The sequence below is a fragment of the Brassica napus genome, chromosome C8, assembly GCF_020379485.1.
Source record: "Brassica napus cultivar Da-Ae chromosome C8, Da-Ae, whole genome shotgun sequence".
NCBI lineage: Eukaryota > Viridiplantae > Streptophyta > Magnoliopsida > Brassicales > Brassicaceae > Brassica > Brassica napus.
In genome coordinates, this window is record NC_063451.1 from 27,176,576 (window position 1) to 27,245,947 (window position 69,372).

At 37.3% G+C, this 69,372-nt stretch overlaps 9 protein-coding genes and 3 non-coding genes across 12 annotated transcripts; 6 read left to right on the forward strand and 6 right to left on the reverse strand.

The window, feature by feature from the left end:
* Positions 1-1,350: 1,350 nt before the first annotated feature.
* LOC125591701 (transmembrane protein 64-like) lies at positions 1,351-3,169 on the forward strand. Its single transcript, XM_048766369.1, has 4 exons — positions 1,351-1,808; positions 2,170-2,406; positions 2,484-2,701; positions 2,785-3,169. The coding sequence occupies exons 1-4, from the start codon at positions 1,560-1,562 to the stop codon at positions 2,969-2,971; spliced, it is 891 nt and encodes a 296-aa protein (XP_048622326.1). The 5' UTR covers positions 1,351-1,559; the 3' UTR covers positions 2,972-3,169.
* Positions 3,170-3,338: 169 nt separating this feature from the next.
* On the forward strand, positions 3,339-9,867 carry LOC106435980 (vacuolar sorting protein 18). The gene is made up of 24 exons (XM_013876923.3): positions 3,339-3,472; positions 3,704-3,889; positions 3,972-4,184; positions 4,260-4,399; positions 4,594-4,689; positions 5,003-5,070; positions 5,152-5,253; positions 5,371-5,515; positions 5,636-5,779; positions 5,898-6,017; positions 6,169-6,225; positions 6,306-6,365; positions 6,520-6,627; positions 6,834-6,976; positions 7,190-7,268; positions 7,368-7,430; positions 7,514-7,644; positions 7,725-7,830; positions 8,016-8,204; positions 8,411-8,638; positions 8,741-8,896; positions 9,014-9,175; positions 9,353-9,469; positions 9,556-9,867. The coding sequence occupies exons 2-24, from the start codon at positions 3,727-3,729 to the stop codon at positions 9,730-9,732; spliced, it is 2,967 nt and encodes a 988-aa protein (XP_013732377.1). The 5' UTR covers positions 3,339-3,472; positions 3,704-3,726; the 3' UTR covers positions 9,733-9,867.
* A 1,027-nt stretch (positions 9,868-10,894) lies between these two features.
* On the reverse strand, positions 10,895-13,116 carry LOC106435982 (probable sugar phosphate/phosphate translocator At1g12500). Its single transcript, XM_013876926.3, has 2 exons — positions 12,218-13,116; positions 10,895-11,665 (listed from the first exon to the last, which is right to left on the reverse strand). Exons 1-2 carry the CDS (start codon positions 12,887-12,889, stop codon positions 11,252-11,254), a joined length of 1,086 nt encoding a protein of 361 aa, XP_013732380.1. The 5' UTR covers positions 12,890-13,116; the 3' UTR covers positions 10,895-11,251.
* A 5,584-nt stretch (positions 13,117-18,700) lies between these two features.
* TRNAV-AAC lies at positions 18,701-18,774 on the reverse strand. Its single transcript has one exon. It is a non-coding gene; the product is annotated as a tRNA-Val (tRNA).
* A 116-nt stretch (positions 18,775-18,890) lies between these two features.
* LOC106435985 (copper chaperone for superoxide dismutase, chloroplastic/cytosolic) lies at positions 18,891-20,576 on the reverse strand. The gene is made up of 6 exons (XM_048766370.1): positions 20,253-20,576; positions 20,125-20,151; positions 19,966-20,038; positions 19,713-19,847; positions 19,350-19,573; positions 18,891-19,256 (listed from the first exon to the last, which is right to left on the reverse strand). Exons 1-6 carry the CDS (start codon positions 20,481-20,483, stop codon positions 18,993-18,995), a joined length of 954 nt encoding a protein of 317 aa, XP_048622327.1. The 5' UTR covers positions 20,484-20,576; the 3' UTR covers positions 18,891-18,992.
* A 1,834-nt stretch (positions 20,577-22,410) lies between these two features.
* On the forward strand, positions 22,411-23,644 carry LOC106435978 (expansin-A7). The gene is made up of 3 exons (XM_013876921.3): positions 22,411-22,641; positions 22,745-23,060; positions 23,202-23,644. The coding sequence occupies exons 1-3, from the start codon at positions 22,479-22,481 to the stop codon at positions 23,512-23,514; spliced, it is 792 nt and encodes a 263-aa protein (XP_013732375.1). The 5' UTR covers positions 22,411-22,478; the 3' UTR covers positions 23,515-23,644.
* A 6,810-nt stretch (positions 23,645-30,454) lies between these two features.
* LOC106435979 (expansin-A7-like) lies at positions 30,455-31,597 on the forward strand. The gene is made up of 3 exons (XM_048766891.1): positions 30,455-30,458; positions 30,889-31,192; positions 31,321-31,597. Exons 1-3 carry the CDS (start codon positions 30,455-30,457, stop codon positions 31,595-31,597), a joined length of 585 nt encoding a protein of 194 aa, XP_048622848.1.
* A 314-nt stretch (positions 31,598-31,911) lies between these two features.
* On the reverse strand, positions 31,912-34,692 carry LOC106435977 (protein HOTHEAD). Its single transcript, XM_013876920.3, has 5 exons — positions 34,478-34,692; positions 34,033-34,372; positions 33,245-33,546; positions 32,178-33,120; positions 31,912-32,073 (listed from the first exon to the last, which is right to left on the reverse strand). The coding sequence occupies exons 1-5, from the start codon at positions 34,557-34,559 to the stop codon at positions 32,028-32,030; spliced, it is 1,713 nt and encodes a 570-aa protein (XP_013732374.1). The 5' UTR covers positions 34,560-34,692; the 3' UTR covers positions 31,912-32,027.
* A 5,905-nt stretch (positions 34,693-40,597) lies between these two features.
* LOC106435984 (calcium-dependent protein kinase 26) lies at positions 40,598-43,471 on the forward strand. The gene is made up of 5 exons (XM_013876927.3): positions 40,598-40,751; positions 40,917-41,575; positions 42,115-42,411; positions 42,487-42,876; positions 42,996-43,471. Exons 2-5 carry the CDS (start codon positions 40,981-40,983, stop codon positions 43,283-43,285), a joined length of 1,572 nt encoding a protein of 523 aa, XP_013732381.3. The 5' UTR covers positions 40,598-40,751; positions 40,917-40,980; the 3' UTR covers positions 43,286-43,471.
* Positions 43,472-43,521: 50 nt separating this feature from the next.
* TRNAG-UCC lies at positions 43,522-43,593 on the reverse strand. The gene has a single exon. It is a non-coding gene; the product is annotated as a tRNA-Gly (tRNA).
* A 133-nt stretch (positions 43,594-43,726) lies between these two features.
* LOC106435974 (UDP-galactose/UDP-glucose transporter 4) lies at positions 43,727-46,760 on the reverse strand. Its single transcript, XM_013876917.3, has 8 exons — positions 46,524-46,760; positions 46,313-46,449; positions 45,865-45,893; positions 45,585-45,786; positions 44,902-45,144; positions 44,717-44,818; positions 44,342-44,449; positions 43,727-44,147 (listed from the first exon to the last, which is right to left on the reverse strand). Exons 2-8 carry the CDS (start codon positions 46,439-46,441, stop codon positions 43,908-43,910), a joined length of 1,053 nt encoding a protein of 350 aa, XP_013732371.1. The 5' UTR covers positions 46,442-46,449; positions 46,524-46,760; the 3' UTR covers positions 43,727-43,907.
* Positions 46,761-58,982: 12,222 nt separating this feature from the next.
* On the forward strand, positions 58,983-59,089 carry LOC125592093. The gene has a single exon (XR_007327943.1). It is a non-coding gene; the product is annotated as a small nucleolar RNA R71 (small nucleolar RNA).
* Positions 59,090-69,372: the final 10,283 nt, after the last annotated feature.

A 69,372-nucleotide genomic window follows, 5' to 3' on the forward strand; every position in this document is an offset into this window, starting at 1 on the left:
TTTAATTATATTTTTAAATTCTGTAAAATAATAAAAATGAAGTAAATTCGTAGCCAATGTACGACCTCTTTACGTGGAAATCTTACGAGGAAATGACGAGAAACATTTAACGAGTATTTTACGAGGAATCATTTACGAGGAAATAACGGGGAAAAGTTTACGACCATTTTACGAGGAAATCATTTCGTGGTTGTTACGTGTATTTTGCGAGGAAACTTTTTCAAGGTATTTACGTGTAGGTTACGAGGAACTATTTTCGAGGTATTTACGAGGAATTATAGCGACGTCCTTACGTGGAATATTGACGTGGTCTTTACGACAAATCGTCCTACTTCGTCTTTACGACGAAATATATTCCTCGCTAAGTTACGACGAATTAGCGAGGAAATATGTGTTACGACAGACGTGTAACGAGCAAACGCGTTTCCTCGCTAATTCGTCGTAAAGCCTCTTTTACGACGAATTAGCGAGGAAAACCGCCCTCGTTAAGATTATGTTTTCTTGTAGTGAAGATGCAAAATCAATATTTTTTTTTTGAGTAAATTTAACATATATTAGATTTTGATCCGTGCTTAGAAAGCACAGATTTATTTTTGAAATTAAATAAATTCTTCTTATATAATTTCTATATAAGATAATGTATAGGTTTGAGTATATTTACGTGGATGCACTGAACCGTACTAACTGGAAAAAAACTCAAAATTAAGCTGAATTTCATAAATAACCGAGCATATCCTATATCTTTGGAACCGAAAAATAGAAACCAAACTAATGACCAAATGAGTACTTAAATTTTTAAAATACAAATTATATACCTATTAAGCATAACTAAACCATTAAAAAATTTATACTATTAATGAAACTATACATGGTAATGATTACGTTATGTGTAACATGTTTGAATAATCTGTCATATATTCATGAGGATTTATTGTTAGAAAATTATATAATAAATTATGGGAGAATAATAAATTAGTTCATTTAAATTACGTAAAATATTTATATAGTTAGAGAAATATAAGGTAAGACCAAATAAATAGTTAAGTCTAATGAAATGGTCTAACAACTTTGTTTAATTAGATTTTTTAGGATTCCTTCCCTTTTAATGGTATAGATTCAACAACAAAAATATCCCTTTCATTTTCATAAAAGTATGCTAACTTTATAAAATCAGAATGTCATTATTAATCACGTCGACCCATTACTTTCCATCTTTATCTTGTAGATCATAAACCCTAAAAATCTAAATACCATCTGATTTTGTGCCACTTATTTGATACAATCATTATCAAGAAGCAAAACAAAAATCTAAAAACACATACATGAACTTGTGGTGACGACATATCTCTAGGCAAATATAAAAAGCAAGCGACTCAACAACGCGCCTTAATATCGGCGCTTCGCGAGCAACAGCTAGTAAACAACTTACCAACTCATTCATCTCGCAGAATACGACACCGTTCTAATCATTTAAACAATAATTCAGATTCTTTTTTTTTTCTTCTTCGAATCTAAAACCCATTAGCTCTCTCTCTCTCAATTTGATCGTCGTTCGATCAATGACGTACAGCGATGGCGTCGACAAGACGGTGCCTGAGCTGAAACTGAGAATGGAGGATTCCGAAAAGGGAGATTATGTGAAATTAAGAGGAGGGTCGGACGAAGAAGAACAAGGATCTCAGGCGGAATCGTCGGGATGTTCGTCAGGGTCTGTTTGGTTCTGGGTTAAATTGATTGCCCTCGTCGCTTGTGTTGGTGTATTAGCATTTGTAATTATCAAATGGGTTGCTCCGTTTTTGATCGAAAAGGTTCGTTTTTTTTTTTAATTTTTGGTTGAAAATTAGGGTTCTTGTGTGTTTAGATTGAGCTTGTTTTAGGTTTTAGGGATTCAAAACTAAATTTTGACGGTGTATAGAAGGTATTGGATAGATGATCTATGAGCCCAGTCACTAAAGTTTGAAGCTTTCACTCAAATCTACAATATGTGAATCGTCTCAGCTCTGTCTATTGTTCTTCATCTACAATGTTTGATTGTGTTAACTTTTTGATGTGTTTGCTAGTGTTTTTTAACCATTATGTTGCTTAATGATTGATCAATCATTGCATTTCTTGAGATCAGCAATGTGAAAGTTTATCTTTTTTTCTTATGTTGCTGTGCCTATTTTTCAGGAGCTGATTCCATTTATAAATTGGGTGAGAAGCACATTCAGCATCCCGGTGCTCGGTCTTCTCCTCTTTGCCTCGGTTGCTTTGTTCCCAACCATTCTTCTCCCTTCCTCTCCTTCCATGTGGATGGCTGGTCTTACCTTTGGTTATGGGAAAGGGTTTTTATTGATTTTAGCAGCAGCGTCAATCGGTGTTACTCTTCCTTTCTTGATCGGACATCTCTTCCTCTACAAGATGCAAGTAAGCATCATCATCCTAAGTACTTGGATCTTATGTGCTATTTGGTTTGGATACTTATGAAGGTTATTGTCTTGCAGGAATGGTTGAAGCAATACCCGAAAAAAGCAGCCATACTTCGAGCCGCAGGTGAAGGAACCTGGTTTCATCAGTTTCAAGCAGTCGCGTTAATTCGTGTCTCTCCATTCCCTTACATGATTTACAACTACTGTGCATTGGCGACTGGAGTTCACTACGGTCCTTACATCTTAGGCTCTCTCGTTGGAATGGTTCCTGAGATCTTTGTCTCAATCTACACGTATATGTCCTGTCACTCTACATCCCTGTTTCTATGTTAAGGTCATGTTCTGCGGAATCTTTAAATTGATGGTTTTTTGGCAGGGGAATAATGCTGAGAACACTAGCTGTTGCATCAGACAAGAGACACACTCTTTCGGCTGTGGAGATAGTAGTGAATGTTCTTGGTTTCTGTGTAACTGCGAGCGCCACTATAGTCTGCACTATCTATGCAAAGAAGAAGCTAAGCTCAATGCAATCAGATGAAGTAGAGACATTACCAAACGTTTAAAGAGCCATCATATCACCTTCTAACACGGATCTTGAAACTCATCATATATATATATATATATATATTTTTTTTTTTTGTTTTGCTTATATTAATTTGAAAATGTATATCTCTGTTTTTTTCTTGTATATATCTCAACTGAATTTTGAATTTCTTTTTTCATGTATATCTCATTAGATCATCTATCTTTTTCCCCATTAATTCGACTATCTTATTAATTTAGTCATTTACCAGTTTAATCAAGATGATCCTGGAATAAAACCAATCTAACCAGACAAAACCGGATACTTGTAGGAATAGAATTGTCTTCCCTCGGCTTTAGTTCAATTTAACCCATTTATCCGGTTTGTCTGGTTTAAAGCTGGTTAACTCAACCGTTTCGTTGTTTTAACGAGTCAGCGAAAATAAATTCGCCGGAAGCCGTTCGAGAGACGGTGCCGTTTCGTAACGAACGATTCGCCTTTCAGATTTCTGAATCCCGCACCGGCGTCTTCTCCGACGGAGGTAACGATTCCGATTGTTGTGAGCATTGTAGAAACTTAAAGAAATGCAAATTCCTGAGTATATATGTGTTGATTCTGCGATTGAGAACCATAATTGATCTCTCTCAACTGTGAATTTCGTTTTCTGTTTTGTATATTTCTCCGAGGTATAGATATACGATGATGGTCAAAAGCTCAAAATCTGGATGACAACCACCTTTTGAAAGCTTATATAAGTCTCTTTTGTCTGCAGTTTTAACTAAATAGGGGGAAGAAATGGATCAAGCAAGGCAAGTGTTTGCGGTGGATCTACTCGAGAGATATGCCACGAAGAATCGTGGCATGATTACATGTATGGCTTCTGGAAACGATGTCATTGTTCTTGGAACAAGCAGAGGGTGGATCATCCGCCATGATTTCGGACTTGGGAGTTCTTATGGTAATACCTCATTTTCATCATATACAATCTTGTTTCTCTTTGCAGTGTTAAAATGTAAACTAATCTTCTGTTTGGATTATAGATATTGATCTCTCTGTTGGTCGAACTGGGGAGCAATCGATCCACAAGGTTTTTGTTGATCCTGGTGGTAGCCATTGCATTGCTACGGTCACTGGTGTTGGAGGAGCTGAAACTTTTTACACTCATGCTAAATGGCCTAAGCCGCGTGTGTTGAGCCGTTTGAAAGGCTTGCTGGTTAACGCGGTGGCTTGGAACAAGCAACAGATAACAGAAGGTTGTGTGTTATATGAGTCTTCTGTTTCTTCTTTTCATTTCACATGGATATTGATATTGTTTGGTCTGAATTCAGTTTCAACTAAGGAGATCATCCTTGGCACTCAAGATGGGCAGCTATTTGAGATGGCTGTCGACGAGAAGGATAAGAGAGAGAAATACATCAAGTTTTTGTTCGAACTAGAAGAACTTCCTGAGGCCTTCATGGATTTGCAGGCACTAACATTTTACTTTGACTTGAAGCTGTTATGGCTATTCTAATTTTTGTTGATATTTTATTGGTTAAGTTGGTGGTGGTTCTTTTTCTCTGTTCAGTGATTTTGATAAGCAGTTTTATCCCGGATGAGAACTTTGACCGAACCATGTTTCTTTCGTTGGATTTATTATTCCAATCACTGTCTTTTGTGTAGATGGAAACAGCCAACATAAGCAGTGGAATGAGGTTCTATGTGATGGCTGTAACTCCTACTCGACTCTATTCCTTCACTGGGATTGGAACATTAGAAGTAAGCTAAACTCTCTTTATCATTTATTTTCGAACATGTGTTCCCATGACAGTAAAATCAATTTATAATCATGAATTGAAATTGAAATGGTAGCGTTAGAGATTAAGAGTCAGGTCCATGATGTTATTGAATTAGAAACTATGGTTGGACTTCAGAGGTGAAATCTGATTATTATTCCCTTCAGATATCACAGAAAAAGATTGGATCCAGCCTCTCATTGTTAGATCGTGTTGATTCCATATCTATGATCTCCTAAAAATGTGAATTAGCTTTTCTTTCATTCAATTTCTAATTCCCATGTGTTTACTTCCAGTCTGTCTTTGCTAGCTATAAAGAACGTGCAGTTCGTTTTATGGAACTTCCTGGTGAAATACCAAACAGGCAAGTGCTAATTACCTTATATGAAAGAAATCACAAAGCGTACCCCTGCTCGCTGAACATATAATGTTTGTCGTCTCTCAGTGAACTACATTTCTTTATAAAGCAACGAAGAGCGGTGCATTTTGCATGGCTTTCAGGAACAGGAATTTATCATGGTGGCCTAAATTTTGGAGCTCAGCACAGGTAGAAATAGATTACCTACATCGCTCTGAATTTTATGCTGGGATCTTTGTATACTTACCCTGTTTTCATCTTCTTACATTATATCATTCTGTAACTTGATTGAAACTTGTTTGGTAGTAATCCAAATGGTGATGAGAACTTTGTGGAGAGCAAAGCGCTGTTGGACTATTCAAAACTGAGTGATGGCACTGAGGTAGTCAAGCCTAGTTCAATGGCACTGTCAGAGTACCATTTCTTGCTTCTTATTGGGAATAAGGTTAAGGTATGTTTTGGACACATGAGTTTTATACATCTCTGGTTGCAGTTTGATCTGGCTACATATATGTTTTGTGTATTTGTGTGCTTACTTTCTGGTTTCTGCATTCCTTAAATGTGGTGGTAGGTTGTGAATCGGATAAGTGAACAAATCATAGAAGAGCTCCAGTTTGATATATCGGCTGATTCAGCTTCGAGGGGCATTATTGGACTTTGCAGCGATGCCTCTGCTGGCCTTTTCTACGCGTATGATCAGAATTCGATCTTCCAGGTCTGTTTGGTGTTTGGCTTCTAATCGTTTATAATGATCTTAGTTAACTACTTGAGTCAATTTTTATGATATCTTACACTTTCTCATCTCAATTTTGGGCCCTGGATGTCTTCTCTAGGTTTCTGTGATTGACGAAAGCAGAGATATGTGGAAGGTTCACCTAGACTTGAAAGATTATGCTGCAGCTTTAGCAAACTGTCGTGACCCTCTCCAGAGAGACCAAGTTTATTTAGTTCAGGTAATCTTTGATGTCCATCACCGTTGGTTAAGTTACTAGGACGATGTTTCTCATGCATACCTGTCATATCTGCAAGTCCCTTTTATCATCATAGTTTGCTGAGAATCTAGCTTGTTTTGATTACGTGTGAATTGGGCACATTGTCTTGTAGGCAGAAGCTGCATTTGCCAACAAGGAATATCTACGAGCAGCATCATTCTATGCCAAAGTAATCTCTAGTTCCTTTGTTTTACTTTGCTCTAACATGGATATGATTCATTTGACGTGGTTAAATGTTTTTCTTTGCAGGTCAATTATGTAATATCTTTCGAAGAGGTCACGTTGAAGTTTATTAGTATAAACGAACTGGTAAACATTTACATTTATCTTTGCTTGTATATATTATATATAACTCATCTCAAGACATTAGATCTTATTTCTGTACTTGCTGCTCATGAGAAAAAAATGTGTATCGTATGTGGGCTTTAATATTCACCGCTTTTTATTCGTTATGTGATTGCAGGAAGCTTTGAGAACATTCCTGTTGCGAAAGCTTGATACTCTTTCAAAGGACGATAAATGCCAAATTACGATGATATCAACATGGGCAACAGAGCTATATCTGGACAAGGTTTAGCATTTACTTCTGTGCCCCACTTATTCTCCGTTCTCACTTCTTAGTAAACACATATTTTGTGGTTTCTAGTCTTCAATAAATGTTATATACTTCACACTTCATTTGATCTAGTGTCAGAGTTCCTCTTGTTGATTTTACTTTCTGGTTTCTTTCTGAGCTTATCTATCTTATTTCCGTGTGGTTCTTAAATGTGCCTTTAGATAAATCGTCTGCTTTTGGAAGATGACACTGCTATAGAAAATCGTAACTCAGAGTATCACTCAGTCATTCAAGAATTCCGTGCTTTCATGAGCGACAGCAAGGATGTATTAGATGAGGCAACCACCATGAAACTTCTGGAGAGGTAATTTCCATAAGCCTCCCAGGCAATATATCAACCTAAGAAAACTTGACATTTATTATGATGTGTGTTTTATTCTCTGGAATAAGCTATTTTCTTTAACACTGTTCTAAGCACAAGACTGTTCCAAGCACATCTCTTAGGATATCTTGCTTGCAGTATGAAACATCACCTTTCTTCTTTTTTTTTCTCTCATTTTTACTGCTTTTCTTGTAGTTATGGTCGGGTTGAAGAGTTGGTATATTTTGCAAACCTGAAGGAGCAGTATGAAATCGTTATTCACCATTATATTCAGGTGAACGGTGTGATAAGTTTTATATTCCTAATGATCGATAGAGATACGAGGTCTTACTCAGGCTTGTTCAGTTTACCGAGTTTGTTCTTTATCCATTAGCAAGGAGAAGCAAAGAAGGCTTTGGAGGTGCTCCAAAAATCTTCAGTTTCAGATGAGCTTCAGGTGTGTAAAAAGTAACACCAATTTTTTTTTTAAAGTAGTCTCCAAATCTTTCTTGTAGCTAAAGCATATTTTACACATTTCAGTATAAATTTGCGCCAGAGCTTATTATGCTTGACGCGTATGAAACCGTGGAAGCATGGATGGCCAGTAAAAATCTTAACCCAAGGAGACTAATTACTGCAATGATGCGTTACTCAAGCGAACCTCATGCAAAGTAATGGCCCACTTCTTAACTAAATGGACATTCACATTGTGCTATTAGTCTCACCAATAACTTCTCAAATTAAAATGCAGGAACGAGACACATGAAGTCATAAAATATCTCGAGTTTTGCGTCCACCAATTGCATAACGAAGATCCAGGGATTCACAATTTACTTCTCTCATTATATGCCAAGCAGGTCTGATTGGTTCCCTTGAATATTTCTTTGATTAGTCATTAAACTCTTAGAAGCCTGTTCTTAATCCGAAAAGTAACAGCGACGGATACTACTTAGTACTCACTAACTTCGTTTTCACTTGTAAGATTATGACAAGATGTTGTTAAAGTGATACATAACGGTTTTCTTTTTATATATCCATTTAGGAAGATGACAGTGCTCTCCTCCGTTTCCTGCAATGCAAATTTGGGAAAGGTCGAGAGAACGGTCCTGAATTTTTCTATGATCCCAAATATGCGTTGCGCTTGTGTCTCAAGGAAAAGAGAAGTCGTGCCTGTGTCCATATATACAGCATGATGTCTATGCATGAAGAGGCAGTAGCCCTTGCTCTTCAGGTAATAATTATATTTTATCAAAAAGTGGTATTATTCATTTCTGTCTTCTAATCTTTAGATCATTGACATATTTTGAAACAAAACTGCTACTGAAAGATACTGAATTGACTACATTTATGGTTCCAGTTTGTCTCTTTAGGTTTGGTTGAACATTTTTACTAGAGCTTTCTTCTGGTAGTGGTTGAAAAGTGTTTTCTCTTTTACAGATTGACCCAGAGCTTGCTATGGCTGAAGCTGATAAGGTTGAAGATGATGAAGACTTGAGAAAGAAGTTGTGGCTGATGATTGCAAAGCATGTCGTCAAGCAGGAAAAAGGAGCCAAAAGGGAAAACATAAGGAAAGCTATTGCCTTTCTCAAGGAAACGGATGGTCTTCTAAAGATTGAAGATATTTTGCCATTCTTTCCGGACTTTGCGTTAATTGATGACTTCAAAGTTAGTAAACTTGTACTCTCTTCCAAGCACACAAACGCTCTGTCTTGGGCCAACAAAGTTGCTATTCCGCTTTTGTTATTTTGCTCAATACCGTTTGTGCAGGAAGCGATTTGCTCGTCTCTGGAGGATTACAACAAGCAAATAGAACAACTGAAAGAGGAGATGAATGATGCCACACGTGGTGCAGATAATATCAGAAACGATATCAGTGCCTTAACTCAAAGATATGCTGTGATCGACCGTGAAGAGGAATGCGGGGTAAGATCATCCTTAGATTGAATAACCTTTTATCATATAAGGATACGATTCAATCTCAAAAAGTTTTTGGAAGCACCAACATCACCAGCACATCTTTTACATTTGAATGTAATATAGGTTTGTAAACGTAAAATCTTGACGATGACCGGGGATTTCAGAATGGCCCATGGTTATTTTTCAGCTGGACCACTGGCTCCTTTCTATGTCTTTCCTTGTGGACATTCTTTCCATGCACAGTGCCTGATCACACACGTCACAAGCTGTGCACACGAAGAGCAAGTAAGTCATAAACCATGAGTTCTTGTTAAAAGTTCCCTCTTATTTACCGCTGCGTATTAGATACTGCAAATTTTAGCTTGATGCTACTTTCAGCAATATATACGTCTCGAGATTTGTGAACCAATGTTAACAATTGCCAGTTCATTGTTCGGTTGGTTATACTAAAAATCTGTCTAGGCGGAGCATATTCTCGATCTGCAGAAGCAGCTGACATTGCTTGGTAGCGAACCGCCGAGGAATATAAATGGTAATCGATCAGATGAACCCATAACTAGCACAACTACTGCAGACAAGGTAGTGACATTTTTTTTTTCATTTTTTATGTTCCCTTTATTCTCTTAACATCAATGTCTTGACATACTTTCCTTACCGTGAGGCAGCTTCGATCAGAGCTAGATGATGCTATCGCCAGTGAATGCCCATTCTGTGGAGAACTAATGATCAATGAGATCACTCTTCCTTTTATTAAACCTGAGGAAACGCAACATTCTGCTTCATGGGACCTCCGACCACAGACCAACTTAGCTAACCAGAGGACCATTTCTTTGCCTGTTTGATTTATGTAACACCGTGACTTCCTTTTCATGAAATCTCTTCTTGAGCTAGCCTTGGACTGTGAATGTGATTTTGAGGTTGAGTGTAATATTACTATTAAAAGTGTTTCTTGAGATAACATACAGTAAGTTTGTTCACATACTTGTGTCTATATGTTTTCTTGACTATTATATCAATCTTAAAGCACTGGTAAATAAAATTAATTACTAGTTACAGTTACACAGAAAGTAAAGTCGGTATACATTTTGGAAAAAGATATATGTAGAGCAACCAATCATATGTAACGAAATTAGAATATAAGCATATATTCTTCTTCTTTTAATAGATTTTTCATGAATTTGGTCCCTCGTTGATTTAACTTTTCCCTTTATTCCAACAGCAAACAAAAAACTTTGAATCAAAAAGACATAAAAATAATACAAAAGTGATAATAAATCAATTGATAGCCTCACATAGGTTGGACCAAATGACAAACTCACAAGCTGTCATTATCTGTCTCTACTCTTATTTTCATATTTTACTGAAAACAATATACAAACATAAACTCTTGACAAAGTTTTGCTTTACAACTAACCCGATAGATTTATATATATATATATATATATATATATATATATATATGCAATTATGAGAACGAAACCACAACAACTTGGATTTATTTACATTCTATATGAAATAAAGCATGTAAGATGATAGTAATAGTATTAAGTATTAACTATATAGAAGCCTAAAATATCTAGTAGTGTAACCACCTTAAAACGTTAACTATATTCGAACACACATTGGCAAGTAAGTCTAATGATACACTCAACCCTACATTAGCTAAAACATCGTCATCAAGGACCTATTTAATCAGATTCAATTTTGGTTGCCATGTTTCGTTCAGCCGAATAGAGGTTGCTTCGTCAATTATAGCAAACATGTGTATTAAAAAAGTTTAGAAAATAAAAATCAAACTTTTTGTTAACAAAGAACAAACTCTTAAGCTAGCAGCTTTTAGATCAAAATTGTAATTCCAAATCATTATAAGAATAAAAAATGTTGAAAATTGCAACACATTATTTTATATTCTTTAAAGAAAAAGAAAGAGCAAGTTGCAAAGAAACAACAAAGTAAAATAACGTGCGAATTTAACCAACCAGATGACAATGCGATTCCACCTAATGGAAGAAAGAAATTTATTATTTTTAACTTTTTCCACTTTATGTTTCGATAATTTTGGTAATACAAACTATAAAACGAAATAATAATACAAGAGAAGAATTTAAAGAAAAATAAAAGAAAGATACAATGTTTTTTTTTTCCTTTTAATTCTGCCCCCTACTTCTCCACTTTTGTTATATATATTACCCTTTTTAATTTCATATTTTCCCAACCATTTACAGTTACATTTCCCCCTCTCAAACCGGTTCAAAACAATAGCAGAATTTCAAAGAATCAAGATACTTTAACCGAAAAATACCATAAAATAAGAAATTACTTCACCGGTTTAAATCCAGTTTCTTTCCCCACTTTCACATTTTACTTCTGGTTAAGCAACTTGGATCTCTTCCTAGCTTCGCTGTAGAGAACCACTCCCATAATCGTGACTCCAAATCCGGCAACACCCATCATCGTCACCGGATTCCTAAATATCAAAACCGAGACTCCGGCAGCCACCGCAGCCTTTCCGTTGCCTAAAACCTGCAAGGTGAGAGCACTTGTGTGCTTAGTCACCAAGAAGTTCGTCAAATTTACTAAATATGCCACTGTGGCATTCCCTGCGAGCAAGAAGATGATCAATGGATCGGTCCTCGCCTTTTCGATTAGGATTCTTAATACGTTTCCTTCAATGTAGAGTGTAAATGGTAATAAGATACAAGCTGCCATTGGAGCCATGTAGAGCAGAAGATTCATCGAATGTAGCTTCTCAGATTCCGAAGTCAGAATAATCCCCTGCAAAGTACACAACACTTGGTTTAAGCCAAACCAAACCGATTTTAATAAATATCAAACCGGATTCGAACTGAATTGAACTTCCGACCAAAGTGAGATCCAAACTAGTAGATTCAGACATTGAGACATTTGTTGTAATAACGGAAACCAAACGCAATTAGGACACAAACTTCGGTTTAATTGATACTAAACTGTAATTCCGACCAAATCAAACAAGATTCTAACTCAACTGAACTTCCGACCAAAGTGAGATCTGAACTAGTAGATTCCGACATCGAGACATTTGTTGTAATAAAACCGACTTCGACCAAAAAATTCCGATTCAATTCATACTAAACTGTAAAACCGACCAAACCAATTAAATAATGATCAAACCGGATTCGAACTGTAGTTGAAGTCTTCCGACCAACGTGAGATCAGAACTACATTAGTAGATTCAGACATTGGGACATTTGTCGTAATAAAAAACGATTTCGAACACAAATTCCGGTTCAATTCATACTAAATTGCAAATTCAACCAAATTAAACCGGTTAATCGTTAACTACCATACCTGGACGACGGATTTAAGAGCTCTACCGGCGGTGGAAGCGACGCAAATGAGGAAACCAAAGAGATGAAACGAAGGCTCGGAGTTAGAAGCGAGAACTATCCCGGAAACGACGGGAAGCAGAGCCAAGTAAACTTCAGTGGACTCTGTTTTACAGGTAATGAGGAAAGAGAAGACGGCGGTGAAGAACGGCGTGGTGGCTCCGATCGCTTGATTAAAAGAAACAGGGATGTAACGGAGCGAAGTGTTGCCGCACACGACGGAGAGGCAAAAGATCGCCGAGAGTGCAAGAATCTTCAGAAACTGACGGCGGGAGAGGATGTGCTGACGCGGCACGATTCCGGCGATGTTGATGACGGCGGAGCTGTAGGCGGCGCAGGAGAGCATGTGCGTCATGGTCAAGAAGATCGGGTAGCGGAAGCCGTAGTAGAAGAGGAGGTACTTGTTCAGGAGGAGGACTCCTATGTTGGAGCCGAACCAGGCGGCGATTATCGCCGCCGTGAGGACGGAGGGCGATACTGTTGGTGACGAGAGGAAGAAAGGTTTTCCATTGGAGGAAGCGGAGGAGTGTGGAGGTGTTCCGGGGATGTCGATGACTGTTGGTGTGGTGGTGGCGGCGGCGTCGAACCTCGGGTTGCTCATCCGCCGCGTCGTCCATGATTGAGCTTCCACCATTTTGGTTAGAGAGAGTTTTTTTTTCTTGTCTGAGATCTGAGAGTGTGGTAGCGAGTAGAAGAAAGAGGAAGAGGATGAATGTATATCGAACAGTGGAGATTCAGATTTAGCGTTAAACGTGTTGAGTGATATCAGCCGTTGGATCTGATAGTTGGAGGGAATACTTTTATTTTAAATTAAAAGAAGAAAAAAATCTAACGAAATTAATTTTAAGATTCGAAGTCTTGTGTTCGGAGTTCAAGCATGAGTCAGAAGTGTCGGTAGTAGGTCCATGTTTGAGATCCAACGGAAGCAATCCTCTACGACGCAGCCTAATTAAAATTCCCCTTTAATGACGCATCCTAATTAATAATTACGAGCCCACTAATTATTAGCCGTTCTTTGTCTCTCTTTTCAAATTTTGTTTTAATTATTGCCAATAATACGGGTGATGAAACTAGAAATCTCATAATATGAACAAAACTTGGTCGATGAACATGTGAGGTTGTTACCGTATAGCAACTGAGAAGCAAATTAGATGATTTGTCTTATAATTAATCCTAAGATTATTTTTTACATAATCCTACGATTCCATGAAGTATTCTTTTTGTTATCTTTCAAGTGTAAACTTGCATTCTATAGTGTTTCAAAAAAAAAAAAAAACTTGCATTCTATAAATGTTGTTGTGGGTTTATCAGTCTAGTATATGAATCATTCATCTATATTATACTGTAATAAACAAGTTTTGGTCAACGTGCTTGTGTCTATGTATATGTTTAATTTTGATCATATATTAAAAATAATTAACATTTGACCATGGTACATTGTAATAAAGTTGTTAACCTTTAACAAAAAAAGGGTTGTCACATATACCAAAAACAAATCAGATCTGTGAAGTAATAACGCGATTTTTCGTTCGCATTAGCATTAATCACGCGTTTAGTTTGCCATTAAAAAAGACTAAATGTGTGATCTAGTTATATGTGTGCATCATGGCATGTGCCACTGCCACAAGATACCTTCAAGTAGTTTATCTTTTTTTTGACATCACCTTCAAGTAGTTTATCTAGTTACTGCCGAGTCACTAAAAGTTGAATACCAATTATGGTAAGAAACAAAAAAGTGTGACTTGAAAAAAAAGATCAGAGTTCTAGAAAAGAAGTCTTGGCCAATAGCATGTAATATTCTTCGCAAAATTTAATGCTTGATTTCTGTAAAATATTTTCTTTATTGCGTTCCATTGGTTGTTTTGGGTTCTTCACTTGTCATTTTGCCAACGGTTCATGCATGCGATTTTGTAAGATGGCTTTAATAGTTACAAATATCACTTTTTCAGAAGGAAAAAGGAAACAACAACTTGCATCCAAGTGGATTCGACCAATATATGCACTCATGTGATAGAAAGTAAAAGTAAAATGGTGTGGAGTAGAAATTTGTGAGAATATATATCTTTATTTTTAAGTCAATGAATGAGTGTTTTCTAAAAGATAAGTATTTTAACTGTACAATCATATTTTATTTTAAACAATTAAACCATACAACATTTTGGTAGTGTTATTTTAAGTGACTGGCAGAATTTTTTTTATTGATCACTTTTTTTCTTTCTATTTTTCAGTTCTTTATGAGTGAAAAACTCTATAAAAAACTCTTGTAAATGTCTTAATCAATTACAAGATGATAAATTAATTTTCCAGTGACAAAAAAGAGAGAAAATGTCCCACTTTGAAAAGGAATAAATACAATATGAAGTTTGAAACACAGAAAAGAGATTTACACCAACAACACATAAAGGAGAAAAACATGATTTTAGCCTTTGTATTATACGATATGATTTTATATGTCCAATTTCAAGATGTGTATCTATCGATAAATCATTTTCTCGTAGGTCCTATTTTCTTATCGCACGCAAGCGTTGTTTTTAATATGGAGAGTTCTTACATAATAAGATAATACTTTTTTTTTTGGTAATCATGTTAAATATAATAGATAATACATAGACTCCTAAAAACAGTTATCTATGAATATACGTACATATTTGTCAACGATAGAAACATACAACATAATCAAAGTGTTTAGTATTAATACACCAATACGTACGTACGAGTATCGATCCCGAACACGAGTGTATGAAGGAGCGATCTTTACTTAGAAGGACCATCAAACTTTTGCATTTTGTAGTCCTTTTGTAAACTACCTCAGTACCTCGAGACAAAATCCAATGAATGATGATAAATGATTACGCCACGTCGCTTTGTAACGAACTTAAAATGATGGATGCCTACGTTACTACGTTTATATTTACAATAATCCTTTTATTTTCTGGAGTATGCTTTAATCTTTACCCAAAAGAAAATAATGATGTAATGAATCGGTAACAAAAAAAAAAAGGGAAACAAAAGAATAAAATAATTTATTTCTGCCAATGTAAGATTGTTTACGAAGATGCAAGATGTCTCTGCCCTGAAGTAGTCGCTGACGTAGTTGTTGAAGCAGACATTGTGGTGTAGGTTCGGGTACCCATTCGGGTTCGGATCGGGTATTTCGGATTTTCAGGTATTTCGGTATAGAGGTGTAGAATCCGTTCGGGTATTTCTGTACTTCGGGTCGGGTTCGAGTATTTTTAGTTCAGATTCAGTTATTTCGGATCGGGTTCAGATATTTAGATTTTAAAAAAAATAATTAAATTTTTTATTTCTCAATTTTCTTGTATTTAAATATATAACTTTCACTTAACGAATTTTTTTATATTTTTAATAGATTAAATGGTTAATAGATTTGGACATAACATTTTGAAACTAAAAAGACATTAATTTGGTTATTGTTTTTAAATTTTGGATGTAATTTTTTCTTAATTCTTGAAATAAAAAGCTTGACATGCATTTTAATTGAGTATCAAATCATTTCTCTGTAATTGTATGTATATCATATGAACTTAAAGTATGTGCAGTATCAATATAAATATTTTTTATAAAATGAGAGATGTAAACTAGAAATATAAAATTTGTATATCATATGAACTTAAAGTATGTGTAGTATCAATATAAATATTTTATATAAAATGAGAGATGTAAACTAGAAATATAAAATTAACTATACATATGTTCGGTTATCTTCGGATATCCATTCGGGTTCAGATATTATCCGTTCGGGTTCGGAAATCCAATTTCTCCTAATTCAATACCCGTTCAGATATTTTGCTACTTCGGTTCGGATTTCGGTTTGTGCTTTTTGGATCAGGTGCGGCTTTGGATATCGGGTAAAGTGCCCACACCCCTATCGTGGTGAGTGGTGAAGACCATGTGGAGTCAAGGTGCTGAGCTGGAGTCGTGTAGACTTGGAGAGCAAGAGAGTATCTTGGAGATAAGAAAAGATGAATAAACTTGAGGAGCAAGTTTATGACTTAAGAAAGAGGAATAAGTGCATTTCAAAAAAATGAAAGTTGTACTTATTGTTATGGAAGATGTCCATACATGTTGCCTTAAAGACTAGGGTTTCGGGAATGTGGAGAATAACTATAAGATAGCTATGGGGTCGTCTGTATAGAGACAGAGACACATATGCTGATCTTATAGAGAGAGATAAGCTTTTGGAAGTGTTCTGGGTCGTGTTGAAGCAGTGGCTGAAGTACTTGACGGAAAAGAGACACAAGTGGGTAGCTTAGGAATCTTTCAGTAGCAATTGTTAGGGTGCAAGAGACTGTGTAAAGCTGATTAAGCAGATCTTGTAATAGAGTGTACAAGGCGATTTCTAATAAAGCTTAAGTGTTGCTTATAGTTGTTTTGTCTCCTTGATATATCTTATACAGTACTATTGTGTTTGCATCTTACACTTACAAGTGGTATCAGAGCGGGGAACCTAAGTTATCGGTGTAATCCTGAAGGTGAAGATGAACACGATTGTTTCGGTGCAGAAGGTGATCATGTTGAATGCAGACCAGTATGGTCATTGGAAGCTCGCATGAAGCAGATGATTCGAGGAACCAATGAAGATGTGTGGACAGCTGTGGAGATTGGTTGGGAGGAGCCTACCATAGTCACATGAGATGGGAAGAAGCCTAAGCCAAAAGAGGATTGGTCAGAGGCAGAACGCAATGCATCTAAGTTTAATGCAAAGGCGTTGTCGGTGATTTTTGGAGCGGTTGAAGCAGAATAGTTCCAGCTGATTCAGGGGAGTACTTCGGCTAAAGAGGCGTGGGAGATCCTACTGAATTTGTTTGAAGGAGATGAGAGTGTCAAGAGGACACGTCTAGATCATCTTGGGTCGCAGTTTGAGAATCTCAGGTGGTCTGATAATGATTATGTGGCGAGCTTTAGTGCCAAACTCAGTGGTATGGCGCATGAAGCATTTGTACTTGGGAAGAAGTACAAGGAGAAGAAGCTGGTAAAGAATTTACTACGTTGTCTTCCTACAAAGTTTGGAGCTCACAAGGCGGTCTTGAATATGACCACAAACACGAATGAGCTCATGTTTGACAAGCTTGTGGGTATGCTGAAGGCAGAAGAGATAGACACAGACAGTAGTTCAGTCTCTATGTCAGGTGGTGCATCAAGGAGTATAGCTCTTGCTTCTGATAAAGATGGAGGTAGATCTCTGAATGTTGAAGATGCCATGGGGATGTTGTCTAGGAATCTGGGTAAGATGATGAATTCTTCTGGTGGGAGGAATCAGTATGGTCGCCAGGGGGGTGATCGTGGCAATAGCAGAAGAAGAGAATGTCTTAGATGCTATGAGTGTGAAGGTGTTGGTCATATAAAGTGTTCTGAGTGCAGAGGTGTTGGATACACACTACGTGAATGTCCAAACTCAAAGAAGGAAAAAGGTGTTCCATTGCAGTCGTCTGAGTTTGAAGAAGATGGAAAGGTGATGAAGAACCTTGTTGCATTTAGTGCACGCAAGGAGGAATCCAGTGAATCCTCGGATTCAGATGTTGATACAGACTCTGAGGATTATCACGTGATGCTCAACAAGTGGTTGAATCTCAAGAATGAGAAAGTGCCCACACCCCTATCGTGGTGAGTGGTGAAGACCATGTGGAGTCAAGGTACTGAGCTGGAGTCGTGTAGACTTGGAGAGCAAGAGAGTATCTTGGAGATAAAGAAAGATGAATAAACTTGAAGAGCAAGTTTATGACTTAAAAAAAGAGGAATAAGTGCATTCCAAGAAAAGGAAAGTTGCACTTATTGTTATGGAAGATGTCAATACATGTTGCCTTGGAGACTAGGGTTTCAGGAACATGGAGAATAACTATAAGATAACTATGGGGTCGTCTATATAGAGACAAAGACACATAGGCTGATTTTATAGAGAGAGATAAGCTCTTGGAAGTGTTCTGGGTCGTGTTGAAACAATGGCTAAGTACTTGACGGAAGAGAGACACAAATGGGTAGCTTAGGAATCTTTCAGTAGCAGTTGTTAGGGTGTAACAGACTGTGTAAAGCTGATTAAGCAGATCTTGTAATAGAGTGTACAAGACGGTTTCTAATAAAGCTTAAGTGTAGCTTGTAGTTATTTTGTTTCCTTGATTTATTTTCTGCAGTACTATTGTGTTTGCATCTTGCACTTATATTTTTTTGTTATACAATGATTTATTTTTGTCTATAGCACATCACATGTTCTTTGGTATTTTAAATACTTCTTATGTTTATCTACAATAATAAATCATGTGGGGGTAGACTGCTATAGTAACCATTTGTTTCCATGTGCAACCCAACTTTGGTGGGCCTAATAATAGTGGGACTAAAGCTATTTGCATGGGGCCGTAAAACAGTCAGCAGCAAAACATTATCCAGAACATTTGGTCAATATAGAAAAGAAAAATTATTCTAATAACAATGGCTTCGCCCGGGTTCGAACCGGAGACCTTCAGTGTGTTAGACTGACGTGATAACCAACTACACCACGAAACCTCTTGTACAAAATTCTAACAACCATTTTCTAGAATACAAACTACAACGCGTTTAGTTCGGCTGTTACAGCCGCTCTTTACCTTATTAAGCCGTAAGTAAGACACTACAGAACAGAGTTTGGTACAATGCAAAAAGCTTTTATTATTTCGCGAGTCTTTGAATTTGATCCAAAACAAAAGTGCTACAAGACGTAATGTAGTGTGTCAATATCTTATTGTTTAATTACTGGTAACGAAATCGCTGTCTGTAGCTTCCCAAATGACAGTACCATCACAAGTACAAAGCTTCTTGTAGTTTTCTCCAACTCCTGCGCTTCTAGCAATCACTGCAGCTGTCAATCCCGGACCAGACTTCTTATCCTCTGTCTCGTAAACCACCACGGCTCGCCCAATTAGATCCACAACCTTGAGCTTCTCTTTCTTCCCCGTGTAAAACGCCTCTCCGCTTTGGTCTGCCTCTAGTGTTCCCAGGTCGCCCAATGGCTTCACAGAAAGAAAAAAAAATAAACACAAACGGTAAATGCTTTTGAATTTTTAAAGAACAATGTAATGTTTTTTAGAGTGAGCTTGATGAACCTCTGTGTGGGTATGATCTTGAAGTGGGTTGTACAAGTTCCCAGTGCTAGCTGCTCCGTTTGTGAGATCACCATACTCGTTGATACACCAACTGTGTTTCCCGGGGGACAAGCCAGTAAAGTTGGCTTCGATCCTCGCGAGCTCCATACTGACCTGAGCAAATCTTACAACTCCAAAGATGTCTGGTCCTTTGAACTCCGCCACTGCAGCCGAGACCAAGAAGTCTGCCAAACGCGTCACAATGTAACAGTACATGAAATGGTAAATGTTATTTAGTTCATATGAGTACTGAAACTTCAAGATAAACCCAATCTAAGAGCTCCTACATGTTCTATGAGAGAGCTGAGAGAAAAGATAGCTAACCTTGAGGAACACCTTGGCCAATCAAACGAGCTTTACGACCGGTTTGCTCCAAAGCTTGAGTCATAGCCTTAACAGGGGAAGATCCAAGTATCCTCACAACTTGGTTAGCCAAATCCACCTCCACTTTCTCAATCCCTTTTGCCAATTCCATCACACACGACAAGCAACAACAGAGTAAAATTTAAACTAAAATCAAAACCAAAACAGAACGTAAACAAAGTAGTTTGTACATAACAAATCTAAAAAAAACTACCTTCAACGGTTTCTAACTTGTTCTTCACGGCGTTAACACAACCCTCACACTTCATATCCACCATGAACTCAGTCTAGAAACAACCAACCAACCAACATGAATCTTAAGTTCTCGTAGTAACTGAAGGGATGTTTCTAGATAGACAAGAGAAAGACTTACAAGGAGCTGAGGCATGACTCGATCCTCCTGCAAGAAAACAAAAAAAGTCAGCTACTTTATTAATTAAATCATCGAATTAGGAAAAGGGCAAAGCTAAAGATTGGAACTTGTAATCGAATTGAGCAAACCTGACGGAGATTACGATCGGAAACGGGGACGGTCGTCATCGGAGAGCTAGCGAAGCTTCGTGAAAGACCCAAGCGACGTGGAGACGATCGGTGGGGGAAGGAGAGATTGGTAGATTGAGATCTGGTAGAGGAGGAAGAAGGAGAAGAGGAGAAGGCGATCGCGATTGGAATCGCAGACGCGGCGGCAACGGCGGCTGTAGTAGTTGCCACTGACCGCAGAATTGAAGCCATTAGTTTTTTTTATCCTTTCACATTCACAAAGTCACTACCTTTTAAATTTTATCATTTTTATTTTATTATTTTTATACACACTTCTAGATTTCAAAAGCAATTTGTCTTTTGTCTTTGTAAGTAGAGTCGTTTAAAAGATTAGTTTTGAATCTTTTGACTCGTTAATTTCATTTAGTGCTACTATCCTAAACGTAATAACATCATATATAATTTTTTTTAAGTTGCATGGATAACAAGTAGCATAAAAGTCAAAATAATTAAAGTTACTGAAATCTAAGCCAAAACCAAGAGGATGTTGAGGACCTTCTTCATCACTGTTGTTTACTAACAGGGCCGTCTAACGACACGTGCAGCTAGAGCGGTTGAATAGGATTCGAGTAAAAAATTAAAAAAAAATTAAGAATTTTTGTAAATAAATATATAAGTTATGATATAAAACTTTAAACTTTGAGATATATACTAAATTTAGAGTTTATAATTTCAAAAACGTCAAATATATATAAATAAAACTATTTTTTTAAACTACTCCATCACATCATTAAATATATAATTAATATTTTTTTTAACAGAGTTCGTAAATAATTCGAGACGGCCCTGTTTACTAATATACTACATGCTGCTTCTCTTTTGTTTTCTTCTTCTATAGCTCCTAGTTGAATCGGTTCTTGCTTCTGTCTACACACTAGACTAAACCTAGGTGGCTCCTTCTCTAAACGAGGAGGTTTCGCATTTTAGGACCGCTTTCCTGGTTGATGGTCTCCAGGTCAGTGTTAACTTCTTAATCTGATCTGCTCTCTAATTTGGACAAAATTATAAACTTAAATTCATAATTTAGTATTTACAATAATATATTTTGTCAACATTAGAAAGACAATACAAAAACTAATATCTCTTGGGTTTATGTTAACTAATCATTGGAAAGAAATTCATTACAATTGTGTGAAGAGTTATTCTTGGGTTCACCCCATAGGGTTCACCAACCAATATGATTTCATTATTTCAAATTCAATATCTTTTAAAAAAGGAAATAAAATATTGTCAAGTTATATTATGTTTTTAATATAAAAAAGTCAAAAAATAGTAGTTACAGAAAAAAGAATTAAAAAAAAATATTTTTAATGTCGTCAGCAAAACACTAAACCCTAAATCCTAATCCCTAAACCCTAAATCCTAAACCCTAAACCCTTGGGTAAACCATAAACCCTTGGGTAAACCTTAAACCCTTGGGTAAACCCCAAACCTTTGGATAAATCCTAAACTCTAAATAAAAACACTAAACACTAAAACTCTAAATCCTAAACCCTAAATCATAAACCTTAAACCCTTGAGTGTTTTAGTGTTTAGTGATTTTGATTTAGAGTTTAAAATTTATCCTAGAGTTTATGGTTTACCAAAGGGTTTAGGGATTAGGATTTAGGGTTTAATGTTTTGCTGGCAACGTTAAAAATATTTTTTTTTGTAATTACTACTATATTTTTTTTTTATCTTTTAATTTTAAGAAATAATATAATTTGACAATATTTTATTTTCTTTTTTAAAAAATGTCGAATATGAAATAACACAATTTTATTGGTTGGTAGGTTCACCGAAGTGAACCCAAGAATAAGTCTTGTGTGAATGTAGTGTATAATATTCATAGACGCACGTAGGAGATTGGATAAGGTCGGTACAAGAACCGCCTATAGAACCTGCTCGCACGTCAATTTGAAAACTTGTAATATATTCTTAAACTTCACTTAAACAATAATTTGACTTGTTTTCTCTAGTGATTTTTTAATAGTTCTATTGCAAAAATTCAACGAAATGAAACCAATCCCATTCAGTACGGACAAACGTCTACATTAAACACACAGAAAATGAATCATGGCCATCACGTAGTCACCACCACTATCGTTGAATAGCCCCATATATATATAACTTTGGCTCTAAGTCGATTACTTCATCAACAAACAAACCAAAAAGACCAACCCATCGAAAACAAAAAGGAAACAAAAGATGGGTCCAGTCTCAAGTTCTTGGAGCTTCAACAAATTCTTTGCTATAGTTTTCGTCGTCTTCGCTATCTCTGGTGAGTTTGTCGCCGGATATTACAAGCCCAGCCCGTGGAGATACGCTCATGCCACTTTCTACGGCGACGAAACCGGTAGTGAAACCATGGGTACGTAAGAATATATATTTCGCTCTCATGTTATACGATACTATCACCAAGATCAAAAACATGTGCAAATTTTTAATTTTTTTTTTTGCTTTATTCTATTCAGGTGGTGCATGTGGGTATGGAAACCTGTTTAGCAGCGGATACGGCTTGGCCACAGCGGCGCTAAGCACGACGTTGTTCAAAGACGGTTACGGATGCGGCCAATGTTTCCAAATAATGTGTGTGAAGTCGAAACATTGTTACTATGGAAACCCATCGACGGTGGTCACAGCCACAAACCTTTGCCCTCCTAATTGGTACCAAGACTCCAATAATGGTGGTTGGTGTAACCCTCCTAGAACCCATTTCGATATGGCTAAACCGGCTTTCATGAAACTCGCTAACTGGAAGGCCGGTATCATCCCTGTTGCATACCGCAGGTATATCATATATACATATATACCCCATAATTGATAAATGTTTATAGTCATATAACTATAAATACGACACCTAGATACTCATACTCCAAAATTATATTTATGTAACTAATATATATATGCTATGCGATTGACATAATGTAGAGTCGCATGCAAAAGGAGTGGAGGTATGAGGTTTCAGTTCCAAGGCAATGCTTATTGGCTTCTCATCTTCGTCATGAATGTTGGCGGTGCCGGAGACATAAAGAGCATGGCCGTGAAAGGTAGTCGGACTAATTGGATAAGCATGAGCCACAACTGGGGGGCTTCTTACCAAGCCTTTTCCTCTCTCTATGGTCAGTCCCTCTCTTTCCGGGTCACTTCTTACACAACCGGTGAAACCGTCTATGCTTGGAACGTTGCTCCGTCTAACTGGAATGCTGGTATGACTTACAAGAGTAGCGCCAATTTCCGCTGAACTTACGGTTTTTCTCTTGCAATGTTTTCTCCCTTTTGTCTGTCTTTTTGTTGCTTTTGGGATTTAAGTTTCGGTGGCCTTTTTGTTGTGGTATTATATAGATAGGCCCGGCTTTGTGATATGCATCTACATGAATGTGTAATGTATGTAATTGTGATATAACTCTTCATAATCAAATTCATGATGATGAAGTCAACGGTACTTGAACAAGAGACTCCGTTAATACATGTGCGTGCGAAAATTCTCTAGCAATAAATCACATTTTCTAACAAGAAAAGTACCACGGATAATTTATAAGCAGCTACTAAAAACATTGATCAATGAGATCTTGATTAATTTCATTTGTAACAACGTTTACCACAAAACCCTGATCCGATTCAAAACCCTACTTATTGGTGAGTCTCTCTCTCTCTCATGATCTTCACACCCTTGTACCTGCATGCAAATATTAAAGTCATCGAAAGTCATTAGCCATTAGTGAAAAGTATAAGCATATCAATATAGTAATCTATGATAGAATCAAATATTTGTTTCACCTGCCAAGCATCATAACCGTGGCTTGAGGGTTTGTACCGGGACAATAACCGACGGTGGACATGTCAATGACTCTAAGTCTGTCGATACCAATAACCTTCTAATCCCCATCCACCACTCTACCCACAACACATCCTCCATCGTAATGTCAAATTGTTGTAACCGTATGCTGGCAAAATTCCTCAGCTGGTGGAGGCAACGAGGCTCCAGGATGGCTGCGAGGTGGCCTCAGATTGACTGGAGTACTCAGCCGTAAGGTTAAGCAAATATTCAAAAGACATATCTGCATACTTAAACCATGCAAACGCCTTAGATTGCACAACTCTCTCTATAGTTTGGATCCCTCGAACGCATCTTTTCAGGTCGTTCGGGTGTTGGAAATAGTTGAAAGTCGCAACTGGATTATCGTTCGGGTTTCGGGTCCGGAGCTTCAAATGACCAGTGGATAATGGCCCATTACTTTCTCTAAAATGAAGCCTCTTTGATACCTGCATCACCTGAACATCCACGCTGACAATACTCAGCCATGATGCATATCTTTTGTAAGTTTTTTTCCATTAATTTTCATAATTTTTGTTTTGAGATTCGAAACTCAAACCTTCTAATGTAAAATATTAATAAATCCTTAATCAACCCATTGGCCAACCAACCATATTTGTATTCATATCGTTTAATTTGAATAATCAGTACTGATTCGAATCGAGTGAATATGAATAACAAACTTTCTATCTAAACATGTAAAACTGAAAGACTTCTACTGCAACCACAAAATCTAAACAATTCAACATATGTTTGATCATTAAGATTCAATCCTTAAACCATTAATTAGAACATGATCGATCCATAAAACATTGATTTGAAAAGTCGAGATTTGTATTATCTAAAGAGAAGCTGTCTCAACAAATTGGGTTGGGGAAATTATGTGATTAAGAAAAAGAAAAGCATCAATAAAGTTTTTGATCATTCAAAATGACAAGCTCAAGTCTTGCGGATGAAACTGAACCTAATATCTTTAGGTCTTATATAAACCTAAAATTAAAAATTTAATAGTTGCAGTCTGTCTATAATTATATGGAGCTTATATCAACTAATCACTGAAAACAAATTCATTAGAGTTGGTAAATGTAGTAATATACATAGACGCACGTAGGAAATTAAATAAGGTCGGTACAAGAACCACCTATAGGACCTCCTCGCACGTCAACTTGAAAACTTTTACGATATTATGAAACTACACTTAAAGTCTTAAACAATAATTTGACTTGTTTTATCTAGTGTTTTTTAATAGTTCTAATGCACAAATTCAATGAAGCGAAACAGATCCCATTTATTACGGGCAAAAGTGCACAATAAAAAACGGGAAATGGATCATGTACTCCCTCACTTAGTAACCACCAGTATAGTTGAATATCCCCCTTTATATAACTTTGTGTCTAAGTCGATTAACAAACAAACCAAGAAAACAAAGCCTAAGAAAACTAATTGAAAACAAAAAGTAAACAAAAAGATGGGATCCATCTCAAGTTCTTGGAGCTTCAACAAATTCTTTGCTATAGTTTTCGTCGTCTTCACTATCTCCTGTGAGTTTGTCTCCGGATATTACGGGCCCAGTGTAGATGATGTATATATGGAAAGGATAGATTAGTCAAACTCTTATACCTAATCACCTCTTGTAACATGTATATATATTGTAATCTCATTCTATAATAAAGTTATGCTTCCATCTGTAGATGATGTATATATAGAAATGATAGATTAGTCAAACTCTTATACCTAATCACCTCTTGTAACATGTATATATATATATTGTAATCTCATTCTATAATAAAATTATGCTTTCATCTCTATATGGTATCAGAGCTAAACGGTTCTAAGACCTAAAAATTAAATCTAGCCGCCTCCCTCACGTTATCTTCTTCTTCCATCACGCTATCTTCTTCTTCACGTTTTTCTTGCAACAATGGTTTCACCTGCACTCTCTGAGACTATTACCATCGACTCAGTCAATCTCATCAACGTCAACATGTCCAATGTGACAAAGCTCACTGGCGCTAATTTTCTGATGTGGAGCCGCCAGATTCATGCCTTGCTCAACGGCTACGACCTTGCAAGCCATATCGATGGAATGATCGAAGTTCCTCCTCCGACAATCACCGTTGATGGTGTCGTCGCTATCAATCATGCGTTCACTGCTTATCAACGACAGGATCAACTCATTTATAGCTCCCTACTCGGTGCTATCACTATCTCTGTTCAGCCGATTCTTGCTACAACTTCAACATCGGCTCAGATCTGGGAGAAACTCTCAGCCACATATGCGAAACCAAGCAGGGGTCATATCCAGCAACTCCGCCAGCAGATAAAACAATGGAAAAATGGTACAAAGTCGATTGATGACTATCTGCAAGGCTTTACGACGAGATTCGATCAACTGGCGCTTCTTGGCAAAGCGATATACCTAGAAGATCAGATCGAGTATATCATTGACGGTTTATCTGATGAGTACAAACTGGTTGCTGATCACATTCAGAGTCGCGACGTGCCTCCCTCTCTCACTGAGATACATGAGAAGCTACTCAACCATGAAATCCGACTGCAGTCCATGACGCCTACATTATCTCCTCTGCCCGTCTCTGCAAATGCTGCGAGCTTCCGTCCCTCCAACAACAATCGTGGACAGACTCGTAACAACCAAAACAACCCAACTCTCAGACTTGGCAGCAACAACAACACTTTCAACCTCATCAAGATCAGGGTTCACGTGGGTATCAAGGAAAATGTCAGATATGTGGGATCTTTGGTCACAGTGCAAGGCGTTGTCCTCAGTTCCAGACATCGAGCAACTACTCCAACACTGCTTCAAGTCAGTATTCATCGTCACCAGCCCCATGGCAGCAACCTCGGGCTAACATGGCAGCAATGTCATACAATCCGAACAACTGGATACTTGATAGTGGAGCCACTCATCACCTGACTACCGATCTCAACAATCTGTCCTTTCACCAGCCCTACAATGGTGGAGAAGAAGTTGTCATTGCTGATGGTTCGGGTCTTCCTATTTCTCACACTGGTTCATCATCTCTCACTACTCCATCTCGCTCCCTTGCTTTAAACAATATACTTTTTGTCCCTAACCTTCACAAAAACCTTATCTCCGTTTATCGTTTGTGTAATACTAATAAGGTTTCTGTGGAATTCTTTCCTGCTCATTTTCAGGTGAAGGATCTCAGCACGGGGGCCCGGTTACTCCAAGGCAGAACTAAGGATGAGCTATACGAGTGGCCAGTGCAGACAACCCGATCCATATCTCTCTTTGCCTCGCCTTCACCCAAAACAACTCTCTCTTCGTGGCATGCCCGCCTTGGCCATCCGTCAAACACTGTCCTACAAACTCTTGTTTCGCACTTTTCTTTACCGCTTTCAACTACTTCTCATAAACAGTCTCCTTGTTCCCATTGTCTTATTAATAAAAGCCACAAATTGCCTTTTTATTCAAACACAATCCACTCTCAAAAACCTCTTGAATATGTTTACTCCGACGTCTGGACTTCTCCTCTTATATCAGTTGATAACTTCAAATATTATCTTGTGTTTGTGGATCATTATACAAGATACACATGGCTATATCCATTGAAGCAAAAATCTCAAGTCCGAGACACGTTTATAGCCTTCAAAGCTATAGTGGAGAACCGATTTCAGACCAAACTCATGACTCTCTACTCCGAAAATGGTGGCGAGTTTATAGCTCTGCGCCAGTTCCTCTCTACCCACGGCATCTCCCACTTAACCTCTCCTCCTCATACGCCTGAGCACAATGGCATTGCTGAGCGGAAACACCGCCACATTGTCGAAACTGGCCTAACGTTACTTCATCAAGCTGTGATGCCCGCAACTTACTGGACATATGCGTTCTCTACAGCGGTTTATCTTATGAACCGGCTACCCAGCTCAGTTCTTGAAAATACCTCACCATACCAGAAGCTATTCCAACAGACCCCACACTATCAGAAGCTTCGTGTGTTCTGTTGCGCTTGTTATCCTTGGCTGCGGCTGTATGTCTCTCACAAGCTGGAACAGAGGTCGCAACTCTGTGTGTTTCTTGGATACTCACTCACTCAGAGTGCATATTTATGTCTGAACAAGAGTACTGGTCGCATTTACACTTTGCGCCATGTTCAGTTTGTTGAAGATCATTTTCCCTTCTCCATCAAGACCGTGTCAAAAACACACAATGACGCGCATGAGCCAGCAACTAACCCGTCTTATACTCCATCCACCACCGTCCCTTGCCCTCTGCCACTGTCACCACTCATATCAGCACCATCGTCGCTGCAGCCCCTGAGCTCGGATCCTCACCAACCAGTATCATCGTCTTCCCCGATGAACAATGCTGGTAATGATGTGCTCTCTCCAGGTAACACATCTAATGATTTGGAAAGTAATTCTGCAGGTCCTACAAGTAGTGCACATGCGAAAGTCTCTCCTACTTCTTCCCCGAGCCCAAACCACCAAATACAACTTGAACCGAACCTCGAGTCCTCACCATTAGCTCCAGCTCAAACAGAACCCATTCCTGCTCCCCTACCAGAAAACGTTCACCCTATGCGAACCCGAGCCAAAAATAACATCATCAAACCAAAAACCAAACTCACACTACTAGCCAAAGGTCCCTCCAAACCGCAAATCCCGACGACCCTCACCCAAGCCTTGTGAGATGAGAAGTGGAGAAATTCGGTGGGTGCTGAGATTAATGCCCAGATACAAAACAATTAATATGATTTGGTTCCTCCATCTCCTGATCAACATGTTATTCCAACGAAATGGATTCATACTATTAAATACTTACCTAATGGCAAGATTGACAGGCACAAATCGAGATGGGTGGCTCGTGGCTTCAGCCAACAGTACGGTGTGGATTACTCGGAAACATTCAGTCCGGTGGTTAAGTCAATCACCATTCGTCTCGTCCTACAGCTTGCAGTGTCTCGGTCATGGACCATTAAACAACTCGACGTCAACAATGCGTTTTTGCAAGGTACATTGACTGATGAAGTTTATGTGTCTCAGCCACCGGGGTTTGTAGATAAGGATCGCCCCAATCATGTCTGCCGTCTCAACAAGGCTCTCTATGGCCTTAAACAAGCCCCTAGAGCCTGGTATCAGGAACTGAAAAATTATCTCTCCTCTATTGGTTTCTACAATTATGTGGCAAATACATCGATCTTCATCTATATACGTCCGGGCTGTGTTCTCTACTTCTTGGTCTATGTCGACGATATCATCGTTACTGGCAGCAGCACAGCTCTCGTCATGGAATTCATCTCAGTCTTATCCACCAGATTCTCACTCAAAGAACCGACAGACATCACATACTTCCTCGGCATTGAAGCTATACCCACTGCTCAAGGTCTCCACCTGATGCAAAGAAAGTACATTCTCGACTTACTAGGTCGCACAAATATGCTTGACGCTAATACTGTCACGACACCCATGGCTACATCACCGAAGCTAGTGCTCACATCCGAGACTTCTCTTGATGATCCCAGCGAATACAGAGCAGTTATTGGCAGTTTGCAATACTTGGCTTTCACCAGACCCGACATTGCATACTCCGTCAATTGGTTGTCGCAGTTTATGCGTAGGCCTACTGATCTCCACTGGCAGGCAGCAAAGAGAATACTCCGTTATCTTGCTGGAACACCTACGCATGGGATTCTCTTACGCAAGGACTCGCCTCTTACGTTGCACGCATTTTCTGACGCTGATTGGGCCGGTGACACAGATGACTTTGTCTCCACCAACGCATACATTCTCTATATTGGCATGATACCCATAGCTTGGTCATCAAAGAAACAGAATGGAGTTGCACGTTCTTCTACTGAAGCGGAGTACCGAGCAGTTGCGAACACAGCATCTGAGATTCGCTGGGTCTGTTCATTACTTACAAAGTTGGGGATTACCTTGCCACAGTCGCCGGTTGTATACTGTGATAACGTTGGTGCAACCTATCTCTCTGCGCATCCTGTCTTCCATTCCAAGATGAAACATCTAGCGTTGGACTTTCATTTCATTCGAGATAATGTTCGCTCGGGCGCTCTTCGAGTAACTCACGTTTCCACTCGCGATCAGTTAGCTGATGCTCTCACGAAACCTCTCTCTCGACCTCGGTTTAAAGAACTCATAGACAAGATTGTAGTGAGACATCTCCCTCCATCTTGAGGGGGCGTGTAGATGATGTATATATGGAAAGGATAGATTAGTCAAACTCTTATACCGAATCACCTCTTGTAACATGTATATATATTGTAATCTCATTCTATAATAAAGTTATGCTTCCATCTCTATACCCAGCCCGTGGAGCTACGCTCATGCCACTTTCTACGGCGACGAAACCGGTAGTGAAACCATGGGTACGTACAAAAAACTATTTCGCTTTGATGTACATATATATACGATATAATCACCAAAATCAAAATCACATGTGTTTGCATTAACTTCAATCAGACTCGTATTTATATCAGCATCAAAACCAAATATTCAGATTGTGGTTTTTTAGTAGTGCACACTGGAGTGGCGGATGTACGTGCATTAAGAAAGTGGTATTTGCCCCCATGAAATTTTTTAATCCTTTGTAACAAACCCCAAATTTTAGCTGTTTTCTCTACTATAAATTACATTTTAATTTTAGTTTTTATATTTGTGTGTGATTTGCGCCCACCGCAATTTTATGCTACATTCGCCGGTAGTGCATATAGATTTAATTCAATTTTATAATCAGTATTACTTATATACATACTCATACATACAAGCAATGACATAATAACTAATGTATATATGCAGGTGGTGCATGTGGGTACGGAAACCTGTTTAACAGCGGCTATGGCTTGGACACAGCAGCCCTAAGCACGACGCTGTTCAAAGACGGTTATGGATGCGGCCAATGTTTCCAGATAATGTGTGTGCAGTCGCAATATTGTTACTATGGAAACCCATCTACGGTGGTCACAGCCACCAACCTTTGCCCTCCTAATTGGTACCAAGACTCCAACAATGGTGGTTGGTGCAAACCTTTTGATATGGCTAAACCGGCTTTCATGAAACTCGCTAACTGGAAGGCCGGTATCATCCCTGTTGCATACCGCAGGTATGTCTTATTTTAAAAATGTTTGTAAAGTTCGGTTAACTGACTTTTCATATTCAAATATTTAGCCAAAAAACTATATTGATATATGTAGAGTCCCATGCAAAAGGAGTGGAGGTATGAGGTTTCAGTTTCCAAGGCAATGCTTATTGGCTTCTCATCTTCGTCATGAATGTGGGCGGCGCCGGAGACATAAAGAGCATGGACGTCAAAGGTAGCCGGACGAATTGGATATGCATGATCCACAACTGGGGGGGCTCTTACCAAGCCTTTTCCTCTCTCTATGGTCAGTCTCTCTCTTTCCGGGTCACTTCTTACACCACCGGTCAAAAAGTCTACGCTTGGAACGTCGCTCCGTCTAACTGGAACGCCGGTATGACTTACCAGAGTTACACCAATTTCCGCTGAAGTTACGGTTTTTCTCTTTTATGAGTTCTCCAGTGTTTGTTTGTTTTTTGTTGCTTTGGGACTTTAAAAGTTTCGGTGGCCTTTTTGTTGTGGGATTATATAATATAGTGGCCTGGCTTTATGTTATACATCTACATTAATGTATAATGTATGTATGTAAATGTGATATAACTCTTCATAATCAAATTATTTATGATGAAGTCAACACTACTTCTTTTTTATTTGGACAACATCAACTCTACTTCTTGATCAAGAGACTTCGTTAACATATTTTGTGTGCTTGTGAATTTTTTTTAACAAGAAATCACATTTTCTAAGAAGAAAAGTACCACGGATAATTTATAAGCAGCTACTACAAACAATGATCAATGAGATTTTGATCCATTTCAATTGTAAAAACGTTTCCATACTCTGATACGAGATCAAAACCCTACTTATTGGTGAGTCTATCTCTCATGATCTTCACACCCATATACCTGTATGCAAATATTCAAGCCATCGAAAAATCATTAGCCATTAGTGAAAAATGTAAACCTGGTCAATATAGCATATAGAAGATAGAGGCAAATATATGTTTCACCTGCCAAGCATCATAACGGTGGCTTGAGGGTTTGTACCGGGACAATAACCAACGGTGGACATGTCAATGACTCTAAGTCGGTCGATACCAATAACTTTATAATCCCCATCGACCACTCTACCAACAACACATCCTCCATGGTAATGCCAAATTGTTGTAACCGTATGTTGGCAAAATTCCTCAGCGGATGGAGGCAACGAGGCTTCAGGACCGCTGCGAGGTGGCCTCAGATTGACTGGAGTACTCGCCGTAAGGTTAAGCAAATATTCAAAAGACATATCTGCATACTTAAACCGTGCAAACGCCTTAGATTGCACAACTCTCTCTATAGTTTGGATCCCTCGAACGCATCTTTTAAGGTCGTCCGGGTGTTGGAAATAGTTGAAAGTCACAACTGGGTTATCATTCGGGTTTCGGGTCTGGAGCTCCAAATGACCCGTGGATAATGGGCCCATTACTTTCTCTAAAATGAATCCGCCTTGAAAAGGTTGGGCTGATGATAACTTCATTGAATTTGACTCCAATAACGTTGCCTTTGGAGAAAACATTGCATAGTAGTCTCTAGCGGAGGAACCACTACCACTACTACCACCACCGCCAAAATTCTCTCCACCGGCAGCTTCAACGTATGTTCCTTCGCCAGTAATTCCAACTACCTCGATGAGTGAGACCTCAACGGGGACCGGAGAAGGGATGAACACGGCGTTCATAGGGTTGTCGTACATCCCTTGACCCACGTGAGGCTGGTCCATCACCACCGTGATATTTTGGGCCTGTAGTTGAGCTGATGGCCCGACGCCGCTTAGCATAAGGAGCTGTGGGCTCCCTAGGGTTCCGGCGGATACTATGATCTCATTAGATGAGCCTTCCTTTAGGTAAGCTCGGTGGGCCTGACCGGTCCGGTCTCGGTACACAACTCCGTTGGCTATTGGCTTGGTGGTACCTTAAACGCGTATAACTGATAATTAGCTAATTAATCATACATTTCAATATACAATCATATATTAATATTTAAACTACCATAAAATGTAAAGTAAAAAGTATGTTACTAGTACCACATTAAGTACCTCGAGTCCGAAACAATATCCGGTGGACAGTAGCATGCAAAAGGACGGTGATACTCTTGGGATCGGCGTACTCCAGCAAATCGGCGGCGGTGTGTCTATCGCCGTTATGATCAAAAATAGTACCTCCAAATTTAGTGCCGTTGATGTGATCATAAGTGAAACCATTATTAGGGACGATTCCGACTTCCAATAAGCCATCTCTCACGGCGGTTTGCCACCGCCCCATCGGCGGCTGAAACGCCACTTTGGCTTCTACCCAACGGTACGACTCGTTCGCTAGCCCTCCGTCCCAGCCCATGTTTCTAACAACATTTCAATTCGTGCTAATTAATTATTATAAACGTCGACGTACCAAACGAAACAACCAACAACAACAATAAATATTTTGGCACAAAAAAATAAAAATTAAAAAATTAAAACATATATATCTTGGTATTTTTGTACTATGCACAAACCCAAGCAGATTTTAAATATAGTTATGTATTATATAACTTTTGCTAAGAATATATATACATGTCTTCAGAGGATCAATATATTATTATATACATTTATCGTAATGATCACACAAGAGTAATAATAGTTTATAATTCTGTATGGATATATACATACAACATATTACATATATATCCATGCCAATAACTAATATGTATAGATAACCGTGCATGACAAAGTTAATAAGTTCTGTTAAGAATGTTGGAACACACATAAATAATGAAATTCATCGTACTCAAAATGTATATGTAGATAAAAGTGCATGGAATAGACTATACATGTGCACTGCCACTAACCTAACATATTTGGTACCGGCACGTGTGTAGAAGCCGGCGTTGAGTGCGCTTCCGCCGCCGAGAACTCTAGCACGTGCGTTAATGACGCCATCCTCCGATATGAAACGCTGAGACGGTGAGGCTTCGGACAAATCAGAAAGAGCGGCTCCGAAAGCCGAGAGCCTCGTGATATTTGGGTTATTGTATGGCGCGCCACCGCGTTCCAGTAGCAAAACGCTAAAATTTTGAGATAGCGTTGCGGCTAGAGGGCATCCGGCGGTCCCGCCACCGATGATGATATAGTCGTAGTACGACGTCGTTGGACTCCCTGTCGCGTCGCGCATGAAGGAGTAGTTTGGAGCTGCGATAAATTAGGTAAAACTGTATAAATCCACACTAACGCACATATATATAAACTATATGCGAATGTAGAATACTAGAATGTAAATGCATATTAATTAATTACCTTTGTCAGAATAACAAATTGGAGAATGCAGGAACAAAGAAAGAGCAGCAAAGAATCTCCATAACCATACTCTATCCATCATGAAGTTAGAACAAATATTTAGAGTAGAACTCTCACTTTGTATATATCAAGTGCCAATGGTTGAAAGAAATGTTCGACCCTTTCTTTATATATATAACTAGCTAGAGGCAATGTGAGAGTCCATATAATTCTGAGGAATGCAACATCAAGATTCTATGTCTACTTTCATGGACACGTGTCAACCTGAGGAGCATATAAAAGTTTAGAAAGATTTTGAATTAGTAATAATTTAAAGAAAATGCAAATTATATGGAGTAACACGAGAAAATAAACTAAATGGACCGATAAAACTTATAGGGAATGCATTAAATAAATTGCTACGCTTAACTGTCTATCTTGGACATGAATAAAGAAATCTGGAAAGATAAATTTGTAATAATTATATAGATATAGTATGTTTTAATGACAAACCTCCATTAGTAGACAGTAGATTACAGTTAAAATGCACCAACTCTTTTTTAGTGTGATCATAATAAGCCTAATATGTTAGGTGGAAACAAAACAATGAACATAGTTCAGATTGAATGAAACGAAAATTAGCATTACTGCTCATCACTTTTAGGAAGAAAATATTTACAATTACTAATGGAACTAGGTTAAGATCCGCGCCTTGCGCGGGATCAACATTATATATATAAATTATTTTATGTATTAAATATTTTTACATATTATAAAATAATAAATATATATTAAATAATTAAAAGTCAGTAACTATTAAAAATATAATTAAATTGGTGCAAACATATAAATCAATTGTATTAATCTAAATTTTTTTTTTATTTGATAGGATATGTTATTAAATTTAAATGATACTAACATAGATAATATATTTTAGTATATTTTTAATATTAATGTCTATTAAATACTGATTTATACTCATATAGTTTTTTGATCATTTGTATCTTTTATAGTAAGAAAATTAAATTACTGATAACAAAATTTTCATTGTGGGATTAATAGTTTTAGTAATTTATAATTAAAAAAAAATAAGTTGTCAATGATCGTTCAAAAAAATTGTTCAAAGCAAACTTTGAAACTAAAATATTGTATTTTATAAGGTTTATAGTTTAATTTAAAACGATATATATTAATCTTATTAATTAATTAAATTAGACTTTTTACTTATATAATTTTTGTAATCGTTTGTATTTTGTCATAACAAAAATTTTAAACCATGGATCATAAAATTTGAATGTAAGACTTTTAACAGTTTTAGTAATTTATACCCGTTTGTAAAAATTCAAAATATAACATATACATAAAAATCTATATTTTTATTATATGGTTATTGTGGTTATTTAATTTATTTAATAGCTTAAAATTAAACAAATATGATAGAAGATACACTATTTTTTATCAAATCTTTATTATTCAAAATCATTAATTGCCATATATACTTTAGCCACATTAGGAAATTCCGTAAATTTTATTTAAGGAAATAATAAAGTACATTAATGATGAATTTATTGTTAGTTTAATAAAAAGCTTATTATATAATTAGATGGACCAACATATTTCTCTAATGATTCTAAGAATCATTCTAGTGATGACACGTGGCTACAAAAAGAAGTTGTAATGCTTCTCAAATAATATATAGGGGATACGCCAATGATCAGTTTTAGGTGGTATTTAGTGATTATTTTAAATATGATTGTACTTGCAATAGTTTAAATGTGATAAACTCACTTGATTTATTACTTCCTCAATTAACACAGCAGAAGTACAACCACAAGAAAAAATGTTCACTAAGTCTTAATGGTTAGTCGCGTCCAGCAAAATATGATATGGTACATTTGAGGCGTTTTAATTCTTTCTACGACCATTAGTCGATGAGTGCCTAAGTTTTCAATAAAAATAAAATCGCTGAGTAAATTCATTCATTAATTATAATTAACTGTATTTTCTTTTTGATAGTTAAAATTACCTATCAACATTTATTATGCTTTTCGTTATAAAAATTTGGCTAGACAAGAACATAATACGATATGAAAAGGAAAGGAAGAGGACAACAAATGGCCGAAGATATTGGTTGCTATTCATTAATAATGGTCGGCTAGCAGTTACTTCAAATGAAAATATATGATGATAGTTTACCAGGGGGAAAAACCGAGTGGCCGCCTAGATTAATAATAATGTACATGTATCCTCGCAATCCTTATTATTGGTATCGTTAATGGCCGGCCCTCACAATATGAAAGCCACAAGCTGACAAGCCTAATGTATATATAAATATATATATATATGAGCAAAATTGTTACCTCTATTTCACTTCCTACAAGCCATGATCACCACTACATTACATAGACTGACCGACGTTACTTGACAGTTATTTTTATGGCTGCTGAAATAGCTAGAGGATATTTACGAAGGACGCAAGTCCAAACTTATTTTTGGTATCGTTGTTGCCTTCCTACCCGACTTCTAATCTTTTTTTTTTTTGATAACCGTGGAAATCCGACGATCGAGGTTAACCGACTAATCCTACGAGGCCCACGACACTTCACGTATTCTCGCCATTTGTAGCCAGCAGGGATTGAACTAGAATATTCGACTTCTCTGCATAAGCATAATGCATGTTAATGAAATACAAAATCACAAAGTGTGGCTTGTTTGATTCAAGCACTCCTTACCCTTGTCTCTTTGGCACGAAAGTGAAAATGGTTCTACATAAACTAGATTATCTCCGGTAAATCTTCTTTCATTTATATGATATTTACTTTTTAGCAAAAAAAAATTGTTGGAGCTTATAATTGGTTGGTTAGCAGTTTCTGTTATGAAGTTACTTTTGAGTAAAGATGTATCGTGTATAATGCCATTATTTTTTGAACAAAAAACAGTTGATTTTTGTTTATGACAGATCATACAGTTTTTTTAAACCAATTGATTTTAATTATCCTTTTATCATATAAACGGTTAAAGTAAATACAATGCTTAGAAAATCAATGTAGAGAATTGATATTCAACTAATACGTCATATAGCACATGATAAAGTCTTGCATTAATTAAACAAACTAAGGGGGTGTATTGAACTAATGATTTTAGAATGTTTGGTGGATTCAACAATAACTGGGATTTAAAGTGAATTTAAGAGATAACTATTTGATTTTGTTTGGATTTTTTAAAAAGTCGGTACTTTGGTAAGATTTTTTTATTTAAATTTCAGAGTGGTTTAGGTGATTTATATTCTTCTGAATGTATGTAGAGGTGTTAGAGCTTATGAATCAATGGAAACTTTCAATTCTACATACACTATATAAACCACGCCTCTTACACATAATACAAAAGTCAAAAACAAAGAGAAAGGAAAAATAAAATCATCAACTAAAAAATTAGAAACATACAAAAAATTCTAGAAATTTGTTCTTCAGGGAAAATGAAAGTGAATTTTTCCACTAACTCTGGTATGAATACAAAAGTTACTCTCACCAACGAAACAAGCATATACAATACAGACTTCTTCTACAGATTTATATACTTCAAAATGATAAATTTCAGAAGCAAATGAGAACTGCGGGATCCTCTTATCGGATATAAAGACGAGATGTCCACGACCATTAACCTTTGAATCCCCAAACTGTCTTCTAAGAAGAACTGGAATATTTCCGTAACTTCAAAAAATCTCATCAAAAAACACATGATAGAGGTGGTATTTCACTATGCCTATTTTTAAGTAAAAAAGGGTGCAAAGTCATCCGAAATCATGTTTTTAACAAATTAATTCTTGAAAAAGATAATTTGTTTTGAATAACAGTGAATTTGATTTAAGTTTTATAAGTAGTTTATTCAATAACAGAAGATTTCAAATGATTTTACATAAATTATATATTCAATAACAGGAGATTTGATTAAATATTTGGAAATCACTAGTTGAATAACATGAGATTTTAAAGAAAACCCAAAATATTCTAAAACTCGTAGTTCAATACACTGTTTGCCAATGTTATACGTCATAGGGTGTATGTGTTGAAACAAAACTGATTTAATATATCAAATTATGGGCCAAACTATGTGCAGGGTCACGATTCAACTACAAAAATAAACGGGCTAAAGCCCATTGTATATTTTCGGTATCCCTTTTTTGTCAATACAAGTGCTGACAAAAAAACATACTCCTATGATTTAACTTGTTATACCCCCAAAAGTTAAGAGTTATTCTTGGGTTCACTAGGTTCACCAACCAATAGGATTTCATTATTTCAAATTCGATATTTAAAAAAGAAAAAACAAAATATTGTCAAGTTATATTATGTTTAAAAAAAAAAATAGTAGTTATAGAAAAAAGAATTTTAAAAAACATATTTTTAACGTCGTCAGCAAAATATTAAACCCTAAATCCTAATCCCTAAACCCTAAACCCTTGGGTAAACCCTAAACCCTTGGGTAAACTCTAAACCCTTTGATAAATCCTAAACTCTAAATAAAAAACGCTAAACACTAAAACCCTAAACCCTAAGCCCTAAATCCTAAACCCTAAACGCTTGAGTGTTTTAGTGTTTAGTGATTTGGATTCAGAGTTTAAGATTTATCCTAGAGTTTAGGGTTTACCCAAGGGTTTAGGGTTTAGGATTTATGGTTTATGGATTAGGATTTAGGGTTTAATGTTTTGCTGACGACGTTAAAAATATTTTTTTTTGTAATTACCACTATTTTTTATTTTTATTTTTTTACCTTTTAATTTTAAAAACATAATATAATTTGACAATATTTTGTTTCCTTTTTTAAAAGATATCGAATATGAAATAGCACAATCCTATTGGTTGGTGAACCTAGAGGTTCACCCTAGGGGTGAACCCAATAATAAGTCAAAAGTTAATACTCCATTTGTTCCTAGATATAAGATGTTTAGAAAAAAACATACATATTAATTGAAAATTATTTTTTTGTCTAGAAAGTATCATTAAAACTACAAAATAATTGTATTTAACCAATTACAAAATAAATTATTAAATATGATTGGTTACATAGTTTTTAATAAAGTAAAAGTTACCTAGAAAGTTAAAAACATCTTATATATTGGAACATCAATTTTTTTTGGAATATGTTGTACTACATAACTGAACTAGAGGAGTATGAGATATTCAAAAACTTAAATGCAACCATATGTCAAGTGAATGTTAGTTTAGCAAATGAATCTTAGTTTAGCAATTTTTTATTCATATTGAAAGACTGGTCTCAATATATCGTTTAAAATAAAAGTTCATACATAAATGAATTGCAGAAATGGTTTCCCAGCTAGAATCTGAATTTATAGAGTGAGAAGACAAGTGTTCCACGTTAAACAACCAAAAAAGAAGTCAATGATTGGGAAAATAAATAATAAAAAGAAAAAGAAATAGTGGAGTACAGTTTGCTTGTACAGCTAATAAAACATGAAATACAGATGGACTTCTCTTTGGTTGTCAAAAGCATAGACAAAGTCAACTAACTGTAATGATTATTTAAGCTACCTAAAATAATGCCATTAAGATGAATAAAACCAAAGTAAATTTAATTAGTAACTCGAGTCTCAGAAACTTAGGTCCCGTTTCATTCATACGGTCAGTAGATTTCCACCTGGCACTCTTTTGATTGGGTGTTTGGGTAATTATCGTCACGAACTATAAAAAGCTTGGTGTAGTGTAGGTCCCATCTTTTGCGCCGTTGGATAGGTTTCCTCTTTTCCTCTAGACGAATCCACTAGGTCTATTTAAACGGAATCTCTATATAGTTTGCTTACTGTTTCTACAGTTTTATTTACATTTTATCCCTAAAATAAACTAATTTTCTTGTCAAATCCTTATAAACCCTTCAATTGCTAGAATAAGCAATCTCCTATAAAACCAAACTTGATATAAACCAAGGGCTAAGTAACTAGACTGTAAATAAACATCTATTAGATGATTCTTGATTATTTTTTCTTCATGTATTTAACATTAACTTTCTTATTTTGTAGGGGGTTTAATAGAAAATCGTAAAGTACGAGGTGATAATTAGAATTAAACAAAACAAGTGGTCTGAATTGTAATTAAGAAGTTCTTGCTAACTAAGAAAACGTGAATCTGGTCCTCCCGGTAACCAGTTGACACGGCTTTTTGTTTCGAAAGAATCGAAAGAGAAGAGAGAGTAGAGGAGAAGACTGAGTCTCGTCTCGTCTCTTCGCTTCAACCTATAGCTGTTCTCTGCTCTTCGACAGATTCCTCTTTGCCCAAAAACGGTAAAAAAAAATCTCACAAAGTCTCAAATCTTTTTTTCATGAATTTCTCATAGAAACCACAATAAAAATCTCATCTTTTTAGTTGAATTGATCTGGGTTTATCACACCCTTCACGTAAAACGAGTTGCTGAACTCTTTGATCTAAAAAGTTAAAAACTTTAACAGATCGGAGGATAATGCAGTTTGACTCATAGCAACGAAGAGAAGCAGAAAGTTTTGATCTTTGGACATGGGTATGTTCCTATCCGACAAGGAGAACACAACCTCACCTCTACTCCAATTCCGCAACTGCTACAAAGTCGCAAGCCTCACAGAGACCATTCTAAACCCACTAAACGTTTCTAATTTAAGAGACCGTTACTTCCTCGGGGAACAGCTAGGCTGGGGCCAGTTCGGCGTGATCAGAGTCTGTTCCGACAAGTTAACAGGAGAGAGGCTCGCCTGCAAGTCAATCTCTAAAGACAGGCTCGTAACGCAAGACGACATGAAGAGCATCAAGCTCGAGATCGCCATCATGACTAAGCTATCTGGACACCCTCACGTCGTGGATCTCAAAGCGGTTTACGAGGAGGAGGACTATGTGCATCTTGTGATGGAGCTGTGCGCGGGAGGTGAGCTGTTTCATAAGCTGGAGAAGTATGGGAGATACTCTGAGGTCCGTGCAAGGGTGTTGTTCAAGCATTTGATGCAAGTGGTGAAGTTTTGTCATGATAATGGTATTGTCCATAGGGATTTGAAGCCAGAGAACATTCTCATGGCTACTGTGTCTTCTTCCTCTCCTATCAAACTAGCTGATTTTGGTTTGGCAACCTATATCAAGCCCGGTAAGATATACTCCCTCTGTTCCATAATGTTAGATTTTCTCAGACTTTTTGGCACAGGTTAAGAAGTGATTAGTGTATACCAATAAATATCTTGATTTATGTGTAAGAAACAACTTTCTACTCCCTCCGTTTTATTTAGTTAGATGTTTTAGAAAAAAACAATTGTTTCACAAAGATATACTTTTTGTATTTTCTATGAAAAAATTGTTATATTTAAAAAATTAATTGACTTTATTGAATTTCTATTGATTAAAAATTATTGAAAATTGAAAATTACAGAAAACAATATATTTATTATAGTGATTTATCTTTGTGAAACGGATGGATTATAATTTTAATCTAACTTCTTGAATTTACCAATATTTTTTTTTGAACTTATTAAATAAGCATTGAAAACTTAAAAAAAAAAACTAGTGAAACATTTTTTTTTTTTTGAAACATTAATCTTTGTGGAACAGAGGGAGTAGATAACTAAAACTAGAAACGTTCATGGACGTTGTTGTGTGTTCTAAGATGTGTGTTTTTGTGTTATGAAACAGGTGAGAAGTTAAGTGGGACGGTTGGTAGTCCGTTTTATATAGCACCGGAGGTGTTGTCAGGGGGGTATAACGAAGCAGCTGATGTATGGAGTGCAGGGGTTATTTTGTACATACTTCTCAGTGGAGTGCCTCCCTTTTGGGGAAAGACTAAGTCAAAGATTTTTGATGCTGTCAGGGCTGCAGATTTGAGGTTTTCCGGTGAGCCGTGGGACCGTATAACTTCCCACGCCAAGGATTTGATCAGAGGGATGCTTTGTGTTGATCCTTCCCAAAGGTTGTCAGCTGATGATGTTCTAGGTATGTTGTGGAATGATAATATGTTGGAATTTTTTTATTTTTTTTATTTAATGAATTGATGATTTTGTGTTGCAGCTCACTCTTGGATGGAGGAGGTATCTGGATCAGGTCAAGAACAGTATGATGAAGATGGGGTTGGGTGTGAAGGGTTGGAGAATGGTGGATGCTCTTTCTCTACAGGATATGTTTCTAGGGAGCAAGACTATAGCTTTAACATGGGGCAGTTAGAGCCATTGGCTGATAATGATTGTAGATCATCATTCTCCTCTTTCTTACCTGCGGATAACAATATACAGACAGCTTCTGGCTTTGGTGGGTTTTCTTTTGATGGGGAACAACCTGAATCAACCTCTGTTGGCTTCTCAGTAACTGGACTTACATCTATGCCAAGCTTTAGCTTCTTTAGTCCAAGCTCAGCGATAACAGAGAACAACAACATTGGTGAAACAGATGGGAAAGTCAGAGGTACCTCCTCCTTCACTCTTCCTGTATTTAGAATGTTTGGGGGCTTATGATTGCTATTTATAGTTAGTTAGCATGAAAATCTATCATGTGAAAGAGCTGATCTTATCCCATTTTTATAGACACAAGCCCAAAGAGGTTACTGCCTTCAACGGATGCTTCTTCACAACTTGAGAGGGGCGAGGAAGGAGGTGAGAATCAGACAGAAGCAGGAGGAAAGGCAGAGACGAGAAGGGAAAGAGGAAACTGGGCAAGAATGTCAGGTCTACACAGCAAAAGAAACCGGACCATAGGACTTGGTGAGCTAGACCAGTTGGTGGTGGATGTTGCAGTCACTGAGTCGATCATCCGGTGGGCGTCTTGCACGCATATTCCCACTGCTCCATCCCTCAGATTGTCTCTCGTCTGCTGACAAGGAACCAATGGAAGAAGACGAAGAAGCAGACTCTTATGAGTATAATTATTGTATGTAAAGGACATCTGATTTTGGTCATGTATTGTTTTTGTAGTAACATCTTTCTATGGAAAAGTGATCTCAACTGTAAAAACAACCGGAGATGTCTCAGCAATAGAGTGTGGTTTTGATTTTTTAAGAAAAGTTGTAGCCGTGTTATAATAAGCTCGAAATGGTTTAGAAAAAAAGATAGATGCGTCTGCCGGGAGTGGAACCCGGGTCTATTGCTTGGAAGGCAATTATCCTAACCGTTGGACTACAGACGCCTGTTGAACATTTGACATATTAATTATCTTTCGTTTATAAAACATATTTACGTGTGCCAAAATGATGTAACTTGGCTGATATATCAAACAAGATAAAGAACCAAATAAAACCAAAATAACGACAGCATTTGTATTTACTGTTAATGTATCAAATTGAATTATCAAACGATCTTTCATCCATTTTACAAAGTTTATCAGAAACTCTACCTGCTACAAACACCAAAATGTATAAAGATTTAAAAGATAAAATAAATATAAAATGAGAAACGAACCAAGAACTAATGGTTTAAACTCGATTTCTCGTTGTTTGATTATTAGACCAAAGGCCTACTCTCTTCGTCGCCTTCCTTCTCAGACTTCACCAGCTCCAACTTCCGGGTTTTTTGACCCGAATTCGAAAGTTTCGGATTCCGGTTTGGATTGGGATCCGGAACCATCTTGAGAATAATGCCCATAGAGATGAGTAACAATCCCGTACCGTGCTGCTCCGTTAAAGGCTTTGTGAATATCAAGTAAGATAGAAGCAACGTTACCGCTTTTCTCGCCGTCGTTATCTGTTCCCATACGCACAAAAACAAAATTAAAAAGTATAACTATTGCATGCAAATAAAAATTAAAGTAATACGTTACATTAAATTTTACAAGACTCTTTTTGATCAAACTAATTTATAAGATTCAAGATCGATAAAAAAAACATAGAAACGGACAAACACGTTCATATTAGAAAACACGATTAAAGTAGAATTACCATAGCGGTTGTTGCTGCGCCAAAGAGCGCAATGAGGGATAGAACCGAGACTTGTCCCACAAATGTAGCCATGGCTTCGAACACCAACACTCCATACACATACGGATGCTACCAAAAAGACAATTAAGACCGCTTAGTTAACTAGTTATATTAGTCAATAGTTACTGTATAAGGACACATACAATTCATGTGGTAAACACACTACATTTTCTATCTTGACATTTAAGTTAGGTGGTAAGAAAATATTTGAATATTAAAGGTGGTTCGTCCACTATTAATCTACAAAATTAGCTGTGGATTTTTTTGTGTATTAAGGTCTATAAACACTACATTTCATAATGTATAATGTACAATTTCATATTATATATCGCTTACTTGAGCACATGAAGTCCAAGCTCGGAAAAGCTCTCCGGTAAGAATCATTGGTGCAATCAAAAACGGTAAACCAACTACTGTTGAACAGAACAACATCTCCATCTACCATCACAAAGAGCACAAAATACCGTTAAAAGTTATTCGACAAAAAAAGTATGTAAAGAGGAGAAGTGCAATTGTTTTACTTGTGTTGTGTCAGGATTCAATGTGAAGATGGCTTCTTGCAAGTTACCAAGAAAGGCATCCATAACGAGTGCGCCTGAGATCATCATAACCCCAATGATGCTGAAGTTAGGGGAGGTATGGGCATCGGCTAATGTGAATAAGATTAAACCGATCACAAGTAGCATAGCAGATATGTACTCATGGACCGGGTATCTTCTTCTTAACCCCGGTATAAATGCACCCATTACCATAACCGGCAAAACCTGGAGAAAGATGAAGTAATCAATGGCTAGAGATATTGAGAGATGCATTAAGAAATTGTGAGTTTTTCTTTCTTTTTATCATATCTTGTATGCATTGAAACAAATTGAATATGATTTCAGACCATTAATTACTAACAATCTAATAATATTAGGACCACAAATAAAGCCTAGCTATGCCCTGCATTCAACAAATTTGATCCTAGAGATTACTCCACATACTCCAAAGACTCTCGGGAGTGTACCAAAATTTGATCAAAAATAAAATGTTACACTAATATATTTTTTTTTTTGCTAAAGTATAAATATCATTTCAGAAATGAACTAAGGTTTACAAGATATGATTAACACACTGAAATACCTCTTTTACCAACAAAAAAAAAAACTGCGAGACCTCTAAATTTGATTCCCCAGCAAAAAAAAAGTTAAAAACTAATATTTACCTTAGTGGATTTGAACATGATTTGAGCAGGGTAATTGAGATAAGCCAATGAGCCTTTGGTGAGACCATGAGATCCCATAAGAACAGCAGAGAGCTTCACGTAAGTCTTCCATGGATTCACCATTTGCTTTGTGTTGAAGCCATTTAGGTAAATCATTACAATGTACACTAGTCCTTGCACAAACGTGAAATACCATCCATAACTGCAACGTGCACACATTATAATTTAATTATTATAGTTTTTTTATTTTATTTATATAATATTGGACATTTTAAAATACCTGAATTTGAGCCGGTTGTACACATATTCCTGCAAATGTGAGAATTAATAAAATAGAGTTTATTAAAAATTCCGAAGTTTAGTCAGATAAGGATTAAGTTTATTTTTTGAAACTTATATATAAGGATTAAGTGTATGGCTGCTAATTATCATTCGGGTTACAACGTTGATGTTTAGGTATTAAGCAAATACAGAATCTCAAGTGAAAAAGGAAAAAAATGACACAAAATCTGGAGAAATTAGTATAATATATGGTACTAATGGAATGAATATCGGAATTAAAATGAAAAATTGCATGCCAGATTTTTTTGCCTTTGTTTCCGGCTAGAAATTCTGTGCTAATGAAATATTTTTAGAATAACACCGAAATCTTCTCTAATCGTTGGAATTTCTCGAGATTATATCATGAAAAAAAAAATCCAGAAAAAATCATTAACAAGGATTCAAACCTCACAGACGCCATTAACAAGGTAACCGAAGAAGAATCCAGAGGAACATATAAGAAATTGTTGCCATCTTGGTTTATCAGAAAGACTTATTCCAAACAGTGACCTCATTTGTTCTTCGCTGTTCTTCATGATCTTAACTGAGAGAGAGAGAAAACTAATTAAAACAAATACGAAAGTTACAGAAATCAAATTGAAAATTTGATTTATTTACTATAAAGATTAGGGATTTGTCGAAAAAGTGGACGAAGAGTCAGTGATATTGACAAGTAGATGAAGAAAGGTATATAAATCAAATGAAGAGAGAACAAAAATAAATTTTCTTTTGGAACTTTTTCTTCTTTTGCATGCGCTCTCTAACTTAACGCTCACGAACTTTGTGACTTTTTAAAAGTCTATTCCTCTCTTAAATTGCTCTCATTAAATACCACTATTGGGAACAGAGATTAAAGGTCTAATTGTCCCCTTCTTTTGTTCTTGTTTAACTATTGTACTAGGTGGCCCGTGCGGACATAAACATATTCAAATTATTAACTAAGTAGTATATAGTTTTATAAATAACGAATTTTATATCATAATACCACCGCCATTGGGAGAAAGCATCAGGTACAAAAAAATGTTGGTACTCAATATTTTACATGGACGAGATGGAACAAAGTAACTTCAGTATCAAGAGATATTTATTGTGTATACGTATAATTGCAACGTTCCAAAATAATTTGTATGTTTAAGAAGATATTTTATTTTCAAAATCTGGAATAAATAGTGTATAGTTTCAGAGGTAACATATTTTATATTATCACTACATTCCCATTGAAACCCTCTTTTACCATTTCAGAATGTAATTAAGAACATAAAAAATTCAAAATATGGAATAAAAAGTTCAAAATATGTAATAAATATGGAATAAATAATGTAAGAAATGGGTTGAGCAGAGAGAAGATACGAATTGCAGTCTGTGATTTTCGAATCAGACTCTGTCAGCTTATCAAAACTATTAACTCGGCGATTAAATATCCAACTCTCTATGGAGTGACTGCGGATATTGTATCGCATATGCGGATATTTTATCGCATATGCGTATATTAATATTGTGATTAGTTTAATTTTACATGGTTAGTTAATTTTTACATACAATGACATGTATATGCATAATATATATATTATATGTATAATAATCACATAGTTATGATTCATTATTTGTGGTTGAAAACTATAAATCTTCTTAACATTATTTAATTCAAGATATAATGCAATCTACTTTGCTGTTAGTTTTTATTTTTTATTGTAAAATATACAAATCACATTCATTAATTTTTAAACTCTAAACTCTTGGTAAACCTTAAACCCTTGAGTATACTCTAACCCTTTGGCTTTACCGGATAAATCATAAACAATAAACTCAAAACTTTTGGATATACCGTAAACACTAATCTCTATCTCTCTCCCTCTCTCCCTCTCTCTCCCTCTCTCCCACTCTCTCTCCCCTCTCCTCCTCCCTCCTCCCTCCCTCCCTCTCCCTCTCTCTCTCCGTCCCTCCCTCTCCCTCCCTCTCCCTCCCTCTCTCTCCCTCCCTCTCTCTCTCACCTATTAATAGTGAGAAAAATGTCTTTATTATTGATTTACAACATTACAATATCGCGAACTCCACAAAAGTAAAACAAAAAAAATTAATTAATAGAAAATCTTACAAAAGCCACTTAACCAATAGAAGAGTATACTATTGATAACACGTTTCAAAACTTAAACAATGTAAATGAGCTTCCGTTCAAACGCATGATTGATTCAATCTCCGCCAAAGATAAACTCTTAATTTGATCTTCTGATAAACTCAAGCCTGAAAGAACATGTAAACATTAATTTGATCTACTGACGTTTTCTTTTGATAAAAACATGATAAGCTAAGAAGTAGAATATTCTTTAATAAATTCTCAATAAATCTTATACTTATAAGGTAATATTATTTTTGGAATATCTTGTTAATAAAGCTAAATGAGAACATCTCGTGAATAGATTGCACCAGAATTTTGGTTGACAAGTCTCACCATAAATATTAAGTTTTAAATGCATGATTTTAGGAGAGAAAATATCTTGTCAATTAATTTCGTTTCTCTGACATCTAAAATATTTAGTGAGTATTTAATGAATTAAACAGAGAAATGATCTCAAAAAGATGTTATTTGAATCGAGAAAACACAAAAGATAAGTAAAATGCTAGACTTTACTAAAATATTTAGCTTTCACAATAAGCTATGTAATAGAATGTTCTCAAATTAATTTTAAAAATGTATCTACCTATAAGTTAGGATTATTTATGGAATATATTGTTACTAAAATTACATTTTAAATATAAAAAAAGAGAATATCTCGGGAGTAGTTTACACTAATGATTTAATTAACAAATCTTGTCCTTAAAGTTTAAATATTAAAGCATGAGATTAGGAAATAAGATATTATTCCAGTAGAGAAAATACCATCCTACTATAGATATTTTAAAAATATAAGTGATTATCCAATTTTGATGTACAGTAGAGAAAATACCATTCTAAGTGCACATCTTTTGCAGGATCGGAATGGTGAACTCTTAGAGGTCAGAAATATGACCACTTCTCTCAAATCATCTCTGAAAAAATATAAAACAAAATCACAATCAGCAAACCAAAAAACAAATATGTGTATATATAAGCTTATAATTCTAAACAATAATATAAATCTACAAATCAAAAAAAGAAAAATGTTCGCAGCACAAAAAGATGCTATTGAAATGATTTAGTTGAGAGATGTTATCAAATTGAGTAAAATTTTTTTACCAGATTGAGGAACAAAGATGTTATCGAAATGATATATCAAAGAGGTGTACAATCAAATCATATATAGCTTCAGTGGAGAAATCGTCATAATAGGGTATCTGCATATAAACCAAAAGAAAAATCAGCTCTCATGAAATATAAAAGCTTAATGTTCTAAAATAAGAAGAAAAAAAAGTTCAGAACATTATTAACATTAAAAGTTCAGAATACAAAGTTCAATTATTTCGTTTCTTCTACTGTGAATGTCTTATTTATAGTAAATTGGTAGACGTTTCTCATTGATTTAGCTTGCATGATAAGCTAAGAACTAGAATATTCTTTAATAAATTCTCAATAAATCTTATACTTATAAGGTAATATTATTTTTGGAATATCTTGTTAATAAAGCTAAAGGAGAATATCTCGTGAATAGATTGCACCAGAATTTTGGTTGACAAGTCTCACCATAAATATTAAGTTTTAAATGCATGATTTTAGGAGAGAAAATATCTTGTCAATTAATTTCGTTTCTCTAACATCTAAAATATTTAGTGAGTATTTAATGAATTAAACAGAGAAATGATCGCAAAAAGATGTTCTTTGAATCGAGAAAACACAAAAGTTAAGTATTAAAGTGATTTCATTTTTAGTAGTGTCGATGATTAAAATAAATCGAAAAAGAAATTCTAAAAAATCAATCAACAAAATCAAGAAAATTCTTTCCATTTGTAATAAGGAAACTAATTATTACATGTATTAACTAACATTGTTGCGCAAGTAATGTTAATAGAGGGATTAAATTATTTTTTCCTTTTCAATCAGTATTCAATGTTACCTTCCTTTTATAGGGGAACGATGAATTAAAATAAATTATTTGATTTGATAAAATGACTTTATATTCTAATATATCTATAGACTACATAAAATAATAAACCAAAATATTTACTTGAATTGATAAAATGACTTTATATACCATACTTTCGACAATTAGTTACCATAAATAGTTATTAATAATATTATGTAAGTCATTTGGAATCAAAAATATTTATTTGAATTAATAAAATGGATTTATATACCATACTTTTGACAATTAGTTACCATAAATAGTTATTAATAATATTATGTAAGTCATTTGGAAAGTGATGTTAATTGGTCATTAAATTATGTTTTCCCTTGCAATTAGTATTCAATGGTACTTTCCTATTATAGTGGGATCGATGAATTAAATGATATATCGAAATTACAAAATAAGGTAAGTATTTAGAGGGCTTTCCTTTTTAGTAGTGTCGATGGAAAAAATAAATCAAAAAGAAATTCTAAAAAATATTTAACAATAAACAAATATTCAATATAAAGCAAATTTAATTTTATTAATAATTTATAACATTCTGTAAATTATTTTAAAATTATGATAAATTTATTCTTTAAACAACGATAAATAATTTAAAAATAATATTAATAAACATGTTTGAATTTTTTAATATTTAAAATAATTATTATATAATTATATTCGAATACAATTCATCAAGTAGAGTATAAAACAATTATAATTATCTTATATAAAATTTCGTTCATTATATTTTATAGTTTATAAATATTAAAAGTAATAAATAAAACATTATTAATCTTTCTATAATTTCGAGAATCAGTTTCCATAAATTGTTATTCTGTAGATTATATGGCAAGTGATGTTAAATGATTTTAGACTTACCTTAAATTTTAGATCAAAATTAAATAAATAAAAATTAAAAATCATCGACCAATCAAATTATAACAATTTTCTTGAAACTTCACCTATGAACGACACGTCACCAGAAATCACTAAAGTGACTTCTCTTTTAATATATAGGGGGATTTATCATAACATTTATGATTTGTATGTTTATTCAAAAAAATATTACTATCTTATTTCATTTACTCCTTCCGTTTCATAAAGATAGACTTTTTAGTTTTTGCACACATATTAAAAAATAAATTAAACTATCATAATAAATATATCGTTTTCTGTAATTTTCAATAACTTTTAACCAATATTAACTGAATAAAATCAATTAATTTTGGGGTTCTTAAAGTTTACAATTTTTTCATAGAAAACACAAACAATACATCTTTTTGAAACAATTTTTTTCTTCTAAAAAATCTATCATTAAGGAACGGATGAAGTAATTTTTAAAATAATCACACTATACAACCATTTTCTATCATTAATTCATACCATATTCCACCTTAATCATGATGATCATAATCACTTGCTCAAAAACCTCGTTTAGTGAAGTCAGTATATTGGGACTTGAGCGATCTCGCGAGCTAATGATGAGCTGGTAAATCATTTAAATAAAGTTTCACTTAGCCACGTGTTTAGACGCTTTGAAGATCTGCACTGAAACTTCATGCCACATCAGACTAAAAGTTTATTCTTTCTCGACGTCAGACTCAAGAGTTCCATGTTTCTCCAAAACCGATGTAATAGGAAAAATTAAATAGTATAGATCAAACTTCAACATCCAAATGTTTAATGAATAAAGAATACCGTGAAGTTCCCTTACATTTATTAATCGCGAACTTGACATGCAGGGCATTTCGGGAGTTGCAATCCCACTGAAGACATTTTCTTTTTGATTTTTTTTTATTATAAATTAAGGTAGGTCCACACTACGCGCGGAATATACCGTAAATGTAATATATCAATATATATATTTTATAAATTATAATTGTTTGAGATTATAGGTCTGTGTTTTAAATAGATATTTGTGTTTTTTTAGTTCTTTATATTTAGATCATTTTGCCATATTTTTATGCTTTTTATAAGGATGAAATCACAATTCATATGATTAATATATAAATCAATGGTCTATGAATAATGGGGTTATGGGTCTTGTTATAGTATTTCTTATGAATGGTGTAAACTATTTTTTTTTATTTCCTAATAACGAAACGATTTTCATAACACACGGATTATATATCTAAAGTTGTTAAACTTATAAAATTTATCCATAATTGATGTTTTTGTCTTTTTCATTGGTTTCAAGAAAGAGTTTCACTATCATTTGTAATTTTAAAATAATTATACTTTTAGCTTAATATTTTCGTTAGAATACAGTAGTTTAGTATGTTTTAAGTTTTATTTTGTATTTTTGATTTTGGTATCTTATAAGAGATTGTAACACATTTTTTTTAAACTAACACATTTAAGTTTCACCAATTATTTATTTAAAGATAAAGTTTAATTTGATGGCTAGATAATTCAAAATAAGTCTCATGTGCAAATAAACAAAACATGGAACAATGTACAAAGAAACTTAGAGAATGATGTGAGAATATTTACGAGGAGACCTCTAGTAAATCTTCTTGTGTTTTGGACCTGATATTTCCGCCTAAAATTTTAAGAAAATTTTATTTTTCCACTGAAATATTATTTGTTTCAAATAAAATAAAAGAATAAATTTAAAATTTTACATAATAATAATTTTCAAAACTAAAACTGAAAATCTAAAAATCTAAAAATAAAACATGAATCCTAGTTCTTTTGAAAAAAAGAAAAAAAAAACTCTGGTTCTCTCAACTTATTTTCTCTCACCCGTCACACAAACTCATTTCAGATCTTTCAGCTTCTTGCCTCTCATCTTCCAACTTTCTCCTTGTCTTCTTAACCATTTTCACCTGAAAAATTAAAAACTTGAAAAGGGATAAGTAGATGGAAGTAAAGAAGGGCAAGACTTTGCAAGTGAAAATTGCAAAAGTGAACTTAACAAATGAATTATCAATTTAAACTCAAGTTCAACACAATGCAATGATTCTCACTCTTGTAACACCTTAACGCATCTAGTTCACTCACAGACACACCCAATTAAGGTCAAATTCGAAAACCCCCAAATCCATGAACCCTAACTTTGCCAAAGTGCAGATTAAACTCAATTTCACCGTTTATTCGACAACCCAACTTGATAGATAAGCTTTCCCTAGTCTATTTCACCACAATCTAGCAAGAAAATGACCAAATTTCGATTTTTAAATCATAGGGTTCATGGACCTACGAATTTGAATTTTAAAACTCAATACCTTGCTTTGGATGAAAAGAAATGGTGAATGGGTGGTGAGGAATAGGCTACAGGGGCGAAAGCTTGGATTTAGAAACAAGAACTAGTCGATTTGGGTGAGAATTGAGAAAGTTTTGGGATTTTTGGTGTGGGTGAGTTTGAGAGAGTTTGAGAGTTTGTGAGAGGAGGGGAGAGTGATAGAGATGTATTCGCGGGGGCTGGGGGTAGGTTTAGGGTCGTCCGGTTCGGTCTAGGGTGGTTAGGGTCGGTTTACTTGAAGTAAACCGGGGTTTAGAGTCAGAAAACTTACCTGGACCGGTTCGGGAGCGACGTGAGGGTGTCGCTGCGAGAGGTCGCTCCCGAGTCCTTCTCTCGCGTCGTGATTCGACGAAAACGCGAGCGACTCTGGAGTGTCGCTCTCGAAACCTCGCTCTGGAGCTGGAGCGACTTCGAGGTGTCGCTCTAGGACGTCGCTCCGAGCCAGTTTTTGAGCTCCGTGACGACGAAAACGCGAGCGACTTCGAGGTGTCGCTCCCGTAACGTCGCTCCCAGTTGGAGCGACTTCATGTGCTCGCTCTGAGAGGTCGCTCCGAGAGCGTTTTTGGAGCACAAAACGTCTTTAACCCGAGCGACCTCGAGGTGTCGCTCCCGTAACGTCGCTCCCCGCTGGAGCGACTTTGAAGTGTCGCTGTGTGAGGTCGCTCCCACGCACGACATTTGCTCGAACCTGCATCGATCAAGCACCTGCACACGACTTCTCTCTCCCTTTTTTTTTTTTTTTTTTTATAAGATGAAAATAAAATACCAATGCAATATATACAAGGATACGCATGGGACTTCCTCCCAAGTGAGCTTGTTTTAAGTCTCTAGCTTGACTTTGCCTCTTTTTGGATTAGGCCGGGGTAGGGTCAGACAGTGGAGTTGAAACCCCATCTTCCTCTGGTGCAGTAGCCATGTAGAGCTTAACCCTTTGCCCATTGACTGTGAAGTCTCTTCCATCAGTACTCCACAAAACTATTGCTCCATATGGCCTAACCTCTTTGACTTTGAAAGGACCTGACCACCTTGACTTAAGCTTTCCTGGAAATAGCTTCAGCCTAGAGTTGTAGAGAAGAACTTGATCTCCTTCTTTAAACTCTCTCTTCAGGATATTCTTGTCATGGAAAGCTTTAGTCTTCTCCTTGTAGATCCTTGAGTTCTCAAAAGCATCCATTCTTATCTCATCAAGCTCATGTAGCTGAAAAATCCTTTTCTCCTTGGCACTCTTGATGTCAAAGTTCAGCAACTTTATTGCCCATAGTGCCTTGTACTCAAGCTCCACTGGCAGATGGCAAGCTTTCCCATACACTAGGTTGAAAGGTGTGGTGCCCAGTGGTGTCTTGTACGCTGTCCTATAAGCCCAAAGTGCATCATCGAGCTTATTGGACCAATCCTTCCTTGTGATCCCCACAATCTTCTCCAAGATAGACTTGATCTCCCTGTTAGAAATCTCAACTTGGCCACTTGTTTGGGGGTGATAAGGGGTTGCCACCTTGTGCTTCACACCATTCTTCTTGAGAAGTCCCTCAAGCAGTTTGTTAATGAAGTGGGAACCTCCGTCACTGATCACAACTCTTGGGACTCCAAACCTTGGAAAAATGTTGCTCTTGAACATCTTGGTTACAACTCTAGCATCATTGGTGGGGCTTGCAATAGCTTCCACCCATTTGGAGACATAATCGACAGCCACAAGGATGTATTTGTTTCCAAAAGATGATGGAAACGGTCCCATGAAGTCAATACCCCACACATCAAACACTTCAACTTCAAGGATTGGATTCTGAGGCATCTCATTCCTCTTTGTGATGTTTCCTCTTCTTTGGCAAGAATCACACTTTGAGACAAAGTCTTGTGTATCCTTGAACATATGTGGCCACCAGAATCCAGCTTGTAATACTTTCGCAACTGTCTTGAAGGTGGCAAAGTGGCCTCCATAAGATGATCCATGACACTGTGTAAGGATCCCATCAATCTCCTCATTTGCAACCACTCTTCTATAAAGCTGATCCTTGCAGAGAATGTAGAGATAGGGTTCATCCCAGTAGTATCTCTTCACATCCTTGTAGAACTTCTTCTTGGCATAGCCCACAAGATTCAAAGGTTCTCTTCCTGTGGCTAGGTAGTTCACCAAATCAGCATACCAAGGTTCCTTCTCTTCTGTTGCTTTGACTTCTTCCAGCTTCCTACCAGTCTCACAAACTGCTATCACTGCTTCAATAGCCATGATCTGCTCCTCAGGAAGTCCTTCGTCAATAGGAATACCAGACTCTACCCTCAACCTGGACAAATGATCAGCTACACCATTCTCAACTCCGGGCTTGTCTTTAATCTCCATATCAAACTCTTGAAGCAAAAGGATCCACCTCAAAAGCCTGGGTTTTGCATCCTTCTTGGCCAAAAGGTGTCTCAAAGCAGCATGATCTGTGTAGACAATGACTTTAGACCCAACCAAGTAGCTCCTGAATTTCTCAAAGGCAAAAACAATTGCCAGCATCTCCTTCTCTGTTGTGGCATACCGTATCTGAGCATCATTGAGGGTTTGGCTGGCATAGTAGATCACATGGGTTTTGCCATCTTTCTTCTGCCCCAAAACAGCTCCCACAGCATAGTCACTAGCGTCACACATGATCTCAAAAGGGAGATCCCAATCAGGTGGCTGGACAATTGGAGCACTAATGAGTTCACCTTTCAGCTTCTTGAAAGCTTGTAGACATTCCACATCAAAACTGAAAGTGGCTTCCTTGCACAGCAGCCTGGTCAAAGGTCTAGTGATCATGGAGAAGTCCTTGATGAACCTCCTGTAGAACCCAGCATGACCAAGAAAACTCCGGATGTCTTTCACTGTCTTTGGTGGGGGCAAACCAACCATAACATCGATCTTGGCTTTATCCACTTCAATCCCCTTCTCTGAAATCTTGTGTCCCAGCACAATCCCTTCCTTGACCATGAAGTGACACTTCTCCCAATTCAGCACAAGGTTGGTGTCTTCACATCTCTGTAGGACCCTGCACAAGTTTGACAAACAAGCAGAAAACGAAGATCCGTAGACAGAGAAATCATCCATAAATACCTCCACAACATCCTCAATCAGATCAGAGAAAATTGACATCATACACCTTTGAAAGGTGGCTGGAGCATTACATAGACCAAATGGCATCCTTCGATATGCAAAGGTACCATAGGGACATGTGAATGTCGTTTTCTCTTGATCATTGGGGTGTATGGGGATTTGGAAAAATCCTGAGTACCCATCAAGAAAGCAGTAGAATGGGTGATTTGCAAGTCTCTCAAGCATCTGATCAATAAATGGTAATGGGAAATGATCTTTTCTAGATGCGGAGTTTAGTTTTCGGTAATCAATGCACATTCTATGACCTGTGATGGTTCTTGTTGGTATCAATTCATCCTTGTCATTTTTAATCACAGTGATACCACCTTTCTTTGGTACAACATGCACAGGTGATACCCATTTAGAATCTGAGATAGGGTAAATAACACCAGCATCTAAGAGTTTAAGAATCTCTTTCTTTACAACATCCTTCAGGTTAGGGTTTAACCTTCTTTGATGCTCGATAGAAGTCATTGATTCATCCTCAAGATGTATCCTATGCATGCACAAAGAGGGTGATATTCCCTTGATGTCATCCAGTGAGTAACCTATTGCCTTTCTAAATCTTTTAAGCGTTTTCAAAAGTTCAGACAGCTCAGTTTCAGTAAGTTCACTACTCACAATGACAGGATAAGTTTCATTAGGACCAAGGAATGCATACCTTACACCATGGGGTAGAGGTTTAAGCTCCACTTTAGGTGCCTTAAGCTCACTCCAGTCATTCTGCTGGGTGTCATCTTGCTGAGTGGCTGAGACTTCTTGGTGAACCATCTGTGGAAACTCCTCGTACTGATCCTTACTGACAAACCCCTGGTGTGAATCCAGCATCATCCCGTAGGCAGTACTCTCCAGGTTCTCAATCACCACAGCCTCTCTCTCTACAGTCAAAGCATGCTGTAGAGGGTCCTCTAGTGACAACTCTTCAAGGAGTTCATCAGCAAGGGCGTCCATCTCTTCAATGTAGAACACTTGCCCTTGAACTGTTGGCCTCCTCATTACCTCTTTGATGTCAAAATGGAGAATGTGCCCTTTACCCAGATGGAGATCAATCTTGCCTTCTTTCACATTAACAATAGCTCCTGCTGTTGCTAAGAAAGGCCTTCCAAGGATTAAAGGGTCTTGAGCTTCTTCACCCATTTCAAGCACCACAAAGTCTGTAGGGATCTCATAATTTCCAACCATCACTGGGAGGTCCTCTAAGATACCCACAGGGTACTTCACTGAACGATCAGCCAATACCAGAGAAAGTCTACACTTCTTGTACTGAGTGAAGCCGAGCTTCTTAGCAACAGATAGAGGCATCAAGCTGACACTAGCTCCCAAATCGCAGAGACATCTATCAAATACCATAGGTCCAAGAGCACAAGGTAATGTGAAGCATCCTGGATCTTCTAGCTTCTTTGGAATGACAAGCCTCTGAATGATAGCACTGCACTCATGAGTGAGAATCACCATGCCCTCCATCTCTTTCTTCTTTGCAGCTACAACATCTTTCAGGAACTTGCTGTATTGAGGAATCAGCATGAAAGCATCAATAATGGGCATTGTGATCTGGACTTCACTCATTTGCTTTTCAAATAGAGCTTGGTACTTCTCTAGCAGCTGCCTCTTGAATCGACCTGGGAATGGGAGCTTGGGCTCATAGGCAGGAGGAACAAAAGAACTTTCACTGGCAGGAGTGACAACTTCACCATCCTTAACTGTTTTCTTCTCTTCTCCAACCTTTCCTTTTCCTTTGGCTTCCACTATCTTCTCTAAGATCTCGTCATTGATCTTCTCATCAACAATCACCACTTCATCATCTATGTTGATGGCAACCCCCTCACTTTGTTTCTCAGCATCCTTGGTGAGAGTTCTCTGAGGTAACTCCTTACCACTCCTGAGAGTGATAGATTTCATGGTTTCCTTTGGGTTTTGCTCAGATTTTCCAGGTAGAGAACCTTGTTGGCGATTTTGTTGAGTGTTCATGGCAGCAAACTGGTTCTCCAAAGCTCTGAACTTGTTGTTGAGCTCATTGTAGCTCCCATCAATCTTTGAGTGAAGGTTCTTCAACTCATAGCCAACATGCTTCTCACTTCTTGTTTGAGACTCCAGGATTTGTTTCAGTAGAGCTTCAGTGGTGTTGACCTGAGGAGTTGAGGTAGAGGGATTAGATTGCTGTTGGGAAGAATGGTTGCCCTTGTTGTTGAAACCAGGAGGAGGGTTTTGCTGAGGTTGATAGCTGCCTTGCTGATTATTCCGAGGTTGATAACCACTCTGTTGGTTGTTGGAATAGGATTTCTGTTGGTAGTTGTTGTACTGAAAGTTGGGCTCTTTCTTGTACCAGCTACCATTGTTGTTGATGAAACACAGCTCTTCCTGACCTTCCAAACCTTCAACTTCATGGACAACAACTGGTGTCTCTTGGCTTGGGTTGCCAACAAAGTGCAGCTGCTCTTGGGTAGCTTTGTCAGCAATGAGGATGTCTATCTTATCTTGTAGAGCTTTCAACTCCTTCCTCGTCTGCTTATCATCTGTTCTACTACCTCTGTCGTGGTCTCCACTGTAGACTGCATCACTTTTAACCATGTTGTCAACCAGCTCCTCTGCATCCTCCTCAGTTCTCCCAAGAAGAAGAACCATTGCTAGCTGTATCCAGTCTGGCCCTGTACTTAGGAAGAGCACCACGGTAGAATGTGCTCAGCAAACTCTCCTTAGAGAAACCATGGTGTGGGCATTGAGCTTGGTAGCCCTTGAATCTCTCCCATGCTTCACTGAATCCTTACAAGCCCTTCTGTTGAAAGCTGGAAATCTCATTTCTCAGCTTAGCAGTTCTTCAAGTAGAGAAGAACTTCTCCAAGAATGCTCTCTTCCAATCATCCGAAGTGGTGATAGAGTCGCTGGGTAGAGACTTCTCCCACCGACGTGCCTTATCCCCCAAAGAGAAAGGGAATAGCTTGAGCTTTAAGGCATCTTCGGACACACATTTGGGTTTTGACAACCCACAGTAGCTGTCGAACCTGTCCAAGTGATCAAATGGATCCTCTAGAGCCAAGCCATGATACTTGTTGTTCTCGATCACGTTGAGGAGTCCTGATTTGATCTCAAAGTTGTTGGCTGCCACAGCGGGTGCTCGGATTCCCAATCTATGACCATGAATGTTGGGGCGATCGTAAGTGCCAATGGGTCGAGCTGCTCGCTGTTGGTTAGCTGGAGCATTGTTATTAGCGCCATTGACGCCTGCATCATGCTGATGAACGTCTCCCATATCAGTGTTCAGTCTTTGCAGTTGAGCCTGTTGCTCTTCTTCTCTTCTCTTTCTAGCACACTCTCTCTCTAAAGCTCTGATGTCTGCAGCTCGTGGAACTAGGTTTGATGGACCGTTGCTCCGCAAGTTCATACACCTGTAGAATAAGAGGAGGTGAAAAAGAGTCAGTAACAAAAGAAAATAAAAATGACTTAGTCTCAAGCAATTGACTAAATCTCAATACTTAAATCTACTCAGATTTTGGCAACGGCGCCAATTTGATGTTAGGAGTTTTCAAGGCTCCTAAGACAAATGTTGTAGTATAAATAATTGTCGAACCAGTTCTGAGAGATGTGAAAGCACCGAGAATGCAAGTAATCACTTAATCTAAGTACAACCAATGGTTTTTAAAAGGGTTTTTAAACTAATGATTAATGATAAATGAAATGACTTTCTTTACTAAGGGAAAAGAGAACTCATGGGCATAGGGATTAGACCTTGGGCGATCAGGTATCGAACTAAGGATGGCAAACGATCAATCAAACTATCAACCTTAAGCCTAGACACAATTCTAAACAAGCTCTATGTCTAGATGAATGCTCATTTGCTAACATATCTCAAACATCAAATGTCTTTGGTTGAATAATATGAAAGCAATCATTAAGAACAAGTCTATTAGCTATCTTAGCATCTTTAACAACAAATGTCTTTGGCAAAGTATGCTAAAAGCCTAGGAGAGTTGTCTCAGACATTTCATCAAACACCTTTTGGGTGGAAATGCCTATTGATCAACTTTTGAGTGGCCAACTCAGAAGATGCATTATCAATACTCTACAAGCAAGGAACAAGAATGATCTACACTAAAAACATCATAGCTCTAACCTAATCACCCTTAATCTCCCTAACCCATGAATTCAAAGGGGGATTACTCACTAATCTCCATGATTCCTCTTAAACCCATGTTGGATTTCAGATTAATCATGTAGAGAAACACAAAGAAAATAAATATAAGAACACAGAATTTCAATAACAAAACTGATCAATTGATTCAAGAGATGACTTTCCAAGAGTTTTTGGTGGTTTTTCTTAAGAACAAAAGATGATCTGCCTCCTGGTGGCTTACAGAGTATTAAAACATAGGTTTAGAAAATAAAAACGTGCATCATGAAATGACCAAAAGGCCCTTGAGAAATCATAAGTTCGAGCAGAAATAAGACGCGGAGCGACCTCCGCTCGTCGCTCCGAGTAGTCGCTCCATGCTTCGGGAGCGACCTCGCTGTGTCGCTGCGAGAGGTCGCTCCGGACTCGTTCTCGCGTTTCCAAGTGACAAAAACGCGAGCGACCTCCGCTCGTCGCTCCGAGTAATCGCTCCGTGCTTCGGGAGCGACCTCGCTGTGTCGCTGCGAGAGGTCGCTCCGGACTCGTTCTCGCGTTTCCGAGTGATGAAAACGCGAGCGACCTCCGCTCGTCGCTCCGAGTAGTCGCTCCGTGCTTCGGGAGCGACCTCGCTGTGTCGCTGCGAGAGGTCGCTCCGGACTCGTTCTCGCTTCTCCGGGTGATCAAAACGCGAGCGACTCTTCCCTGTCGCTCTGGTAAAGTCGCTCTGATAGGGAGATCAGAGCGACTTCGAGGTGTCGCTCCGGTAAGGTGTTCGTCCAATGATCACTTTAAACACTTCTTTTGGACTCCAATTGCACTCAAATGTCTCCAAGAACTCCATGTGGTACTCCAATACCTGATAAGGACTCATGTATGCAAAATGCAACCTAAACATGGCTAAATCATAATCTATATGATCAAAATGCACATGGGTGAATGGATAAAACATTAGAAATATGCAAGATATCACCAGACCTCTCTCACGCTCCCTCCTCTCTCTTGCTCGCCTTCAGGACTCCTCTCTAGCCGGATTCTCTCTCTCTCTCTCTCTCTCTCTCTCTCGCCTCTCTCTCTCTAGCCGGACCTCCCTCACGGTTAACTCTCTCTCTCTATGTCGGTGTCTATGTGTGTGTCAGTTTTGATTCCGATTTGTTTTTGTAAGTGGTGGAGGAGATTGGACATGAAGCCTCACGGAGGAGGCTCCTCGCCGTGACTTTTCCGACGTTTCTTTCCATCCCAGCAACCTCAGTAAGTTGGATAGTTATTAGATGTTCATTGTTACCTACTAAAACAGTTTCGTTACAGTCTCACAAAGTTTGTTACCAACCCTCTGATTTTCTACGTTAGTTTTAGCTGAAGGCACGAAATTAAAAAATGTATTATTTATTTTTAAAATATCATTTGATATATAAATAAAGTATAGTTAACCAATCGTAAATAAATTTATATTACTCCCTCCGTTTCAGATTACTTGTCGTTTTAGAATTCGCCACACAGATTAAGAAAATATTTAATTTTGTATATTTACTGGATAAAAACATCATTACCAATACACCTAACCACATTGCACTCAAATTATAAAACGACACTTATTTTGAAACAAAAATTTTACCCTATAACGACAAATAATCTGAAACGGAAGGAGTATTTGATTAGTCATATTATATCCAATAAAAATAAAAATATTTTTTTTAACTATTTATAATATGAAACAAAAAGAGTATATTTTTTTATCTCTTTATTAAAATCTAAAAAGGCCACCAGAGAAACACATAACACATAAAAGCCCGAAAAGATAATGCCCAAACAACATTTAAAAACCCAAAAAAAGAAAAGAGAGCCCAGTCTCAACCGCTCTCTACCACCACGTGTTGAAACACGAGACACAAAAAAGAAACGCGTGACTAAAGACTGGAAATGTCACCAACCCTACCGAAATTGCCGCCGGGACCTTCACTGGAATCACGCCGGAAACAATAGCCTCCACTGGAATTCAACGACTTAAAGCCGTCACCGGACCATCCAAAGCACTTGACCCCCGGAAAACACCGGAAACTTAACCACGACCATTGAAAACCACCTCCAACAACTGTATTGGAAGTATAAGAGATTCAACATCCACCACTTAACCGCTTGAGCTTTGATACCACTCAAATTACCCGAAGGAGTGATTTATACTCTCTCAAATAAGAGGTCGAGTTGTAGTACTTAGGGATCGAATTCACAGGGAGCTAGGGAACCTAAGGAATCTAATATGATTTGTTAAGAAAGAATGTTTTTAGAGTTTTTAAATGTAAATTGCAGTTTTTATATTGAACAAGTATTTGGTCAATAGCAGGTTTGAGGTTTTGGTGCTTAAAAAAGAAATAGCTAGACTGATGGTTTTTATTCAGAAAAATTGGAATTATAATCCTACAGATGCCTAATGAGTTGCATGCATGATAATGTAAAGCTCAACTACTTGATCAACAAGTCAATCAGTTCTCGCATGTATTGACTTGTCTATTAACTAGATCTAATGATCTCAACTGTCGTACTGTCGTTATTTTGATCAATAGAAAGTGTCGATCGATAATCCTATAGGGATATCGATCGATACACCTTTTGCACCGTTGATCGATTATTCAAGTGTGATATCGATCGACGTGCTCTAGTCATGCTTTATGCACATGTTGAATGAAGGCTTACTAAGCTCATTAGATCAGCTCTCGCCTTGCTCATAGCAAGAAACATAGTTCTATTAGAATGTTTTCAGGATGAGAATAAAGCTCTCGCTTTTATCAATCAATCCAAGGGCAGGTTCTAGGTAGCTAATCTAGACACAGACATTAATGAACAATCCTAAAGATGATTATCACAACTCAACAATCTATAGTTGGGGCTAATCCCTCCTAACCTATTTAAACCCTAAAATCTAACAATGGAACTACTCAGACATGGCTAAGCAATTCATAACAGCAGTTAAGTATAAAAACTTCATTAGAATAGTAAATAGATATTTATGGAGTTCCAATCACAAATTATAACTTTGGACCTTCTCTCTCATCTATCAAAATCCTAAAAACCTTTGCTGTGAAAATAGTAAAACAATGAAAGCACCCCTTGCCTTTAACATGGGGGCAAAGCTTATATAATTAAGGTAAAACTCGTCAGGGGTAATCTTGTAAAATGGTGAAGTCTTGGGCTTCAAGTCGGCTGTGACCAAACGGGATTTTTACGCGCTTCGCTGTCGATCGATACCTAGACATGCGTATCGATCGATTCTTACTCTCCAATATCGACCGATTGTCGAGCTCGATGGTCATCTCGGGTGCTTGCTCCAAATATCTCCAAAATGCTCCAAAATCATCACTTATCTCCAAAACACTCCTGATCTTATAAATATAATAAATAGACTCTATAATATAATAATTATTAATAAAAACACCTATAAACTATGGATGAAAATGAGTCAAATCCATAGTCTATCAACTCTCTCGGATTTACCCTTTTGCTTGTCCTCAAGCAAAACAAACATGCAGTCTCTCTGAAAGAGGTTTTAAAAACAACAGAGACTCACATGATTTAAAACTTAGAATCATCACCTCTACAATATTGCAATCCACATCTAAGAAGTCATAATCACAAAAGTACATTATACCATATCCTAGCTTAGCAACCAAATTCATCTAGCCAACAACTTAGCAAATCTTGTCTTTCATTCCCCTCTATCAACCTCATTTCTTAGCATAAAATAAAAGTGAAGGCTTTACCTTGGGAGTATCGATCACAGGATGCAAGGATTCTCAAACAAGTATCTGGACCTGCAGGTAAACATTAGTTTCTATCCTCTCTCTCTACTAATTTTCTATCTTAGTCAAAGTCTGCTTATATGCAAGATCATTGACCAAGATTGGACAGGCTTCCATGAATCAAGCCTTAATGGTGGTTGTCACTAAGTACTGTTCACTTCTTTTTGACATATATCCTAGGATTATTTGTGAAGCAAGCCTTAATGGTTGTAGCCACCAAGTCCTGTTCTAATTCTTTACCTATGAAATTCTTATGAAGCAAGTCTTAATGGTTGTAGCCACCAAATAATGTTCGAATTCCTTCCTAATAAATCTCTATATATATTATAATAATATATATATATATATATATATATATATATATATATATATATAATTTTTTTATATAAAATCTATATTTCGAAAATAGAGAGAGAAAGGGTGATAAATTTATATACACAAGGCTTTACCTTCCAGACTTGTTTGAAGAATCCGATCCCATGTATACCAAGCCACAAGACAAGCAGTTGTGTCAAGTTTAGTGTTGGAGGTCAGCTTTGGTTCCTTCAAAACAATCTCAGAAAGAGTGGATAGTTGACAGGTTGATCCACTTTAGTATCTTCAGTACTATCTGCAATCAATAAGTCTAGAATGGTGCTAAAGAGTGGTTAGATATCTAGCAAAATTTATAAGTTCATAATCCCTTCTTGACTCAATAATAACTTAATTTGAAAACATTTTAATAAGACTAATAAATAAATAAATATCAGTAAACCTCCCCTCAAACGTAAACTACATTGTCCCCAATGTAAATTCAGTCGGAGTTATGGTTAGAAATAAATCATAAGGACTCAATGTAACAAGTAAGAACGATATACCAGACCGGAATGAATGTCGACTGATGTAAAGATGTTGATATCGGTCGATGCAGGTAAGGTAATGTCGATCGATGTCGACAATTTTGCGTCGGTCGATACTGATGGCAATCGTCTACTCGGATCTTCTTTTTGTTTTTATTTTTATTTTTATTTTTATTTTTATGACCTGAAATAATTAAAAAACAACATAAATAGTATAACAATAAAAACTTAATAAATATTACCTAATAATGGGTTGCCTCCCACTCAGCCCTTTGTTATAGTCATTTAGCTTGACTTTGGAGGTGATTTGGCTAGTAGTGTTGAGAACTGGGACTTGTTGGAGAACAAGTATCCATCTCTTCTTTGCGATTGTTGAACCATGTACCAGTGAAGTCTCTCATTACTTCATCCCCTCTGCGCCATTTATCTTTCATTGTTACAGTTGTGTTTTCAATCCTCTGCAATCTTCCACCAAGACGCTCAAGGTTGAACTGATGTCTGGTAAGTGCGGCGCAAGTGTCATCTGAGATCTCCTCTCCATGGTAATGTGTGTTGGACATGTCGGATGTCATCTTTGGTATTAGCCGGCCTCGGTTTGTAGCGTTGTCGACCGATGTTCGGTTGTGAATGTCGGTCGATATGTTGTTGCGTCTGTCGATAGCGATGCTTCTGGTCGACAGGCAATGTAACTCTGAATCTCCACCAACTCCCCTTGTATAGCTTCAACCTTGGAGGTCAAAGCACTAATGCTAAGATCCGTTTGGAAATAAAAGTCATCACATATCCCATCAAGCCTCTCCTCTGTAGTTTCCAGATCTCTATAGATCCCTTCTACCAACTGATATATCTCTTCTCTGGTGTGGAAATCTGGTTGAGACTTCATCGTATGTGGGCGTGGCAGACAGTTATCGAACGATGCTGTCAAGCGGTTGTCGATCGATGTGTGATGGTGCCTGTCGATTGATGTAGGTGGTCTGATGTCGATCGATGGAGGTCGAGCAACGTCGGTCGCATGTTGAATTCTGGCTATGTCTTGCTTCATCTCCTCCATGCAAGTAGTTAGCCAACTGATACTATCATTCAATGGATAGTATACACCATCAAGCTTTCATCTGGAAAGCTTCTTTGTTCCTCTCATGTTCACCACAGACTCCATAGAACATCTTATTGATCTCGTCCTTGGTGTAGATCTCTGGTACCAACTTTGTCTGTGTGAATGAACTAGCATGTTCAGGAAGACATACGTAAGCTGGCTCATCTCTTGAAGCTCTTTTCAGAAGTCTTCCAATATCCTTGGTGTGAACAGGAATGGTGCGTCCATCTAGATCTCTGGCGTACCTCCGATCATCTCTGTAGACTCCATACTCATCTTTCTCCTCCCAGTAGAATTTCCTGTTACCAAAGAGGTCATAAGCTCTTCTGCCGAATTCTGGCTGTCTGTCGACCGATGTTGGGACGTCAACGTCGATCGATGGTTGAGTTGTATGGCGAGATCGTTGTATGGAGTCGTTGTCAATGCCACCAGCTGTGTCATAGCACTCCTTTGTAGCCTTCTGTTCTGGATTTCTGCGTTGATGCATGAACAGATTGTCTGCTCCATTGGCTGTCTGAAAGATATCTGTGATATCTTCTCAAGATATGTGTAGTGTGCGTCCGTCTGTTGCTTTTGCGTAGCCATCAGGGTCCCTGAAAATACCAAATTCGTCTGGAGTTAGATACTGGTTATCTAATTTATCTTTTTCTCTTACAGTGGTTTTCGGTATTGGACGGTTATCGATCGATGTTGCAACGTTGTTGTCGATCGATTGGTGGTGACGTATGTCGATCAATTGTTGATTACGAGTGTCGATCGATTGTTGATGACGAGCGTCGATCGGATGGCTGAAACGAGTTCTTTCCCAAGCAGCTTCTGCTTGAATCTGATCTGTTTCATCGCGTCTTTGCATGTTGAGCAGCTCCTCGTCTGTGAAACTATCTTGTAGTTTATCTCCTCCTGGTGTGTAGGTTGTTGTTTCTACTGCAAAACTCTCGTGGTGGTGTTCATCTGCCCAACTGCCAATCGAGTAGTCTCCTTCTCGCGCACGGTTGAAGTTAGTGTCGACCGATTTGTAGTAGGCAGTGTCGGTCGATGCTCGCTTTCGGCATCGTTGTTGAGGTTGTGTGTCGATCGATGGCCAGCTCGTCATGTCAATCGATGGTGCATTCCTTTTCCAAGAGGAATGATGTAGGAGTTTATCTTCCTCATCACGTATGGCTATGTACTCAGTAGCTCGTTCCTCCTCATAGTTTTCATCATACTCGTCTGTATGCATATTTTGTCTGGTGTAAGCGGCAATAGTGGGGTTGTAGTAGTCATTTTCCCATTCATCTGGATAAGTGTCGACCGATTCTTCTTTGTTTGTGTCGGTCGATTTTTTTTGTGCATTGTCGATCGATGTAACTGGATGGGTGTCGATCGATGCTAAGTAGTCAGATTCGTACTCGGCTCCACAGTGGCAAGCTGCAATGATTCCTTGATCATTGATTCTTCTGGAGATCGTCTGTGGCTTCTTGACTGGGATATGGTCGTAGTGGGCATTGGGATCGATGAGTGTTAGACACAACTGGTTGGTTCGCAAATTGCACACTGCTCCCACTGTTGACAAGAAAGCTCTCCCAAGTAATAGAGAAGAGTTACAGTTTAACTTGATGTCCAAGACATGGAAATCAACTGGAACTAGGGCATTACCAATCTGCACCTCTAGGTCTCTCACAATTCCTCTTGAGTTCCTCTGGGAAAAATCCACAAAAGTGAACAATTCCTGCGAAGGCTCCACCTGCAAACCCAGATGGTCTGCCATAACCCTAGGTAGGATGGTGACTGATGCTCCTGTATCGCACAAGGCATGTGGGAATTCAATACCCTTCACTGTGCATGGTATTGCAAATTGCTCAGGATCACTCTTCTTCTTCAATGTAATCCTCATCCTCATCTTTTCTCTAGCTTCATAAAACATTCTCCTGATGTCTTCTTCTTTCTCTCTGGTTTCTCTGAAGAACATCCACAATCTTTGGGTGTAATAAGCCTCCTCGAATGGCTTATGAAGAGGAATCTTGAAGACTCTCTTTCGGAAATTTTCCTTTTCCTTTTCATTAGCCCCCCCCCTCTTCAGATGTTTCGCCACTCTTTCCTTTCTTCTCCTTAGGGTTCTTCCAGTAGAAACCCTATCCTCTTCCGTAGGATCTTCTCCATCATTTGAAGGTGTCCTGACGGACTCTGGTGGGTATTCTTAAGGTTTGGGTTTGGGCTTGAGTGCGTTAAGTCGTGCAATATCTATCTTCGGCATCTGTACTCGGTAGGTAATATGGGCTCGTCGATCGATAGGCGGTGAAGGTTGTCGATCGATATTGGCCTCTGAGTGTCGATCGATGTTGTTGTTGGCATGTCGATCGATTCAGACGTTATCAGGGCTGTGCGGATGTGGGTGTTTTGTTGCGAACTCCTCGTGAGTTAGAATCTTCATGGCATTGCAAGACGCGGTTGACTCCGTAGGTGTTGTCAATCGATACTCAGAAATTCCTGTCGTTCGATTTGGGTTGGTGTATGTCGATCGATGTTTGGTGTCTGGCGTCGATCGACACCAATGCGATCCGCCGAAACTCATCAAACTCTCTACCTAGAAATCACTTTCTTGCAGCTTCTCTTCCTTCACCCATTGCCAAAAGTCATCCTCAATGATGTCATTCACGTGAAGCTTCATCACATCATCCCCTACTCCTCTTATTGAGGCTTCATGCCTCCTAACAGCATCTCCTGTCTGCACAACCTGCATCTCCATCTTCTTCACATGAGTGCTCAAAGTCTCAAACTTTGTGTTCAGGTTGGTGTAGACAGAATCTATCTTCCCATTGAAGTCCACTGTCATTCGCTGCCGTGCCTCAAGAACCCTATCGAGCATCTCTTCAATCTTGCTCTCTTGAGTAGGCGGCGGTGGCTTCTGGTAGTAGAAACTTCCATAATTCATGTTGTTGCTGTAGTTGTTGTAGGGTTTCTGGTACTGTGAGTTTTGGTTGAAGTTACTCCTATTTCCATAAGAGTTTCTGTTTCCACCCTGGTTTCCAGAACCTTGAAATCCAGTTCCACCAATGTAGTTCACCTCTTCTTCCTCTGCTCTACCCTCTACAGCTTCTGCATCTTCAACAAAGCTAACTTGCTTCATGAGAAGCTTGTGAACACTGTCCAGTTTTGCCTTCACCTCATCCATCTGATCATTCCCAAGGATGGTGACAGATCTTTTCCTCTTAAAATCAGTATTTTTGGTGCTGTTGCTGGATGCTAGGTTTTCAATCACCTTGACTGCCTCCTTTGGGTTCC

Coding starts and splice junctions, on each gene's coding strand:
- LOC106435985 (XM_048766370.1), bottom strand. CDS start 20,483: ATGGCTTCAATTCTGCGGTCAGTGGCAACTACTACAGCCGCCGTTGCC. Junction 20,039..20,124: donor GAGTCATGCCTCAGCTCCTT/GTAAGTCTTTCT, acceptor GGTTGTTTCTAG/ACTGAGTTCATGGTGGATAT. Junction 19,257..19,349: donor AAGATCATACCCACACAGAG/GTTCATCAAGCT, acceptor CTTTCTGTGAAG/CCATTGGGCGACCTGGGAAC.
- LOC106435980 (XM_013876923.3), top strand. CDS start 3,727: ATGGATCAAGCAAGGCAAGTGTTTGCGGTGGATCTACTCGAGAGATAT. Junction 4,690..5,002: donor CTGGGATTGGAACATTAGAA/GTAAGCTAAACT, acceptor GTTTACTTCCAG/TCTGTCTTTGCTAGCTATAA. Junction 6,628..6,833: donor CAGAGCTATATCTGGACAAG/GTTTAGCATTTA, acceptor ATGTGCCTTTAG/ATAAATCGTCTGCTTTTGGA.
- LOC106435977 (XM_013876920.3), bottom strand. CDS start 34,559: ATGATGGATAGAGTATGGTTATGGAGATTCTTTGCTGCTCTTTCTTTG. Junction 33,547..34,032: donor GCCGGTACCAAATATGTTAG/GTTAGTGGCAGT, acceptor AAATGTTGTTAG/AAACATGGGCTGGGACGGAG. Junction 32,074..32,177: donor ACCGTTATGATGCTTGGCAG/GTGAAACATATA, acceptor ATTTGCATACAG/GTATATGGGTGTGAAGATCA.
- LOC106435974 (XM_013876917.3), bottom strand. CDS start 46,441: ATGAAGAACAGCGAAGAACAAATGAGGTCACTGTTTGGAATAAGTCTT. Junction 45,145..45,584: donor TCATGTTCAAATCCACTAAG/GTAAATATTAGT, acceptor ATCTTTCTCCAG/GTTTTGCCGGTTATGGTAAT. Junction 44,450..44,716: donor CTTGGACTTCATGTGCTCAA/GTAAGCGATATA, acceptor TCTTTTTGGTAG/CATCCGTATGTGTATGGAGT.
- LOC106435978 (XM_013876921.3), top strand. CDS start 22,479: ATGGGTCCAGTCTCAAGTTCTTGGAGCTTCAACAAATTCTTTGCTATA. Junction 22,642..22,744: donor AACCGGTAGTGAAACCATGG/GTACGTAAGAAT, acceptor TATTCTATTCAG/GTGGTGCATGTGGGTATGGA. Junction 23,061..23,201: donor ATCCCTGTTGCATACCGCAG/GTATATCATATA, acceptor GACATAATGTAG/AGTCGCATGCAAAAGGAGTG.
- LOC106435979 (XM_048766891.1), top strand. Junction 31,193..31,320: donor ATCCCTGTTGCATACCGCAG/GTATGTCTTATT, acceptor ATGAGGTTTCAG/TTTCCAAGGCAATGCTTATT.
- LOC106435982 (XM_013876926.3), bottom strand. CDS start 12,889: ATGGTGGAAGCTCAATCATGGACGACGCGGCGGATGAGCAACCCGAGG. Junction 11,666..12,217: donor CTCTTAAATCCGTCGTCCAG/GTATGGTAGTTA, acceptor TGTACTTTGCAG/GGGATTATTCTGACTTCGGA.
- LOC125591701 (XM_048766369.1), top strand. CDS start 1,560: ATGACGTACAGCGATGGCGTCGACAAGACGGTGCCTGAGCTGAAACTG. Junction 2,407..2,483: donor TCTTCCTCTACAAGATGCAA/GTAAGCATCATC, acceptor ATTGTCTTGCAG/GAATGGTTGAAGCAATACCC. Junction 2,702..2,784: donor ATCTTTGTCTCAATCTACAC/GTATATGTCCTG, acceptor GTTTTTTGGCAG/GGGAATAATGCTGAGAACAC.
- LOC106435984 (XM_013876927.3), top strand. CDS start 40,981: ATGGGTATGTTCCTATCCGACAAGGAGAACACAACCTCACCTCTACTC. Junction 42,412..42,486: donor GTCAGCTGATGATGTTCTAG/GTATGTTGTGGA, acceptor TTTGTGTTGCAG/CTCACTCTTGGATGGAGGAG. Junction 42,877..42,995: donor AACAGATGGGAAAGTCAGAG/GTACCTCCTCCT, acceptor CCATTTTTATAG/ACACAAGCCCAAAGAGGTTA.